Source organism: Chenopodium album, chromosome 11 (assembly GCF_948465745.1).
Source record: "Chenopodium album chromosome 11, dcCheAlbu1.1, whole genome shotgun sequence".
NCBI classification, from domain to species: Eukaryota; Viridiplantae; Streptophyta; class Magnoliopsida; order Caryophyllales; family Amaranthaceae; genus Chenopodium; species Chenopodium album.
In genome coordinates this window covers 22,567,095-22,639,183 of record NC_137844.1, presented here as the reverse complement: position 1 = coordinate 22,639,183, position 72,089 = coordinate 22,567,095, and the positions used below count along the sequence as shown (strand labels likewise).

Below are 72,089 nucleotides of genomic sequence, written 5' to 3'. Positions count from 1 at the left end.
ACCTTCTAATTCACGCTGAGGAAAATCATGTGTACGCGGCTGACAAGCCTTTTTGAGAATGTATCCTCTCCTTACAACATCTCGATCATTGGGAGGATAAGAGCAGATTGGCTTTCTTTTTTCGGGGTCATGTGGAAGAAGCTCAACATCATAAATAGCTTCCTCACAAGCAGTTCTTGCTGTACTGTAAGGTGTATTTTCAGCCCTTTCTTGTTTAATTTCTTCCTCAATTGGAGGATTTGGAGCAGCAGGGACTTCATGCTCCATGGTCTCCATCTCCTCACCAACAAATCCATCGACTTCTTGCTCATTATCATTTATTGGAGGCTCTTGTGATGGTTGTGAGCTTGGAGAAGATGCAGTACAAGATTTATGTGATTTCCCTCCATCTCCCTTCCAAAAGTATTCTAAACTTTTGTTTTTCATCCTACAATTCTGTCAAATTTGTACAAAATTTTGGCATGAATTGCATATAAAATTAAATTAACCTAACTTAATTAAACAATTCATCAATGAGTAAAGCAATTAATTCAACATAATCTAAGTAATCTAACAAGCAGTAAAGCAACTAATTCAACTTATTCACGTATTCAACAGTTCAACTAATCAACTACCAAATTGAAAAATTAAAACTAATTTAGTAATTCAACAAATCAACAAACCAAAATTAATAAACAAGTAAACAGAATGACAATGACATATAAATTGTAAAATTAAAAGTTGGATTGTAGGAACTAATTCAAGGATTCAACTATTAAATTGACATAATGAAAGCACTTACCGTGAGAATCACTTGTAGGAACTAATTCAATAATTAAGCCACTGCCGGTTTTCCGGAGAATCACTTGAGTGGGATAAGGCGGTGAGGTGCTGCTGAGCAATCGGAGGAGACGGAGGAATTTTAGATCTAGGTTTTCTGGTTTTGTACTTAAAGTGTGAACTGGGGAAGTGAGGAGAGAGAGCATGTTTTTTATTTGAATTGAGTCCTTTTTTTTTGTTATTTACTTGTTTATGGGGACTGACAGGTGACAGCTATAGCATTTAATATTTTAACCAAAAAAACCGAGTATCTAAGAGAACAAGTCTCTTTTACTATTACTTTTTTTTTCCAGAATGGGGGTACAGCTGTAACTCTATGTACCCCCCTGGATCCACCACTGACTAAAAGTGTTCGAGTGGCCAAGAAAAGCTTCACAATTTTAATTTCTAAATATTTTTATGATGATTTTAGACAATTTTCGTTTGTTTATGAGACAATATTTCGGTTTTCTTGTTAAGATACTGATTGTTTTACTTGGCTTGGACAAGTGTTGATCCATGACCAAGGTAATAAAATTGTTTTCATTTATGCTAGATAGGAGTTAATTTTGTTTTATGACATTGATATAAGTAGATCACAAAAGCAAAATTAGATGATTTAAGACAAACTTACTTATAACAAAGTAAGATTAGGTCACATAAACCATTTGCACATCCAAATATTACAATTGGATGGACTCTTACTCTTTTTTTTTATTATGAATCACTTGAGAATTAAAAGTCATGCTTGTAAGGTAAGATGACCAAGTCGTCTTTCAGTTAAAAGGGTAAAAGAGCTAAAATGACCTTGTGGAACTCATACATATGATGTGTGTGGACCAATAAGTTCAAAGTTAGCAAAGAGATTTAACTATTTCATTACTTTTACTAACGACTTAAGTAAATATGTCTATAATTACTTAATGAAGTAAAGCTTGGAATCATTGAAATGTTCAAGAATTCCAGAATGAAATGTAAAATCAGTTTGAGATAAACAAATAAACACCACAATATGATTGTTGTGAAAATTATTTAACTCAAAATTAATGATCATCTAAAGGGAATTGTTGAATTAATTCACAATGCAGAACACTACAATTAATAATGTATGTTAAAAGCATGAATCAAACTTTGCTTACAATGGTTCAATCCAAGATCAACTTTATGATTTACAAATATCATTTTGAGGATATACATTAGAACAACAATTGCGAATGTACTAAACAGAAACTCAATCAAAGCAATTAAAAAGACATCATAAGAGTTATGAATTGGAAATGTTCCAAAAGTTGTCTTTTCTAAATAGGATAAAGGGTTATGAAATCAATGTAAAATGTTTACAATGATGACATAATAGACCCTAAATCAGATAAATAGTTCTTCGTGGGTTTTCCCGTGGAATCTAAGAGGTATTATTCCTATAATCGCGTAGATAACAAAGTGTTTAATTTGTTGCTCGCGATAGTGACTTTATAGAAAGAAATCTCTTCCTACAAAGCCAAGTGGGAGTAAAGGTAGATCTCAAAGAATAGATTTGAGACGAGCAACAAATGGATATGAATAACACCACATCAGAGACGAGGGTGCATGAAGTCAGCTAATTGATAATCCATGTGTTGAAACAAGCTAATTCAAATAGCAAGGCTTCTATCGTCCCATTTGAATGAAAGGCTTCAAAGAGTTGAAGAGAATAATTCTATTGTTTCTCATACCTATCGTAGGTCGCTTAGGATCAAAACAAACAGTTTGTTGAAATTCTGAGAAAAGGTGGATTCTAAAATTTTCATATTGGAATGGTTAGAACCAATACCCTACAAGCAAGCTTTGGTAAGCACCAACTCAGGAAGTGGCTTAAAGCCATGAAATCCAAAATGGACTTCATGTCTGTAAAGATGTATTAGTCCATGATAGTCTTACAAATGGGTTCAAACTTATTAGCTGCGTAAGCTTATTCGGATTCTTCTAGTGATTGCTGATTTCGATTACGAAGTTTAGCATTGGATATCAAAATCACCTTCTTGAAATGTTCTTGATGGAAGATATGTATATGATACAACCTAAGGGTTTTGAAAATTCCTAGAAAGTTTTGCAAACTTCAGAAATTCATTTAATGGATTGAAGTAAGCATCAGGGAGTTAGAACATTCGTTTCAACAAGGCAATCAAACAGTTTGATTTCCTCAATAAACGGAAAAGGAATCTTATAGAGACCAGAAGTTTAGTGGGAGAAATTGGTCTTCTTAGTCTTGTATGTAGATGACATACAGTTCATATGAAATGACATATCAATGCTTGAATCAGTCAAGTAAGGGTTAAGGAGTTATTTCCTTATGAAAGACTTAGTAGATGTTGAGTACATATTGGGAATCAAGATCCACGAAATGAATCTTGAAGAATGATTGGACTTAATCAAGATACTAATGTTGATAAGGTTCTTGACAAGTTCAATATACAAGACTCTAAGAGAGGATATCTTCCCATGTCTCATAGTATTACGCTCAGTAAAACTCAGTGCCTTCAAAAGCTAATAGAGTTAAGTCGTATGGATAGTGTACCTTATGATTTTGCAAAAGGGTCCATTATATGTGCCATGATGTGTACAAAGAAAGATGTTACATATGACTTGTGCATGTGTAATAGGTTTCAAGTAAATTTAGAATAAGCATACTAAAAGCGACTAAGAACAAATCCCTGAGTACTTGTGAAGGACTAAAGGAATGTTTCTAGTTTATGATGGCAAAAGTGAACAAGTTGTTAAAAGGTTATACGGATACAAGTTTTCCAAACAGACAAGATGACTTTAGATATTGATCTGGATGCATTTTTTGTCTGAATGGAGAAGGACGGTAAGCTTAAAGAGTTCAAAGCATAATGTTGTTGCATACTCAAAGTCAAAATATGTGTATTTAGCTACAGTGAAAGTAGTTAAGAAGGAAGTTTGGGTCAAATTATCTTATGACTAAAAGGATACCTTTGCCAAAACAAAGGAGCCAGGGTCACATCACAAATCCAAACAAATAGATATGAGATATCACCTCGTTTAGGATATTATTGGCAAGCAGCGGGATGCCATGATCTGCAAAGTTAGTATGAGTGAGAAAATCGCTTATTTACTTATTAAACCCCTTCCACAGACTAAGGTATGAGAGTCATATTAAAGTCTTGGATTGTAGCAAGTCATGTAATTCAAGTTGTGTATGTTTTGAGAAAACATATTACATAAGAAATGCATATATTTGCAGAATTATGTTTATAAACAGAAATTATATTTCTCTTATTTAATTATGGTTTTGGAAATTAAATAAAATGTCCAAAATAATTATGAATTGATGGGCTCATCAGGTTGATGACCTGGTGAATGAAACCCCACAGGTGAACAAAAATTCATATATTATTTAAGTTCCTAGTTCGAAATCATTAAAGTGGACATAAATGATTTCAATAAACGGACTAGCATGTAAGAATTGATTGGATATCGTAGTTTCATGGGCTATAGGGGCATAGTGATGCTCGGTCAATCACTTGGATGTGCATGAATGATGTATAATCGAACTATTGACCTAATTTGAAGTTCAAGTATAGAGCTTCCGGATATATTAGTGGATTCCTTTGACATGAGTGGAACATTGATTCTATTCAATGATTGATTTAACTGTGGTACATTCAAACGTCTTCCCATAACTGGAGATTATAAAGGATATTTCCTGGTTACTTCAAAAGTTGAGTGGGAGCTTTATTGCTACAAGATTATATTGAGTCTACCTATTAAATTAGGGAATGTGTCATGGCTGCTTGAAGAGGAAGAATTCAGAAAATACGTGGCCGCATTCAAATGTATTACTCAGTAATCATTTGCTTTAGTAATTCGAACTCAGATTTCAAGAAACGATTTGTAGATTAATATGATCTCGACATGGGATACAATCATTTTATCAAATCGACACACATTGACTTAAGGAATTTGAATATTGCACACTTGTCTCAGTCAAGTGGGAGATTGAAGGATATATGTCTTCGTCATGTGCAATTACTAGATATATAAATGGATCAAATTATGGAAATAATTAAGTTCGTTCATTTGGGTCGTCGTTATATCATAACTAAAGGTACTAACGATCTTCGGGCTAGTAAAATAGGCCAAAGCCCAATTGGACGGATCCTATAATTAAGGTCACACAAAGGGCCTAGATCGGGCATGAGAGGACGAGGCCCATGATGGGCCTCATCCCCTAGTATGGCCGGCCATATGGAGTAGTATGTAGGAGTTTGGGCTTCGTAACCTAGTCTAATTAAAATAGGGATTATATATAGACTAGGTGCCTAGGGTTTTGAACAATACAATTCAGTGATCAGTAAGATCAAACCCTAATTAGGAAACACGAAACCTAACACCTCTCATACTCTCTCTCTCTCTCACACACAGCACTCTCTCCTTCCCGGCGCCGGTGTTTGTGGTTCATGGTGGTGGTGGTTCGGGGTGGTCGGTTTAGTCCATTAAAGGTGGTGATCGTGGTTTTCCTCTTTCACTCGACCAATCTAGTATTGGTAAATGGCTCGTTCAAATCTCGTGGACTAAGTAGAGGATCAACGCTTGGGGCTCTATTCTCTCCCTGATTTTCCAGTCGAATAGCTTCGTGGATTTCACACTTCAAAAGTATGATTATGTGTCTTATGTGTCATGCATGCGATCTTGGGATGGGTGCTTATGAATATGATTCATGTTTTTTTCCGCATATAGTACCTATAAACTCCTACATTTATTGTAATATGATTCTGTACATTCTATTATTATTATTAAGTATGAATATTTTCAAAGTAAATGATTTTCATGTAATAGTAAATAATAACACTTCTAAAGTAAATAAAATGATTTAATTTCACTTATTTTAGGTAGAAGAATGTCAGAGTTAATGAACAAACTAGAGCATCCAAAAGCTGAATATATATTGTTTTATGAGTTTGACAATGTATCCTTTCCTTGAAAATCAACAAAAGAACAATTGACTATGTCATCTTATGTATGGTACATAGATGTGTTTTAATGGGGAATCATTTAATGATGGAGACTTGGGGTTGGCCAAGAGAAGAAATTTGTATCGTGTAGAAATATGTGCTTCACTTATTTTGTCAGACATCAACTCAAATAAAGATGCCATTGTAGAAAAAGTTTCAAAGTTCAAAGTAAGCAAAAAACTTGATGCGGATGCTGAGTTTTCAGAGTTGAATGAAATGATATATGTGTCAGATTTTGTGAAAGAAAACAAGGACTGTGTGGAAAACATGAGCTTGTAGTTTAACCAAGTGATTGACTATCTGGCTGTCAATGATTACAACCTAGTAAACAAAAGGTATGTAATTGCTAATTTTTTTTTTTTTTTTTTTTTTTTTGTTTTTGCAAATAAAATTATTCTAATGATAAACATATTACAGTGAAGTTGTAGGTTGGTTGGGTGAATCAATTGAAATAACAAGAGATGTTTGTAATACATTGTTGAATCAATGGAAAGTTACAGATATTATGATCACTGCTTGGGCTTTCCACCACAACTGTTACAAAAAAGACGGAGAAAGGCATGAGAATCAGATAGTCAGATTCTATGACTTTGGATTTGACCACATGGTAATAGATACAAAAATACAATAATACTTTGGATTTGCCTTCATGTTTATTGACTTGTTAGGTTTTTTTGTATTATTCTATTTACTTTAAACTGAAATGCCTTTACTTTGATTTCATGTTTTTCTTAAGGAGTTTGATCTATTGTTATTTTGTTTTAAATATGAATATTACTCTTCTTTGCCTGCTGCTGCTGCTGCTGCCTTGCCAACGCTGCTACTGCCCTGCCAAAGTTGCTGCTGCAACTGCTGCCTTGCCAAGGCTATTGCAGCTGTTGCTGCTGCAGTGCAGCTGCTTCCCTAACAAGTATGTTGCTACAGTTGTTGCTGTAATACCCGGTATTTTTAATGTATTTTATAAATTATTTATTTATTTATGAAATATAAATCTTTTGGGTCAAATTATTTTTAGTATGGGATTTAAATAAAATGAGTTTTAAATTGATCAATACTTATTCTACAAAATTACAACTTATGTCCACAACAAGCCCAATCATTCTTTTTATTTATTTGGGCCAATTATCTCTCCCTTGTATTATCTCATATAAGCCCAAATGTCATTAATTTACCCTACATTATAAATAACTCTTAAATCCCCAAAATTTCCCACACACAGAAAGTCAAATGGTCAAATGGATCTATTTCCTTTTCTTTTCTTTTTTTCTTTCTTTCTTTTCTCCTTTATTCTTTCACGTGGGATTTGCCATAGGGTTTCAAGTGCTGCTCCTCCCCACCCCACGCTACTTCCGTCGCCGAAAACGGCCAGCCGGCCGGTCGGCCACCGCCAGCAACCCCAGCCGGCCACGCCCTTCCCCTCTCCTATTTTCCTTCTCTTCTTTTTCTCTTGCCCCTTTATTTCCCGTGTGAGAACCACTTCTCATGGTGCTCGGTTCTTGCGTGGCTGCTTTTCCACCCGCCGAAAATCGGCGCGCCGCCACCCCTCACCACCGTCGTCATCATCATCATCACCCCTTTCTCATCCTTCTCCTCTTTTGGCTTTATTTCTTCTATTTGTATAAGTAAATATATTAGTATTGGTTTTGAATTTTTATTATTGAAATTTGTTTAATTAGTATCAAAATTTATATTTTGATGGTTATAAACTAAAATTTCATATTATTGGTTTGGTTTTATTATCTATATTTCATACTTTATAAAGTTTGGGTTTTTGAAATATTAAAGATGAGATTTTTAGGGTTCTTTCATAAATTGATTTGGAGGTTTTGAATACCATTAATTTTTATTATTAACCAAGTATAAAGATATGATTTTGATGAGTTTTTAAGGAGTTTTTAACAAAGTATTAGTGCTGGAAATTTATTTAAAGTAGTAGAATTGTGATTTTAATAAAAGGGTTTAATTACCCATTGAAAGAGAGACTAATTAAGGGCTTTTAAGATAATTTTCAGATTATTATAAGTTGTTTAAAGTGAATTTAAGTTGCTGGAAATTGTGTATACAAAGGTAATTGATGTAGTTTTCTTGTACCTTTATGTAGGAGACTTGGTTCGGGAATTGTTGTAGCGTACTCAGCTATTTTAAGAGCTTATTTGAGGTACGTAAGTGTACACGGAAATTTATTAAGCGTGTAGAAACATGCTAGGATTTATTTAAGTGATTCCAAGTTAGTGTCATGCTAGGAATTGGTTGGAATGGTTGAATTGAAATGAGATTGGTGATATGAATTAGATTGATTGAATTAAGAATGTTTTGGTAAATTATTTGTGAAGCATGATTGGTTGAAATAAATTATTTATTGGATTGGTGATTGAAAATAGATAATTGGGCACGTTGTATATGAACAATACTTTTACTGTTGGCATGATAATGAGCATGTTTAATTAAACTAAATGCTTAATTTGGTTTGGAATATTGAAAAGGAATTTTATGATGGTTCATATAATTTTTTATTGATGCTATAAGCATGAGGAAGGAACTATTTAAGTGTCTTGTACACGAGGAATAAATTATATTTTTGGTGCCTTACTGCAATTAAGGTGTTTATAACACCAAGGGATAGGTATTGTGGCGCATTATGCATTTAAGGTGTCTTTGACACCGAGGTAGATTAAAAAGGGTTCAACATTAAATATTATGTGGTCACTAATTATTCAAGAATTAAATTGGTATGTTTAGTTGTTTGAATAATTATAATGATTGATTGTATTATGGTTTGAGAGTCATCACCAACTCTAAAAATATGTAAAACAACGTATAGTGAAAGAGATTACGCACCAAAACTCTTGGAACGTATATACCTTGAGTATGAACACATGGGGGGAGTTATGGGGTTTTATATTTAACCATAACTTCTACTGGGAGTACAGGACGCTGTATATTCCTTTTTATTATTATGCACAGGAATTCCGCCACTTATGAGTGGTTCTTTTATACTAGCACAGTTAGCTCCTGTGTTAGTATCCCTTTATTGGGGCAGGTTAGGGGGGAAACACGTTCGATGCGTAATCAAGATAAATAAATAAATTAGTTATTTATTGAGGGTCATGCTGAATGTTGTATGCTTGTAAGCAGGTACAACAAGGTAAGTTGTGTGATGATAGGGTGAAAGCATGTTAGTGTGTTTTATTTACGCTTATGTATTCAGCATTGCTGATTGTGTGTTTGTGTGTTTTGTTGGCCTTATCTTTATCTTGGCCTTACGACGACCCATTTCTAATGGCGAGTAGTGGGGACAAGTAAAGAGGAGCTTTTCAAGTGATGAGGCATATTCATGATGAGCATGAATGAAGAGCGAATCATGCTTAGTTTCTATAAGATTATGATGTGGTTTATTGCTTGAATTGTTACATTATATTATGCTTGTGAGACTAACGCAAAGGTTTTTAAGTATTTGTTCGATTTTAATAAGGGCCTACAATGGTTCCAAGTTGTAGGTTGACTTCGTTTGACTTTGGTTTGACTTTACTTTCGTTTTGGTTGACTTTTAAGGTTGACTTGTTCTAAATGTTTTTAAAAATAGTCTTCCACTGTGTGTCTTTGATAATTGCCTTAGCCATTTTCACGGTGGCAATAATGTCTTAGATTTTTCTATTTTTAGTTTTAAAAAGAGCAAAACAGGTATTTTAAAGGAAAGGAATTTCTAGGGTGTTACAGTTGTCATGCCATTGCTTGTTGTTACTATACTACTTCTGATATGCTGCATGATGTTGCAATGCTACTTCTACTCTGCCTCATGTTGTTGCAATGCTACTTTTTCTCTGCAACTTGATGTTGTTCTCTTGCTGCTTGCTATGTGTTTGTTAAACTTTAAGTAAAATTGCATGTAATATCGTTGAAGTGATAACCTTATATAGAATAATATAGTTAGTAGCTTGCTTGTAGGAATTAGAATTAGATATTGATAAACCTAAATTAACTTAGAACAAATTTGTGGGAAGCTTTACTGTTTTTTTGAAAGCAAATGGGAAAAAGGGAGTGACCCAACTCCAAAAGATTTGGGAAGAATAGACAAAAACTCAAACATTGGACTTGGAAGCAGCTGAGTGTGTAAGTTAAAGAAACTTTTTTAAAGTAAATACAACATTATTTAAAGTTAAAGTAGATATCTTAAAAGTAAATAAATAATTATTTAAATATAAGGATTGAATAATTTGATTTGCAGGTATTTTTTCCTTATGAAGAAGGAAGAAAATTATTTACTTGTTGTCATAAACTTTAGAAATGAAATAATTGATCAATTGGACAGCACAGAGTACGAGGATACCGAGGAATGAGATTCAACCAAGAGATTTATTAATGAGATAGTAAGCATAATAATATAAGTTAAATTTAGGTAGTATATTGTTTTTCATTGTTACTCCCTCCATTTTTAAATACTTGCTCCATTTCTCCATGCGTGGAGTTTTAGGAGAAATTAGGAAAAGTAATAAAATAAGGAGGAAGTGGGGTTGGTGGAAGGTAAATTGGAGGAGATAGAATAAAAAAGTAATAAAGATAACTATATTAGGTCCCACTAGTTGAGAGAAATAAATTAAATATTGTAAAATCTTTCTAAATTAGGAAATAGAGCAAGTATTTAAAAACGACCGGAAATAGAAAGTGGAGCAAGTTTTTAAAAACAGAGGGAGTATCTAATAACAATATATATGTTGCAGGTATTTGACGTGGGGAAAACTATGTCGTTGAACTAATCCTCCCTACGGTCAAACAAATTTATAATCACTCAACTACCTAAATACAAGTATAGAGGTAAGTCAAGGGTCGAACCACTAGGAACGGTTATGTTCAAGTATTTCTAATTAATGCCTAAGCTAGGTCGAAGTCTAAAGTGAAAGGTAACATTATTCTACTTCCTAAATCAAGAACCAAACAAATGAAACACTAGGGAGTGGGGATCAACATGCATTCATGATAATCAAGCTAATTAGGGAGTCAAGCAATCCAAGCAATGCAAAGACAAATAGTAGGAGCAATTAGGGGCATTCAACTAATCATCCTCACACTCTCTAACATAGATTTCTCTAGTGCTAAACAATATGAAGAAACATAATCAAATACTCAACTAATTATGATCAAACCGATATCAAGTGGTCATGTCAATCAATTCAATCATGCAATCAATGCTAGCAATCATGGTTAGCTACTCCAATCAAACTTATGCAACTTGCAAACCTCTATGAATCAATTTAATCACAACACAAGAACTACTCAAATTCCCAAATCAACCTCAATCCATCAACCACACATGTTTACCCACACCCTAGCAAGTAAACTACTCAAGAAACATCATCATCAAATCTACTATCAACTATAGAGAACAAGAATCAACAAAATATCAAGAACAATTAATCTAATCAAACATCAAATATCAAAATCAAACCAAACAAACATCAAATTAAACAAAGCAATTGAATGAGATAGAGTTTAGAAATGCTCATTGATAATTAGGAAGATCTCCAACACAATTGTCACACTTGCATCTTCAATCTCTCAATCACCATTGAAATTCTTCACTTTCTCTCTCTAAAACTACTCCTAAACTAGCCTAATCTAGAAAGAGAAGCTCTCAACCTAAGAGAGAGAAAACTATTCTAAAATTAAAGAATTACATGAATGAAGAATAAAGGAAACCAAAAACTATATAAACAAAAGGAGAAAAGAAGCTTAAAAATCGTAAAAGACCCGGAAACCCGCGCCCGCGTAGAAATCGGCCGCGCCCGCGGAGGGGAACGGACACCCCGATATCCGCGCCCGCGGCCCAAGCCCGCGCCCGCGGGGCTCAGGCCCGTGCCCTCGGGGAGCTCTCGGGACAACCGCTGGTGCTTACTGCCCAAATACGGCAGTTTTGGAGCAGCAGCAACCCCGCGCCCGCGGGTGCTGTAGCCCGCGCCCGCGGGTGCTGTAGCCCGCGCCCGCGGCAGTTTTCCTGGGCCAACTTCAGAAGGCTGTAACTTCCGATCTAAGAATTGTATGAAGGCGTGCTACCTATCATTGGAAATCTCTTCAAGTCTAGTTTCCAACCCAACTTGAATCACCCTTATCCGATCTGTAGAACTTGAGATATGATTAAAACAATGCACAAAGGTCCTATTTGATACTTTGCAATCCTTCGTTTTCCTTTGTTTCAAACTCAAATTCAATTCCGAAAAGTGCATATTGATCCTAGTGGGTGCTATTTTCAATTCCCATGCATATAGCCCGCGACGTACCTACAAAACAAGACAAAGAAACGGAGAAGCAAGAGAAATAGCCGAGAAATGAATAAAATAGTAAGAAAAACATTAAAAGTGCGCATTTCTCTAAAATAATACAAAAGCACGCAAATCAAGCTTTATTACGTAAAAACACGAAATAAAAGGCTAAAAACAAGCATAGAAATATAAAGAAAACATAGCCTAAAGGTGCCATAAATGGCACGGATCAAATTCCCCTAAGCTAAACTTTTGCTCGTTCTCGAGCAAAACAAAATCCAACCCTAGGGAAAAATGATGACATTATTCAAGCAAAAAAAGAAACAAGAGAAGTAGAGAAGAAGGGAATATACACTAACTCACTTTCTTAGGAATCACGGTCAATTTTAGCAACTAAAGACAAGCCATTTAAACCCCTAGATCGCCCTAGAGGACGAGTGATGATCTCGTAAGGGTATCCTAAGAGTTTAACCCATAACTCCCATAATAAAACAAACAAGGCAAAGCATGAAAAAAAATCAAGACAAAAGCAAAACAAACACATGTTCATGAAAGGACTTTTCCAAATGTTCAAGCACAAATGAATGCAAATCTTTCTAACAAGTAAAGGAGTGCACACTATAAGATACCTAAGGTTGATTGAAACATAAATATGCTAAGCATAGGAACTAGTTATCACACTCCACTTTCATCCCAAACGGTCTTACCGCGTTCCCCCTACTAATCTCATATCTCCCCTTAGTGAGCATCTCATAGATTCCGCGAAGGAACCGGAAAAAAAATCAAATTTTTGGCTACTCGACATCTTGACTTCGCATCCCCTTTCCTTAGGCAATGACCCATGATTCCCTCCCCCGAATAATGACTCAACTTTCTAGGTCGAAAGGTCTTTCCCCAAGGTTGTAACGTAAGGCATAAAGGGTGAAGGTAGGCTAAAATTTTCAAAATTTGGCGGTTTTCCTAAAAAGTGAAGCAAAAGGGTGATCAATCCTTAACAACACGATCAAGAAATCACCAAAAAAAAGCAACACCCCCAAGCTTATTTGAAGCTATACTCACAAGAAATATATACAAAAAGCGTAAACGCTTCTCCCCCAAGCTTAAATGAAGCATTGTCCTCAATGCTTAGAAGGAGAAAAGAATACATCAAAATATTTTTGAATTTTCACTTTTTTTCAATTTTTTTTTTTGTTTTTTTTACTTAAACTTGCAATGTCCTCGCCTTTTGCTAAATTCGGACGGCTTTTTCTATAATACAATTTATTAGTCCATGCCTTTTATGATTAAGGATGGCTTTTACTCAAACACTTGCCATTATTCACAAAGAAAACTTAACACAATCTTGCACTCATAAAAACAAAACATCTAACTTCACCACCACAAACTCCATCAAATATGATCAATTTGCTTCCCAAAAACAAGAAAAGAAAGAAAATGAAACAAAAGGCCAAAGATCTAAAGATGTGGCTTGAAAAGAAGGAAATAGGGTCAAATGGTTGCAAGAAGGCAAATGGAACCCAAAAACAAATATGAATCAAACTAACCTAAAAATGAAAAATACCACCCCGAAAAAGGTGCCTTTTTCCTCCCTAGATAGCTCGGTCTCGGGTTTAAGAATCATACATCAAGCTTTATAGATTAGGCTTGCAAAGTCAAGGACACCATGCCGCTCATGCAAGAATATGATGAAAGCTTGAACAAATATAAATCTCACATGGTTGTAGCAAAAACTCACTAAGGTTGTCAAATCGAAGATAGGGAGCAACTACCAAACATGCCACAAACAAGTAGAATCCGGCTTCATGATCCCCCTAGTTCTAGACAACTACCTTAGCATGCTTTATCCTAGAATCAACCAAACGTAATCTCAAACCGTGCACACCACTACCATTTAGGAAGAAAAGCATTCAATTATGCAAGTCCAAATGTTATTATGTCCAAAGCAAGAACAAAACAAAACACATTGCAAATTTTCCTTGATAGAAACAAAAATCTTTTTGGAGTTTTTCAAAATATAAGAACATGGAAAAGCATATACAAAGGTGCATAGCATATATGAATCAACATCCCACCAAACATGATAGAATACCCTCCTCCAAGCTTGAATGAGACATTACACTCAAACATAAATCATATAATCCATGGGAGGGGAACACAAGGAGATCAATCCAACAAACCATCATATGTCCAACAAGTCATCATCCACTAGAGAAAGAGCAAGGAAGGATATTACCGGATATTAGGTGGGTGTAAATACCCGCAAATGACCCAATTTTACCCTTTCAAGGCTAACAACCTCCAGTATTGAACTTGCCTTCCTTATGCTAGCAAAAATAAGAGTCAACCTTCCTTGATTCTTGATCCATATTGAAGCACCAAAGTATATCAAGTCATGTACCTAGAAAAAGGCACACAAACATTTCCATGAGATAAAATCTAATCTAAAAAGAAAATAAAATGAAAGCAATAAAACATGGGTTACTTCCCGAGAAAGGCTTGCTTAAGGTCCAAGCATGACCGCTCTAGAAAATAATAATTCAACGCACGCAAGAGCTTGTCAAATACACTACTACACATTTCATATGATAGAAGGTAGGCAAATGACGGGATAAGAACGTGCAACAAGATTGTTGCACGTAAGTGAGAAGGGAGATGCCAAAAGAAAGAAGAAGAGGGATCAAAAGGAAAATAAGAAAATAAGAAGAAGAAGGGGGAATAAAAGAATGGAAAGAAAAGGAAAAAGGCAAATCCTCCTCACTAGAATATTTTTGGGTGACAACATCACCCTTTTCCTCAACAATAGACGAATGAGGGACATTAAGATCATCATAGACAAGGGAGTCCCCTATAGGCTTATCAACAAAGGAAGGGAGAAAAATAGGGCAATAGGGGATGTGGTCAAACCTTTGAGAAAAAGGGGTATGAGAAATAGGCAAAGGGTTCGCGACTCCCTCAACACAAGGTCTCACATCGCCAATGAGGGCATGAAAATCAATCATAGAGTCCTCAAATGAAGTCCTCTCACAATCGACATCTCCCTCAAGCTCAAAAACTCCAAAGGAATCAACCTCATCCTTCTTTGCACCACAATAAACAACTTTTCCTTCCACAAACTCAAAACCCAAGTCCTCAAAACCGTGCATGAATGGATGCAAATATAACTCAAAATTGGATGCAAATATAACTCAAAATCATATCTCTCCCATTAAGCATCATCAATGAACTCACTTAGAAGGCTATGGGTTTTCATTTGACTCTCAATAAACACATTGGACATAACCTCAAACAAGTCCAAACACTCATGGATAGCAGAGTCACATTCATACACTTGAGGCTCATCATAATCAACCAAGGAAGAGGAGTTTAAATTCACAAAATCATCATAATCATCATCACTCTCAACTCCCTTTCCTTCACTCCTATGCTCAACAATAGGATCCTCACACACTCTTGGTTGTTCAAAATGATCATCATCATCATCCTCAACACACACATCAATTGAGATTTTTCACAAACAAGCATCAAGGATGACAATTGGCTTTCTAACTCATCTTTTCTTCTCTTTCCCTCCTCAAGACGCTCCTCATTCTTTTTCATTATCTCTAATTGACCTCTCATAGATTGAAGAATCATCTCCTTACTAGTCCCAAGATCATCATCAAGCTCAATGTGCCTAATTTGAGACTCAAATATATTAACAAGAGATTCAAAAGATATAGAAGGTTGAGGCTCAACAAGGGAAGAAGAAGTACAACCAAGATTGGAAGAATCAACATTAAGATCATGAGCATATACATCACATTGGGGAGCGGGGGCACAATCAAGGACATGAGATTCATCATCAAGGGAACGAAGCACATCACAAGAAGGCATGGTAAATAATGAAGAATATTGAAACACACCATTAGCATCAACTTGAGCATGCACCTCATCATCTTGAACAAAAGGGGAAATAGAGTTGAAATCATGCGTTCTAGGTTCACTAATGGGATCATGTGACAAATCATGGGAAATCATGCTAACATTAGAAGAATCAAGACATTGCACATCAATATTAGGAACATGATTATCCCTATTATAGACATCCCTAGCAAACCAAACATAAAAATCCCAAGCATCATCAATTGACAATGCTCTAAATTCACCATTATACATGCATTCAACTTCATCCCTAGTTTGCTCATTCAAACCAAAATAACAAATCTCACAAGCCTCCCAAATATTGCAACAATTACAATCAAGAAATCCCTCTAGTCTATTAAAATATTCACAAAAAGGCTCATTGTCAAATTGAGGAAATGAGAGACATGCCATTTTTTACAATGCAAACAAAAAGAAATAAAAGAAAAGTATACACAAAGACCTAGACTCAAGCAATCAAAAACACTCAAACATAGACACCGTTCCCCGGCAACGGCGCCATTTTGACGTGGGGAAAACTATGTCGTTGAACTAATCCTCCCTACGGTCAAACAAATTTATAATCACTCAACTACCTAAATACAAGTATAGAGGTAAGTCAAGGGTCGAACCACTAGGAACGGTTATGTTCAAGTATTTCTAATTAACGCCTAAGCTAGGTCGAAGTCTAAAGTGAAAGGTAACATTATTCTACTTCCTAAATCAAGAACCAAACAAATGAAACACTAGGGAGTGGGGATCAACATGCATTCATGATAATCAAGCTAATTAGGGAGTCAAGCAATCCAAGAAATGCAAAGACAAACAGTAGGAGCAATTAGGGGCATTCAACTAATCATCCTCACGCTCTCTAACATAGATTTCTCTAGTGCTAAACAATATGAAGAAACATAATCAAATACTCAACTAATTATGATCAAACCGATATCAAGTGGTCATGTCAATCAATTCAATCATGCAATCAATGCTAGCAATCATGGTTAGCTACTCCAATCAAACTTATGCAACTTGCAAACCTCTATGAATCAATTTAATCACAACACAAGAACTACTCAAATTCCCAAATCAACCTCAATCCATCAACCACACATGTTTACCCACACCCTAGCAAGTAAACTACTCAAGAAACATCATCATCAAATCTACTATCAACTATAGAGAACAAGAATCAACAAAATATCAAGAACAATTACTCTAATCAAACATCAAATATCAAAATCAAACCAAACAAACATCAAATTAAACAAAGCAATTGAATGAGATAGAGTTTACAAATGTCTCATTGATAATTAGGAAGATCTCCAACACAATTGTCACACTTGCATCTTCAATCTCTCAATCACCATTGAAATTCTTCACTTTCTCTCTCTAAAACTACTCCTAAACTAGCCTAATCTAGAAAGAGAAGCTCTCAACCTAAGAGAGAGAAAACTATTCTAAAATTAAAGAATTACATGAATGAAGAATAAAGGAAACCAAAAACTATATAAACAAAAGGAGAAAAGAAGCTTAAAAATCGTAAAAGACCCGGAAACCCGCGCCCGCGGAGGGGAACGGACACCCCGATATCCGCGCCCGCGGCCCAAGCCCGCGCCCGCGGGGCTCAGGCCCGCGCCCTCGGGGAGCTCTCGGGACAACCGCGGGTGCTTACTGCCCAAATACGGCAGTTTTGGAGCAGCAGCTGTAGCCCGCGCCCGCGGGTGCTGTAGCCCGCGCCCGCGGCAGTTTTCCTGGGCCAACTTCAGAAGGCTGTAACTCCCAATCTAAGAATCGTATGAAGGCGTGCTACCTATCATTGGAAATCTCTTCAAGTCTAGTTTCCAACCCAACTTGAATCACCCTTATCCGATCTGTAGAACTTGAGATATGACTAAAACAATGCACAAAGGTCCTATTTGATACTTTGCAATCCTTCGTTTTCCTTTGTTTCAAACTCAAATTCAATTCCGAAAAGTGCATATTGATCCTAGTGGGTGCTATTTTCAATTCCCATGCATATAGCCCGCGACGTACCTACAAAACAAGACAAAGAAACGGAGAAGCAAGAGAAATAACCGAGAAATGAATAAAATAGTAAGAAAAACATTAAAAGTGCGCATTTCTCTAAAATAATACAAAAGCACGCAAATCAAGCTTTATTACGTAAAAACACGAAATAAAAGGCTAAAAACAAGCATAGAAATATAAAGAAAACATAGCCTAAAGGTGCCATAAATGGTACGGATCAGTATTTCAAATTCTAAAATTCTTCAAGAAAAGAAAACATCCAAAGGCAGAATAAATGCTGAACTACAATGTCATATTAATAGCACTTCCATTCCAGGAAGTAAGGCAAGACAATTACTCTAGAAGCTATCTATTGCTGCACATGAAGGCTTATTATAGTGTGAATGGTTTGAGACTGGGATCTATCAAACATGTGAGTTGACATTTCTATTTTTATAAGTTTAAATATTCATATATGCATTGTCTTAAGTTTTTAAGATGTTTATCTTTGGTTTATTTCCATGAATTTAAAAGATTGAAACACCATCATATATATCAACACTACTTCAAATACTTCTCAATGAAGAAAACCAAATGCAATCAAACTCTTGCAAATGTTAAGAATGGGAGTTAAAGAAAAAGAAAGTAAAATCATGTTTATTTTTTTTCTTTCATATAAAATATAAGAATTTTTGTTTTCTTACAAACTACGACTAACTCTTTAAATTCATTAATATTTTAGGAGGCAAAAGAAAACAAAGCTAAGAAAGGGAAGAACAAGGAATAGATAGAAATGGTGGTGGTGAAGAAAAAAAGATTTGGACAACATAGATGTATAGTTTAGATGTATAGGAATATTTTAGTGTCTATGATGTTTATATTAAGGATTAGAATTTTGTGATGTCTACAGGATATATATGACGTTTGTAGGAAGGATTTCTAAGGATTTTATATGATATGTATATATAATATATAAGGTCTTACTATAGAAAAGTTTGTTTATATAAGTGCATATTAGTTAAAAAGTAAACAAAATATGTCATAAAGTAAAAGGATTATCCATTAGAGTAATATATATTTTTATTTTCTTTATTGAATATTCTTTTTATTGCAAAAAATATTTGTTAATATATTTGTATATAAATTAAAAATAAACAAAACGTTTTGAAAAATAAAAGAAATATCTGTTAAAGTAAAGAAAAATTGGCTTAAAATAATCCTAACTATTAGCGGTGGGTGCAAAATAATACGATCTCAATTATTTGCTTTCAATGGTACCACCTTTTTTTAATATATGTGTAAAATGGTACGCTAGCTATCGGAGAAGGCATCTCGAGGAATCTTTTGTCCGTATTTATTATATTATTTTATACTATTAATTATTAAATTTTTTTTTCAAAATACATAATTCCTACATTTTTATTTACAATAACACACTATTTTGACATGACACACATTTTAAGAGAGATATTAGTCATGATAAACGGACAAATTAATCAACAAAATTTTACCACCAATAAGAAGAAAGTGTCATATTAAACAAATGAAGAAGAAAGTGTTAAGTTGCTACGATTAAGACTTGTAGCATAATTTGTCCGCTTACATAGTCTAATCATTTTTTCAAATAGCTTAGCATGTCAAAAGGTATGTTGTAAGTATAAAAACCAAAGGAAATATTATGTTAATTTTGGATTTTAATACATTTTTTGAAACTAATTATATCATAATATGCATTTAAATACCTTATTTAACTTTTGTTTGATAGTAACAAAAATTTCTTTAATTTGGAGAAATTAATTTACTAGCCTAACAAAGGGGTGGAGTATTATTAATTTGGGTAGGATGAAATTATTAACATAAAATGTATTTTGAAAACAAATATTAAAAAATAATAATAAAAATAATACTTCCTCCGTTTCTTTTTAGTTGCTACACTTTCCTATTTTAAAAATTGTTAGTTAGTTACTATACTTTCTATTTTTGCCATTTCTTTCTTTCCATCTCTCTCCTACCCACATGGGTCCCTATTAGTTTTCACTCTATTTCTCTCCTCTTTAAAATTATCTAGGAGACCGTGAAATTAAAAGTATAACAACTAAAAAAAATGGAGGAAGTAATAATATTGAATATGAACGGAACATTCCTTAAAATGTCTTTTTTAGTGGCTACGTACCATTTTGCACATTTAGGACAAAAGGTTGTATTGTTAGCAAATAGTTGAGGTTGTATTATTTTGCACAAACCATTAATAGTTGGTATTATTTTAAGCCAATTTTCCTAAAGTAAAAGGACTATCTATTAAAGTGTAAGGATTATCTATAAAAGTAATGCATAAAAATGAGAATAACATTTATGTTGTGTGTCTAAATTATTCACTCAATATCATGGCATATATTTATATTAAATAAAAATGTATATGTTTTAATATACGGGTTTTTCACCATCCACCCCTGAATTTTATTTTATTTTATTTTTATTTATTTTATTTTATTCACCATATACCCATGAACTTTCCAAATTCATTATATACCCTTGAGTTGTTACAAAAATTCACTATAACCCCTAATGACAGCAAGATGAGTGTAATTTGATTAATTATGCATCAAAACCAGCTTAGATCTCTCCATATATCCCTGAAACCACTCCTCTCCTTTGTCCAATTCCTAAAACCACTCTAAATCTCCATAACCATATCTGTATGATTGATTTTGAGGGTAAGAAAAGAAAATCTGGGTGGTTTTGGGGGTGCGAAAAAGAAATGTGGGTGATTTCAAAGGTAATGGAATGTATTTAGGGTGGTTTTGGGTCATAATTAACCCTAATGATTGATAAAGTTAACAATCAATAGTTATCAAGGGTATATGGTGAATTTTTGTAAAAACTCGAGGGTATATGATGAATTTTAAAAAGTTCATGGGTATATGGTGAATAAATAAAAAAAACTCAGGGATATATGGTGAAAAATCCGTTTAATATATCTGTTACATAAAAAGTAAAGGAAATATCTTTTAAAGTTAAAAACAAATTGTTAAAAGTAAATAAAAATTATTTGCAATATGAACCGAAGTGGAATTGACCCAACCTTGACCTGAAAACCAAAATGACCCAACCCACAACGACCCGACCTAAATGACCCAACTCGAAATTGACCAATACTCGAAGTGATACGACCCGAAGTTGACTCGAAGTGACCCAACCTAAATGACCCAACTCAAAGTTGACCAATACCCGAAGTGATTCGACCCGAAGTTGACTCGAAGTGGCCCGACCTTTTTTTACTTAAAGTGATTCTACCCGACCTTAATTTAAGTTGAATTAATTGACCCAAATAGACCAAAATCAATTTAACTGCAAATCAAACTAACTTAATTTAACCGCAATCAAACTAACTTAATTTTTTTTTTATTAATTTGTAATGTGTAACAGTGTAAGTAATTTACATATTTTGAGTATTACTTTTCTAGATTTCTTCGGCCTTTTATCTGTTGAAAATTCGTAACAAGATTGAAAATTAACGAATTTTCTACGGAGTTTTGTCTATATGATTATGAAAAAATTTAATAAAGGTTATAATAAAAGTCACAATTCTCACAAGTCTGGAAAAAAAAGTACTATAATAACTAAGGACAAATTAGAAATTTTATTGTATACAAAATATTATAAAAAACTAAATGAACGTCCTAAAATAATAAAATGTATTACAAAGTTAAAAAAAAATTGTTTAAAGTAATTGTAGTGAACAACATAATAATAATAATAATAATAATAATAATAATAATAATAATAATAATAATAATAAAAGTATTTAAAAAAACTATATATTTTATGAACTTCAAGGCATATTTATCATCACCTGCATCAATCCAATAATGAAGCTTGGCTATCCCAGATGAACCTAATAAAAAAATAAACAAAAAGGTACATAAGTTGTAATAAAGTAAACAAAGATCACATAAAAGTAAATAAAAGAATGTTAAAAGTAACATACTAGAGAAACTACTTATTTGGACAGTTTCTACTGTCATGAGAAACACCTGATTGCCCACATGCTATGCAAGTTCTTCCTTTTTTGCTTTTTTCTTCAATAGCTACCTCTTTGGCACTCTTCAAGCTCTTAGAACTTCTAGCGGACCCTTTGTTGAGGCATTGATTCGAAGGCCAAATGTTTACATCAATAGCATTATATCCAACAAAGAGCTGAACATCAGCTTCTTTGCCTTCTTTGAAACTTACACCTGACATTCAAAAAGTATATAAGTTGAAGTAAAGTAAATAAAATCAAAATAAAAGTAAATAAAACAAAGTTAAAAGTAACAGACCTTCACAGTTCTTTTTCATCAGGTTTTCCTCAAATGAAGACAAATACTTAACAAAATTAGAAAGATTATCCTCAGAACCCTCTGCTAGACTAACACAGGAGAACATTTTTTACCACACATCAGAGATTAGTTGGGTCTTTTTGTCAAAGTTAGAAGCCTCATCCACTGATGTAGATTTCTTCTTAACATCTTTTCTCTAACGATTCAAAACATAGTGTTCAGGAATTTCAGCTACTGATTTACCTTTCATAATGAATATTATATGTCTGCACAGAACACCTTGACTCTCAAACATCTTGCAAGTGCAAGTACACTCCAGTGTAGATAAATCAAATGTAACATCAAAATTCCTTTGATGTTCTTTATCTACAACAATGGAAAACCCAACTCCATCACCATAAGTAGAATTACAGCTTTCAATAGCACAAGAAAAAGAAGCATTCTTGTTGAAATTCATAGAAAATAGAATGAGTGTAAACTAAACAAGCATGCTTCTCTAACTTTAATGGAGTGATTAGTTTAGGCCTTTCCTTGTTCAGCCTATTTTGTTCATCTTGCTCATGCCTGTGTGCATCTAGGGCTGTTTTATACCGAAGGAGAAACTCAACACATGGCACAAGGGGATTGATGAAATTACAAAAGAAATTGTTTTCACTCTCAGTTCTAGAAGTAGATCTTAACAAACCACCCATAAATAAATCCCTAAAATAGGCAGGGATCTAGAGATGCTTGATCTTGAACATATAAGCAAACCATTCATGAGCTACCAAATCATATTTTTCCATCACAGTATTCCAACCATCAACAAACTCATTAGGTTCATTTTCCTTGTTCCAAACAATAGCACAAAGTTCTTTCAAAAAGTCAATCTCATTACAGAAAGTTGTACACACATTCTTAGGCACTTTCCTCATGATGTACCACATGCACAATCGATATTTTGTTTTGGTAAAAACTTTCTGTATTTCAATACCCATTGCAAGGTCTTGGTCAGTTATAAGGCAAGAAAGCTCATTTCCTATACATTTTAGAAAATTCTGAACAAGCCACACAAAAGAATCCACATCTTCTTTAGATAACAATGCTGCACAAAATGTGACACAACGTTTATTAACATCAACACAAAATGGGATTAGCCTAAAAACCCCGTGTTAAATGCCTATTAACATCAACACAATAGTCCAAATAATAGCCACTATTACTATTTTTGGCTTTTTGTTGAAGATTTTCTATAAATAGCCCCATCAGTTTCAGAAATATAAACTTTTAAATCATGAGAAAAGTTTTTAAATTGATTTTTTTTAGTGCCTCTCACATGTTTATAACCTCCACAATATTCTTTTATCATCTTGTAGGACATAACAGCTCTAATGTTCAACTTTCAATAATCAAATATAAACTTCCTATGAACACAAGTTAAGCCAATATCAGATGGTTTAGTGACCTGTCTGGTAGTAGGAGTTGAGAAGGGATGACAATGGCTTTCATGAAAGAAATAAACCACATACTTTCCACCATCACAATACTTAAACTTAATCATAGTAGGACCCCTAATCCTCCTAATTGTCCTCTTTCTAAAAACAGCACCTTCAACATCTTTTTTTATCTAGCTTTCTTATTATCATTGATAAAACCTTCTTTGTTACAAACCAAATTTTTAACAAGTACAAGACCCTTTTTATCATCAAGACCAGGCAAATTCTTTTCTACCTTGCTAGTACTATGATAGACTTTGAATCCAGATTCACTAGCATACTTATAATAAAAATTAATTCCATCAAGACAAATAAATTTCATTCCAAAAATAGGCTTATTTTCCATAAAACAACCAGGAATAAACTCTTTACCACCTTTAGAATTATAAAATTTCCTAAGTAGTACAGCATGTGAATGAGTTTTTAAAATGCTTATATTAACATCTCCAGCTTGAACATCAGGAGAAGAGAGCCCAACTGTTTTAGACATCATCCTGAAAATTAGATGAATCCAAATTAAAATGAAAGCAAACAAAGAAAATTTCCTAAAAAAAAATCACTAAAAGTAAAAGCAAAACAGTTTAAAAATGAGGAAAGAAATATTTAAAAAATGTTTCAGACATCATCCTGAAAAGTAGATAAATCCAAATTAAAGGAAGAAAAAACATCACTAAAAGTAAAAGGAAAACAATTAAAAAATAAGGAAATCAACAAGTCAAACAAAAATCTAACAAGCATCAGCCTCCTATACTCTCATCTCCACATACTCTCTAATAGCATGAGCAAGTTTATGGGCAACAAGCCAGCAACATCACATCTACTTACAAAAATGAAATAGATATGATTACAAAGACTACTAAGTTTAAGAATATAAACCAGAAACTTCCTGCTTTCCCTACTTCAAATATAACCACTATATATCATCCTCCATATGTTAAACCACAAGGGCAGTTTGGGATTAAAATCAAATATAACCATTATATATCATATATAACTCTCCTTACCTATTCCAAAATCAAAGGTATAACCTATTCAGGAACTTTCATCTAAGATATTATAGGAAAACAGACATAGTCACAAATCTGCATGACAATAATCAAACCAGTCCGTAGGGAATATTTCAAGCATCCCACACTTGAGCCCCACTATGATCATACACTTAAGCATGGTGGCGTCCAAAGGGAAGGAAACTAGAGCAAAAGAGTCGCCAACAAGTTTTAGGAACTTGTAAACCGTTCACATGGTGAAGGTTACACCCCTTCACGATCCATGAGATCGCTAACTCCATAGAGGTCTGGAACCATGACTGGATATTCGGGGATGAAGGTACAAATCCAACCTAAAAGAGATTGAACATGCCCTAAAAATAGGCCTCTACTTTATTCTTCCCATATTCATGTGCGCAATCTGACTAACATACAATCAATATATTAATCCTAAACCTATTTAATCTATGTTGATTAAACTTTAATGCACAAACAAATCTATTATTGGCGATCAATTGAATTATAATCACATTAGCCTAAACAAGATTATTAATTATCTTATTAAGCGTGATTACAAGTACAAATTCCCTTTAATCCTGCAAGAGAGGGCGTGATCAAGCAACAACAATAATATATCAAGCAACATAATAACAACAATCATCATCATAATAATATTCAATCTCAATAAAGCATAATAATAATAATAATAATAATAATAATAATAATAATAATAATAATAATAATAATAATAATAATAATAATAATAATAATAATAGCAAGATCCTAGGCATGATACTAACAAGATTAATAACAAATTCTAGCATGCCACTAAGCAATAAAGATCAAAGCTTTATCCCTAACATGATACTAACATGATAGAAGAGATAGGAAGCAACCTAAACATGATACTAGAAAGCAATAAATAACATCCTAACATGATACTAGAAAGCAATAAATAACATCCTAATATGATACTAGGAATTAAAATAATCTAAGCATGCTTGCTATAGAAATATAGCAATAAAACAACTTACTTTAATGCCTCGTATCTCTTTCTAATAACAAAATACACGCGTTAGTAACTTCAACGAAAATATTAAATCAAACAATTAATTTAAATAATTGAAATAGAGATTTAGGACAAAACCCTCAGAAATTATCAACCTTTCACGTCGAGGGCGAAGGCAACTTCGAACTTGGCTAGGTGTGTCCAGAACTTGTGAATGCGGAATTTTGTAAAAGCTAGCTAGAAAGCAAGAGGGAGAGAGAAAAGCTATTGCTTGAGAGAGAGAGAATATAATTGATGATGATTCTTGAATGATTGTTGATAGGGAAATACGACCCTATTTATAGAGAAAATAGTCTGGAAACGATGGAAAAGAGCTAGAATTTGAATTGGAATAAAATTGTCTCATGTCGCGAACGACATGACCCAGCGCGAAAGGACAGTGATCACGCATGGCGACAGGTTGTGTCGCTGTGCGACAAGACTGTCGTTTGGCGTTGATTAAAAGATGAAACACACTTTTGTACGGAGTCCTTTTCCTAATATAATTAAGCAATTAAACTCCGCGTTTATCAACTTTAAATCAGGTTTATCATAATAAAACACTTGCTTTATTTCAAATCAAATTCCATATTTTTTCAAAAGATATAATTATCAATCCTAACTTAATTAGAATTCAAAATAACCTTCTAGATTATTCTAGAAGACTAGAATTAATCCTAATAATTTTAGGAATAATAATTAATGGGCCCTCCATCAGATCATTGGGCCATAAAACCATTTCAAGCCCAATTTAGTATTTTGGCCATAACTTCCTCATTATTCATCGGAATTGGGCTTATAATATATTATTGGAAAGCTCTTTGCGAAACCAATCCCACTACACTATTATTGGACCCATTATCATGAACCAAGCTAAATTGGACTGGTTATTTTCATAAATAGTGTAGATTTTCGAAAACAGAAGGAAAGATTTTTATTAAAACGACCACATCACGAGACTTTCTACACTTTCACTTCGTTCGATAATCAAGTGATGTGAAAAGTATTCATCACTGGGTTTGGTTTTTGGGGAGACACATTTTGGTGTCTACACAGTCTTGACCTAAAGGACACCTTTGCCTTCACTGTTTACATCTAAATGAACATTAATGAACTGCTGCCATCAAATCCTAACAAAATTTCATAGTCATTTTAAAAAATGAACTCAAAGCCCTTGCATAAATGTTCACATATCATCATTTAGCTGCTCAAATTGTGTTAAATACTTAAAAAAAATCTTAATAGCTTGGACTACATCTATGAAGAACAACAAAACTCTTACAACTTGCAATCCCAAATGGAATTCCATCACAAAGCAACCCTCTGATCAACAATAAATAATGATAAATATAAAGTAAATAAAAACCATTAAAAAGTAAAACTAATAGAATACATTAATATATCGAAAAAGCAGAATTGAACATAACATAATCAAATTTAAGTAAAACATATAAAGAAATTGCATTACATAATTAAATGAAATAAAAAAAATAATCAAAATTACTCGGCAACTAAAGCAAAAATCAATAAAGAAGAACAAAAACAAACCAAAAACAAAAGCAACAATAATAAAAATCGATAACGAAAATGAAATCGAACAAAATAACAATAAAAATCAAACCAAAAGCAATAATAATAGAACTTGACAACGAGATCGAATAAAAACTAAGCATAAACCCTAATTATATGATGAATCAATAAAGAATATACACAAAAAAAAAAAAAAAAAAAAAAAAAAAAAAAAAAAATCTAAAAATTACCTCTCAAGAATGTTCGAATCACACCGAAAAAGGAAAAACACAGAAGAACAATTGAAGAATATTTAAAATCGAAGAGGAAAATCGATGAAATCGAAGCGCGAAATCGAAGAGAGAACTCGAACAGTGAAATCGCCTTCAGAGAGATCGAATGTAGAGAGAGAAAGTCATAATATAGAGAGAAAGTAGGAATGAGAGAAAGAGTTAGAACGGAGGTCATTCAACCTCAAAAATTACCAAAATACCCTTAATGAGTCGGACGTAATGTGGACCGCCAGATCTAATGCGATAAACGACTAAGATTAGTTCGCAGTTCTTATTATTCAATAGGTTCAATCAAGAGCAAGTTGGGAGACTATTTATATTTTCTCACTGATAAAAAAGTTGCCTCTAGAAAAAAAAAATTTTGATCACTTGACTTCACTGAATAATAACTTTGTAATTAGTTGAACCGTCAATTGGAATAATAATTTTGATAACTTGACTTCACTGACTTCAGGAGGTGGGGCGTTTTCCGAGGGTTAGGAGTGGGAGTGAGAGCGTTGTTTTCTGGTTTGAGAGTTGGTTGGTGACTATTTTATTTTTTAAATAATTTTTTTTATTTTGGACTAATCGCATGCAGACATGTGCCCAAGTGACCTCTGAAAACTGGTCATTGACCCGTTGTTGGCTGGTTGAATATGCTAGAAGAAAACACATGTGAACGTTAAGTTATTCCAGAATAATTGAAGGTTGAGATTATTCATATCGGTCAAAATTAGGATTATTAAAGTGATTTTTTCCTTATTTTTATTGCTATTGAATACTAGTATTATGTTTAGGTTTGATTTCAATTATTAATATCATGTTGGGTTGTATTAATAATTGTTTAGTATCATGTTTAGCATGCCTTGATTTGCTCTTTAATTATTATCAAGTTGCTTCTTATAAATATGCATGTTCATTTGACTTGTTGTTATCACCATATTGCATATTTTAATCAAGATTGTTTTTGAAACTCACGCCTAATTAATTTGGACGTTAGGTTCCCAGTAATTTTTGCTTAATCAAAATGATCACATTAATTAGTTTATGTGTGCATTAAATATTTAACCAACTTAGATTACTTTAGAGTAAATTGGATATTAATATCTTTTTGGTTGCAATTAATGCACGTCGCTATAAGAATCGATTAGAGTCTAATATGGGCGGAATGGATTTACTTGCTCAATTTCGTACCATCAACCCCAAATATCCAGTTTTGTTTCATGATCACTATGGAGTTAGTAATATCATGAATTATGAGATTAGGTGTAATTTTCATGGATCAAATTGTTGTTGCTTTTGGTTTGCCTCTTTTTGTGGTTGCCCTAAATGATCCATAAACAGTTTGCAAGTTTTCCATAAAAACTTGTTGACGGCTCCTTACTTTTTTGTCCCTTGTCATATAGTGTCTAATCTAACTTCCTATGATTGCCAAAGATATTCACACATGCTAAGCTAGACGCACTTCAATCGACGCCTATAGTGTGTGGTTCCTCTGTTTTAGTTTAGTTGCAACGTTTTTGCTTTTACCCTTGCCGATAAATATTTCAATCCTTTATATGTAAGTTGAGACGAATCGAATTTGTATTTTCTCCGGTGATGCCCTTTTTATGAAGCTTGTATACAGTTCAGGGGCTAACTTCTAAAGCTATGACAAAGGTCCTTGTAGGGGTTCTCTGTTTTTGGCTTAATTAGACTAAAACCACAGTGTCAAAGTCCTTGGACTTCCTTCAAACAGTTTTGTTATGATTGACATCAAATGTTAAGCTCCTGTTTCTTAACATTTTTCCACATTCTTTGAATTGTTGACCTGCATGCAAGTTTTTAATGCCCCTCTTGGTAGTTTCCATTCCTTAGACAATGCTAACAAACTCTATGATAAATACTCCCTTTGTTTCTTAAGTCTGTTCCCTAGGTTTTTGATTTATTACTTGTTTAGTTTCAGTTAGGTCTGTAAGCTCTGAATTTTCATGCAAAGATGCATCACTTTCTTCATCAATATCACTATCCATTTCAAGATCGCTACAAATCCATACCTCTTCTTCTTCATCGGAGTTTGAGTCTCCAAGCACAGTCTCTGCCTCTGATTGCAGAAGTTCTTCCAAACTAAAGTATATATGCCCAGCAAGATCATCATCAATTGTCTGTTGTCTTTTTGGACAGTAATGTAAATTGGTGATATATAAAGAATGAGAAATCTTCCTAGGGCTGAGAACACCAAATTATTGTGCCTCCCTTTCTAATTTACTTTTGTTCTTGCTGATGAATTTACTTTAAGCTCTTCTACACATCCCTCGCTTTAAAAACTTAGAAAAACGAAATGAAATTTCAAGCAAGATAAACTCTAGCTCTGAGTTACTTGCAATAGTGAGGATCAAATGGGATCAGCTATTTCACAAATGGCCTGACATTTATTTCAACTGACTAATATAGTCATAGGAGTATAGAGGTAAAATATGTTATGCACAATCCTCTATTCACTGTACTACTAATGCAGGGACGCCATTTCAAGCAGAAGGTGAAACATCAGTGGTCCGAAATATGTATCCTGCAGAAGTGTAAACCATAGGAACATAAAAATGCGCTGCTCCATGTCCAACAAATTGGCAACTTCACTGGTAAAAATTGCCAACAGCACTGATACTCGTGCATGACTCGAGAGCATACAAATCCTGTTATAACTCAAGAACAGCTTTCCTATTCTTCAGCTATCATGCATTCACAGATGCTAATTCGACCAGAGCAACCACACGCTCAGCAATCTCAGCACCAGCATTTGGCTTTGCTGCTTGTAAAGCTCTATCAGACATTGCTGCCATAAGAAGATCATTATCTGCAATGAAATTCCAGATTACAAACCTTCATTACAACCGACAAGCAGAAGTCAGGAAACATGACAATAATGACGAGGATTTGCATTAATATTACCTAAATTCGTAATTTAGAATCATAGGACAAAAATGATTCCCACAACCAACAAAATAAATAAAAGAACTCATAAAAAGCTAATACGAAAGGCAAGAGAATTACTGAAGGGCACTAACAAATTAAATTATAATTGAGAAAGGAAAAGAAACTATGACTATAATTCCAAGTAATTGATCATATAAACTTTCTTTTGAACCCACGTAATCCAACAGATTGTGTGGTATTCACATATTCGAAGCAAAGTCTGAGACAACAAGCTTAGGCTCGCCATTGGCTGTGGAAGAAATGCAGAACATCTTGAGAGTTATTGTTCAAAGACTACTGACATATGATACCAAACTGTCATAAAATTTATGAATTACATTGCCAGTAGAATTTAAAATAACTCGGTAAAAACTCAAGGAAAAGAATCAACAGAGTTTTTTAAATACTACAAGGTCTTTGTTATCAAACTCTGCTGTATAAATCAAAATTTGGGCACTTATTTAATTTGTATAGCTTCCACATTTTGTAAATAGATGACTGTCATTTGAAAATAATCTAGCATATTAAAATACATAGGGTTCTTTGTTTCAGTTTTTAGTTCAACGTTAAGCATGATTAGCACTGATATATTTCTGCTGTACTATGCGTTTGATGATTTCGATTAGAATGTTAACCTTCTTTTTTTCTTTTAAACATTTAACAGTTTATTTTCTCATATTGTAGTCACCATGATAACAGTCTGTTTCTAAATTGCATCCCCATTATGTAAATCTTGCTCCAAGCAGCACATTAAAGGCCATACAGAAACAATCTAGCCCTGCTGTATACCTATTTCTATCTTCCTCTTCTTTTCTCCCTATGACCATTCTGCTCACATGCTGAAAAGGAGGCAGTATAACATTAATTTCACTACAGAAAATTTGGTATTTGAGTTTAACTACTCACTGGGTACATTCTCTGTTTGTAACTAAATCCATGAGAAATTTATATTTCAGATGGTCAAGTGAGGCAGCTACAAAAAATAGTAGACTCTTGGTAACATGTCTGATACTTTGATATTGGTCTTACTATCTAGTGCCCATATCTTAACTTGAAAAATTCTTCCCTCTAAACCGGTAATTACTTATCTCATGCAGTTAAACGGCATAGTTTTATTACAAACCACCTTGATGTTTAAAAATTATTCACATCCATCAAAATCGTCCTATGGCCGGACAACAGAATTCTAACTTGGTTTTACGGGTGGAGGAGGCCTTCACAATAGATAAAAAACATAGAAAGTTTAATGAGCCAATATTTTGTAAAAAATGTTAAATATTTGGCTTAAAAAAAAATTACCAGATGTTTTTCCATCTTTCATTCAATATAGAAAAGTTTGACCATATGATGAAACAAATTTGATATCATACTAATGTGTTGTGGAGTGTGCATGCGGCTCGACAACGTGGATGACCGGGCCCAACAGTAGTCAATACAATCTCAAGTGCATGATTAAAATGCACCTGCTTGCTGCTTGGAGGAGGCCTTTGCAATAAATGGTCGTACTGATGCTGGGATTTATACAACCAAAAAACACATAGCCACATTTTCTAAACCAACTTATAACAAATTGATCTTCCTCACAGTTGCACAAGATGGTGGCCCATGTAGAGTTTATCTCCATCGGATAAAGAGAAAAATTGGCTAGTTTTTGTACTTCCTGTTTGTCAAGATAATTTGTGTTGTTCAAAAATTTGCAATATTAATGCAGGCCATAACTAAGATGCAGAGGTTCTAGGTGATATTCATTGGATGCATTGAATCATAAATATAGAAGAGATTTAATCCTCTATTTTTAATTTTTTTTTTTTTTTTCTCAATGCTGTAATGCTTTATTTCAAGGGTTATCTGTGAAAATCAAGCCCCCTTGAGAACGCAAGCTATTGTTGTTAAGCTATTTAGCTTCTAAGCTTGAGTTATGCAAAACTCCTGAAGCTGATACTTAGAAAAAATAATAATAAAAATAAAATAAAAATGCTTTTCCAGACACTCTTTTGGTACAACAGTAGACTAGTGTCACCATTGATAAGAATATCCAGGGAGTCATACTGGCTTATTAGAGGGAATTGGGCAAAGGTATGAGTTACGGCAACCACAAGGTCAGCCATGCTCCAACCTGGAGGCACCTGTCTGTCTGCATCCGCCAAAAGGCTGTTCAAGACACTACAAACGGACGGAATCGAAGCATGGTCAGAGATTTTTCTTTTTGTATTTCCGCTTCTTGCTCAAAAATAAAGAAAGACTTGTCCGAAATCACGTGGTAGAAGATCCAAAATATCTCTTAGAATTTATCTCTAAACTAGTTGACAGGCCTATGTAGGAAAAACACAGGTAGAATATTATATTTGTTTTTGTTACTTGGTCAAGGGGCGATAATAGGATGAAACAACGCACGAACTATTCGGGCTAACTTGGTCAAATTTAGACGTAAGATTGTTGTTATTTGGTCAAGGGGTGATAATGAGAGAAGACTAAACACAAACCACTAGAGTTCAACTTGATCAAAACTCAAGTAGTGATATGATAACAAGTTGAGTTGAGCAACTCATAGCTAGAATAAATCACATAAGATTCAAAATTTCAAATGAATAGCGTGTTTAACTTACTATTGAAAGGTAGCTTTTTCACCATAAGCTACTTCCTCCCCTTATTTTAATTGTACCATTTGTCATTTCACATTTGCCAATGCAATAATTTGGTAATTTATATCTTTGATTATAATTAGGAAAATTTGTCAAAAAAACCAATTAAAGCAACTTTTTAGTTGGGAAAAACCTTATAAATAATTTTTGGCAACTTAAAACCAAAATATAAAACTTTTTTGTTGAAGACAACCTAGACTTCTAATTCACTCAATTAACCTTAAATTTCCCATTATTTCTTCTAATTACTCATAATTCTCACTTAACTAATTAATAATAACATAAATTTATAAATTAAAAAAAAAAAAAAAACCTACCGCCCCCACCACAGCCACCCCCTCCCTTTCCCCCTCCCCCATCCCAAACATTGCCTAGAACCATCCCCCCCCCCCCCCAATCCCTGGCGACCCACCTCCACCGCCAAGCCGACCCCCTCCCCTTTCCCCTTTACCCTCTCCAAACCGCCTTTTCCATACTCAATGCCATGATGTGCATCACCCCCAATAACACCTATATTCTACTAGTTCTAGTATTTTCTACAAAAATGATCCCAAAGTTTCCAACAATTAACCCAGAAAAAGAAGTTTACTTTTGATGGAAGGCCTTTTCTTTGTGATAATTTTTGTTAGCAAGCATCGTTTATTGTGTTAATTGAATTAAGGATTTTTCTAAGCTTTGAAATTTCAGCTTGATTATGGTTTGCATTGAAGAAATGCCAGTGAATTGATGGAAGAAGAGGAAAGAAAAAATGGAGTTTTATGAAATTGAGCAAAAACGACAAGGGAAAGGGAGGAGGGAGGGTGGTTAGGGTTAGGGTTCAGAGAGGAGGGGTGGGTCCGTGGGTGGTTGTAGTGGGGGAAAGGGAAGGTGGTCGTCCGGTGGTGGAGGTTGGTCACCAAGAGTAGGGAGTTCTCGACGGCAGCTCGTATTGGGGAGGGAGAAGGAGATGGGGTGGTTGGCTAGTGGTGGGGTGGTGATGGTTATTTTTTATTTTTTTTTAATTTATACATTAATTTAATTATTAAATAGTTAAGTAAGAATTAGAAGGTAATTAGAGGAAATAAGAGAAGTTAAAAGATAATTAAGTGAATTAGAGGTTCTTAGTTGTCTTCAACAATAAAAATTTATAATTAGGTTTTAAGTTGCCAATTAAAATTTATAAGGTTTTTTCCGAAAAAAGTTATTTTAAAAGGTTTTTTCACAAATTTCCCATAATTTATTAAAATTGTAAAATGTTGGTATTTGAAAATTAGATATCGAGACGAATTTTAACAAGATCTCACATGATTGTATTTTTCTTTGCACATAAATCACAAAAGATGGTCAAAGAAGATTGTGTGAATAGTGTAAAAGTCCAAATAGTTCAATTTTTTTTAAAAAAATGGACACATACAAATTTACGACACTCATTTTCAACTCATGTTTGAACCACGTCCAAGCCTAATAGAAGAGGTTCTAAGTTTGAGCCACCTTTCACAATTTCAAGCATAGGAGTTGTTGATATAATTAGAGACCTATAGCAAGGAAATTGTGAATGTTATTAATGCTTATGCTCCCCGAGTTGTTTTAGATGTTTTGGGAGGATTTAGATGAGGTGGTAGAGAGTGTCCACCATAAAGAAATTATATATTGCAGTTGATTTAAATAGGGCATGTTTGGGTAAGCCGAGATGGCTTTGAAAGTATTCATGGAGGCTTTGGGTATGGGCTGAGTGACGCGAGGCTATTATGATTTTTGCCCAACCATATAATTTAATTTTGAATAATATTTGATTTAAGATGCGGGATTCCCACTTGATAACTTTCCGGAGTGGAGCAAATGCAACACAAATAAACTTCGTGCTCAAAAGGAGACGGATAGACAAATTTGCTTAAACTGCAATGTCATCCCAAGAGAGAGTGTGGTCGCCTAACACCGGCTTTTGGTTATGATTATTTGTTTAAAAGAGAAGGTAAAGAAAAAAAGGATGACAACAGGAGTCAAGGATAAGATGGTGGACTCTAAGGGATGCAAATAGTAAGGTTTTTACAAAAAAAGTAATCAAGTAGGCGGATTAGAACGGAGAGGTGGATCCAAACATGACTTGGTTACAAATAAAGAACTGTTTCTTTGAGAGTGGCCAAAGCGATCTTAGGGGAATCAAGAGGGAGAACTTCGAGAGATACTTCGTGGTGGAATGAAGACGTGAAAGCAGTAATTAAGCAAAAAAGGGGAATGTTATCAAGCCGTGGGTAAATGTAGGAGCGACAAAACCTTTGCAGCTTACAAGGAGGCTAAGAGTAAGGCAAAGGCAGCTGTTCAACAAGTGAAAAAAAAAAAAGGCTTATCGGGAGGTTTATGAAAAGCTTGACTCCAAGGACTCAAAGGAGGGAGAAAATATCATTTGTAGATGGCGAAGAGAAGACAAGAGGCAAGGACGGATTTTGGCATAGTAAAGTGTGTCAAAGATAAGAACCAAATTGTGCTAGTACAAGATAAGAACACCAAGGACAAGTAGAAAGGGTACTTCAATCAATTGTGATGAAGAAATCAACGTGGAGTATGTGCGGAGGATTAGGAGATTAGAGATGGAGATTGCACTGAAGAAGACGAAGCCTAAGAAGACGGTTGACCTGATGGTATACCGATAGAGGCGTGGAGGTGTTTGGGTAAGATTGATATTAAGTGGTTAACAGGCCTCTATAACAAGATATGGAGGGCTACAAGGATCCCGCAAGATTAGAGGAAAAGCACCTTGATCGCGATCTATAAAAACAAAGGAGACGCACCAAATTGTTCTAACAATCGAGGCATCAAGCTTATGAGCCACACTATGAAGTTGTAGGAAAGAATGATTATACATAGGTTGACGGCATGCACAAGCATTTCGGATAACCAATTTGGCTTGGGAGATCTACTATAGAAGGAATCCATTTGATAAGAGAAATGATAGAGTTTTATAGGGTAAAAAAATTAACTTCATATAGTCTTCATTGATTTAGAGAAGGCAAATGATAAGGTGCCTCGAGAGATACTCTGGTGGGCAATGTTAAAGAAAGGTATCACGCGAAGGTACGTGGACCTGGTTAAGGATATGTGTTGAGATGTGTCAACAAATGTGAGTACATGTGGAGGGTTGACAAAAGATTTTCCTATTACAATTAGATTGCATCAAGGGTCAACATTAAGCTTTTTTCTTTTTGCAACGATCTAGATGAAGTAACTAAACCAATTTAAGACGAGGTTCCACGGTGTAAGTTGTTTGCATGAAACTAAAGATGGGGTTAATGCCAAATTGGAGCAATGGAGGCAGAGGTTGGAATCTAGAGGGTTTAAACTAAGTCGAGGTAACTGAATATTTGGTATGCCACTTTAGTACTCAGAGGGTGACAAGCGATGATGTGGTGAGTTTGGATGGAAAGGATGTAACCATGAGTAAACGTTTTAAATATCTTAGGTCGATCATCCAGAAAAATTGTGAAATTGATTAAGACATGGCCTAGAGGATTAAGTCGGGGTGGCTTAAATAGAGAGCGGTCACGAGAGTGTTATGTACCGAAGCATTCCCTTACACTTAAAGGGGAGATTCTACGGGACTGCCATAAAACCAATGTTGCTATATGTTACAGAATGTTGGGTTTCTAAGAGGGAGCACATTAAAAAGATGGAGGTTACGGAAATGCACATGTTAAGGTGGATGCGCGGGAACACTCTAAGAGATAGAATAAAAAATGAGGTTATTCACAAGAAAGAAGGTGTTGCAGGAAAACTAAGGGAAAATCGCATGCATTGGTTTGAGAATGTAAGACGGAGAGCCAAGGGTGCGCAGGTACGAAGAGTGGAGGAGTAGGACCATGAAGGGGTTAAACGAGGAAGAGGGAAACCGAAAATGACTTGGTTGGAAAGAGTTAGGAAGGATATGAAGTATATGGATTTGCATGAGGATGAGACATTGGATCGTACGGGGTAGAGGAGAAAGATTTTTATCAATAACTACATAGAATAATCACTTTTGGTTCGTGTAGCCGATCCCACTTATGGGATTAAAGCGTTGATTGATTTAAGGGTTTTTGTTATATATCTTTAGATTAATTTTGATTTGCAGGAATAGATGGTTATAAATAACTCCCTAACTAATTATATTTAATTTTAATTTAAGAAATTAAAAAATTGTAAATGAGTGAAGAAGTTATATGATTAGGAAAAAAAATAAAAAAAATAATGTGAGATTTTAAGAATGTGTTGGCAAATAATCGAAAAGAATAACAATATCATCATATCATTATCATTATTAGTTACTCCACTGTTTATAGTTTTGTGTAATTCCTTGATTTACTCTTTTTTGTTGATTATCAAAGATATCCCTTACTAAATGTACCAAGAATAGTTTGGTGATGTTGAATGCTCTAATTTGTACTATATATACTCTTGTACATCAATATAATTATGCTTTCTCATAACTCTATCATGGTATCAAAGCTTCAAATTCATGCCTATGCTTCCGCTATCCCAAATATCACTTCCAATGGTTACACAATCAAGACCCATTGTTGAAGTCGACAAATGATGGTGTTCATATTTATTTCCTTTCCTCTCATCCTTATCAATGGCACAATAATGATATACTCACCACCAAACAAGCTAATCTCTTCACCCGAGAAAGCCTCAAATCCAATTCAAATTTCAGCTCACAACTTTTTGGCACCCTTTAGTTCATCTACCAAGAAATGCCAATTGTCATATTTTTTTTTACTCCAAACCCTTTGTAGGAAAACAATCTCTTTGTGACACCATGTAATGTATTTACCAAATGTTTAACAATCTTACATTCATCTTCTTCCTCCAAAACCATTGCGGAGAAACTTAAAATTTCCTTCTAAACTACCATCACCACCATTACATTTTTAATTCTCGCCTTCAATGATGGTGCTGGAACCCTACATTTTTTTTTCCCGTACGTTACAAGTACACGCTAGCAAAATTCTTCATTTTAATTTTGTAATCAATGGTTCATGTGTCACAAAAACCGTAAAAAACAACCATTAAGCAACTCCTTATTCGCTATAATTTTTTCATACTTCCTCCGTTTTTTTTTTAATTATTGTACCGTACATGTTGAGCACAATAATTTTGGTAAATGGGAAAAAGGAAGAGAGAGAAATGTAAAAATACAAAAGTGTCCATGTGATGTAAATATACTAAAGAACAAGTGTGAAAAAAGTAAGGGTATGTTAGGTATTTGTAATGTGAACAGAGATAATTATTTTCCTAAAATGAAAATGGTGCAATATGTGAAACTTCCTTAAAAGACAAGTGATACAATATTAAAAACGGAAGTAGTATTAAAAAAAAATTTAAAAAAAAAAAAAACCTTATACTCACCACAACCCTTTATCGGAAAAAAAAAGAAAATAAGAAAAACTTCCAATACTCAATTAACTCTTTCTAAACCCTCTTGAATCATTACAATGCAATGCAATCATTCTCACCTACACTTCAATTCCTACATTGATGAACAAGATTTGCGACACTATATCCAAGATCGGTCTCTCGTTTAGGATGTCCATCTTGTAGGGCGTGTAAAGGATAATAATATCATCATATATCATTATCATTATTAGTTACTGTTTATAGTTTTGTATTATCTCTTGATTTACTCTTTTAAGTTGATCGTCAAAGATATTCATTACTATTAGCTAATGTACCTAGTCATAGTTTGATGATGTTCAATGCCCTAATCTTGTACTATATATACTCTTGTATACTCGTCAACATAATTAAGTTTTCTCATAACTCTATCAATAACCAATTTGGTTTATAAGTAGCCCTTTGACACATTGGTATAAAAACATAACAATTGTGACACATGAGAATAATAACCTAGCTTATGTGCCAAGTGAGTGGAAAATTTAGCTTAGCTTTATCAGACGTTTAACCCTTAGATCTTATTAGAGGGGGCACATAAAGTAGATATTAACTGTTATTTTACCTCTAGTAATTGTAACCTCAATATTATAATACTCCCTCAATCTCTTTATTAAAGACCTTTTTGGGTATTTTCACAGAAATTAAGAAATTTGGTGGAAGTACATAAGTGCATGTTGGATTCGAGATAGAGAGAAAAAAAAAAAAAAAAAAAAAGTGGTTGGGAATAATTGAAGAGGGGACGAAAGAAAGTGTTGGAAGTTGATATTAAAAGTCATTATTAGTATAAAAAAGTAATGACAACTAATCAAAAAGTGGAGAATATTCTCAAATAGTACAACCTTAAAATAGAAATATGTTTTTAATTTTGATTTGCCAAAAAAGGAATACAAGTCTTTAATAAAAGGATGGAGGAAGTATTATAAATTTTCTTATGAAATGATAAGTGGATGACTATTATCTCATATACTATCTAGAATATTCTAGACTTGGGTACTTAATCTTATCCGATGATGGAACCCTATATAATATACATGCATATATCATATTTTAAGAAATAATATACACAACAAAAATTCTCTTATATATCTTTCTCTACATTTCTCTCTATATTTAACACGTTATCAGCTAGCCGAGTAAGAAAACGTACAAAGGAATTCAACCATATTAATATTAGCAACTTTACAATTCCCCCCTAGAAAAGTGAATCATGTCAAACCTTACAAAGCTCGAATTTGTTGTTCTTGATATTACTGGAAACAACTATTTGTCTTGGGTGTTAGATGCTGAAATTCATCTAGATGTAAAAGGACTTAGTTTTTACTTTCAAAGAAAATAATACAACAACGAGCCAAGACAAGGCTAAAGCTATGGTATTCCTTTGTCATCACCTTCATAAAGGCCTTAAGACCGTGTACTTCATTGTTAAAGACCCACAAGTTCTTTGGTGTAATCTAAAAAAAAAGGTATGACCAAAAAACTGTGATATTACCAAAAATTCGTTATAATTGGTTACATTTAAGATTACAAGACTTTAAGCCTGTGATTGAATACAACTCAGCCATGTTTAGAATTATATCACAATTGAAATTATGTGAAAAGAAAATCACAGACGCAGAAATGTTAGAAAAAACATATTGTACTTTCCATCTATGTTACATGGACTCGAGAATAGGTGTCGGACACGGACACATATCCAAGTGTCCGATCCGACAAATTCCAAAATTTTAGGACACGTGGATTTTGTCCAATATTTGGACACGGGTACGGGGACACATCAATATGTCACTTATTATATAAATATATTATATATAACAAAATCTTTAAATTTTTCATTATGTCTACCCCTTTTTTTTTATCATAACCTTTTCTTGATAAATTATCCTAATAAATGGCAATCTTCTTCCTTCCACCTTCCCTTTATCAATTGTGGTCTTCAAACAAGATGTGTTTTTCTTTCATGTTTCTCCTTTTTTCCTCTCCACTCTTAATGGAAGTGTCCAGTGAAGGTCGGACACGTGTCCCGTGTCCATGTCGTGTCATGTCCACGGACAATTCGCGATTTTAGCCGTGTCCGATTAACATAGTTTTTCATGCAAATAATGTTGTCCTTCAGACACAATACCGTGAAAAGGTTTCCAAAAATATTTAGAATTAATATCTTGTCTCCTTGTGACTGGGCAAAATAATGAACTATTAATGAAAAATCACGAATTACACCAAACTGGCTTCGTTCTACCCAATCCCTGAAGCGAATGCCACATCCCATAATGGAATAGGCTGAAAGAGCTAAAAAATAGAGACCACGCCAGCAGTCGGGGTCGTGGTCGTGGACGTGAATATGGTCGTGGTCAAGGTGGTCATTTTGGGAACTTATACTCTCGGCAAAAGTGGGATAATAAAGACGGAAACAAGAATGATAAGGATTAAAATGGAAATATATGTTACCGTTGTGGAGTTAAAGGCCATTGGTCACGTGTGTGTGTTGTACACCAAAACACCTTGTGGACATTTTATCAACAATCCACCAAATAGAAAGAAAGAGGAAAACAATTTGGTGTACGAGATGGTGAAGGTGATTTCGATTATGGTGATACAACTCACCTAGAAGCGGTTGATTTGTTTACTACTCCCAAAGAAAATAATTGAATAATTTATGATCCATTGACGAATAAACTCTATTAGCTTGCATTTATTTTATGTTACTTTAGTACTATGATTTTATGAGTTATGGGACATTTGTTTTAGACTTTTATGTTTTCAAATATTTCATTATTATTACCAGTCATGTTATTAATTTAAGTTATGTTATTTGTTTTTGTAACTCTTACTTTAATTCCTTTTTTCAAGTAGAATATAAATCCCTTTGGAGATCAATCATCAACCAATGGTGAAGATTAATGTCTAGTAGACATTGTAACCACTCACACTATACTTAAGAATAAGAAATATTTTTCACAGTTGATGAGGAAAGAGATTAGTGTGAATAGTAGTAGAAAGATTATGGAAGGTTCCGAAAGAGCAAATGTTTTATTGTCAAGGGGAACAAAATTGGAAATTATTGATGCATTATACTCCCTTAAGTCTCAAAGAAATTTACTAAGTTTTAAAGATATTCGACAAAATGAATACCGTATTGAGACAATCAGTAAAGTAAATAACAAATTCCTTCACATCACGAGTATAACCCAAGGCAATAAACTTATTATGGAGAAATTACCGACTTTTTCCACTACAATTGAATCATATGCTATACTGATAACTTTTAAAGTTTGGCAAGACCGGTTAGGCCACCCTGCTTCAATAATGATGCGAAAAATAACTGAAAATTCATGTGAATACTCATTAAAGAGCCAGCATATTCTTTATAATAACTTTTCATGTGTTGCTTGCTCAATAAGGCAAGTTAATACTAAGGCCATCACTAACCAAAATAAATTATGAATCAATTACTTTTTTGGAACGTATACAAGGAGATATATGTGGATCAATTCATCCTTCGTGTGGACCATTTAGATATTTTATGGTTTTAATAGATGCATCAACTACATGGTCACTTATATCATTGTTATCAACTCGCGTCTGGGAGACTACTTGCTCATGCACAGTAGATCAGACTACGAGCACATTTTCCAAACTTCCTATCAAGGTTATTCGAGTCTTGATAATGCCAGTGAATTTACATTGTCAATTGGCATTAGTGTTGAATATCCTATAGCACATATTCACACAAAAATGGTCTAATGGAATCGTTAAGTAAACGTTTGGAGTTGATTGCTATACCATTACTTATGAAATCCAAGCACCCAATTTTTGCTTGGGGACATGCTATATTACATGCAGCACCACTAATTCGCATGAGACCAACAAGTTATTATAAGTTCTCCCCATCATAATTGGTTTTTAGTCTAGAACCAAATGTATTCCATTTGAGAATATTTGGATGTGCAATATATTTTCTAAATGCTCCACCGCAACGCACAAAAATGAGTCCTCAAAGGAGATTAGGGATATATGTTAGATATGAATCTCCATAGATAATTAAGTATTTAGAGCCAACTACAGAAGATTTATTTACGGCTCGTTTTGCATACTATTATTTTGATGAGTCAGTTTTCCAACATTAGAGGGAGAAAACTAACAGCTAGAAAAGGAAATTAGTTAGAATGAATTATCAATGTCTCACCTAGATTCTCGTACTAAACAATGTGAATTGGAAGTCCAAAAAATAATTCATTTACATAGATTAGCAAATCAATTGTCACACTGGCACAAGAAAGTGACAAAGTCACATATACCAGCTGAAAATGCTGCGATTAAAATTGATGTCCTAGAAGGATAAGCCCAAGTTGCAAATGATTTTTATTGAAATATCTCCGGAAGATACCTTAGACATGATGAAAAAAGATAGTACCTAGTACTTGACAATGATGTTTTTGCATGGAACCAAGACCAAATCGATGTCGATGATGTTTTTGTGTGCAATGTGGTATTAGATGTCATGAATGATGATGAGGATCATGAGCCAAAATCCATTGATGAATGCAGACAAAGAAGCAATTGGCCAAAATGAAAAGAAGCAATTAAAACAGAACTACAATTTTTCGAAAAAAGAGAAGTATTCAGACGTGCAGGCCTCGTTGCGCAGACGCGCACGAGCTGTTGTCGTGCCTACTTCTTCTTCTTTCTTTTCTTTTTCCCTTATTTCCTTGTATCCTACCTCACGACCCTCATCCTCTCTCAAGATAAACACAAACCCTAACCCTCACATCTTCCATTTATCACTCTAAATCACTAATTCCTCACACAAAATCATCAAATTCCTACTCATTTTTCATCAATTTAACCAATTTGCATACTACTTTCCACCATTTCTTCTTCCCCAAGCTCAATCCACCTTTGGAGTCAAATTAAGGGATTTTTGAATTGGGGAGGATTAGTGCTCAAAACTTGGTTAATCTTGCTCCCTATATGGTTTAGTCATCTTCTCTACTCCTATTTTAGATTGTTTCATCATTTTTTATTGAGAATTTGATTATTTCATGATTGTGAATAGTAGTATTATTGTTTTTGGTTACTTTGATGATTAATATATGATAATGTTGATGTATATGATTGTTGTTGGTTAATTCATTTTGCTTAACATTTGTTGTTGTTGATTGTTTAGCTTGGTCATGCAATTTTGGTGGCTATTTGATGAAGTTGGAAAATGTCTCTTGGTTGTGATAGTAGCATTGTGGTGTTGGTTGTGGTAGTTTTGTTGAAGTATTGGTGGTGTTGTGGTGTTGCTAGTGTTTATAGGTTGATATATTGGTTCATTGGTTTTCATCTTTGTGGAATCATCATGTCAAAAATCTTGAAATCTTTGTCCTCAAAGAAGAGAAAAGGAAAGGAAACTCAAGTGAGAATCGAGGAACCTACAGCCCAAACACGAGAGTCCGATGAGCCTCTACCTTTGCCCACTCTAAAATTCAAAAACCCACTCCATAAACCAATCTACAAGATCTCAAAAAAGAACCTGAAGACCCTCTCGCCACTATCACCGGCAAGATATGATCAAATTGGGTATCAATGAGGATTTATGGATGTTATTTGAGAACCTCCAAATTAGTGTCTTTGTGAACACTTTTGCAAGGAATCAATATTTGAGGGAGGGGCACATTAGTCATAGCCTATTAGTGTGTCTTGAGGAATAAGTTAGAGTTAGTTATGAGACTTTTTCTATAAATAGGCCTCATTAGGAGAAATAATGATCATCCAGAAAATTATTGTTAAGCTTGGCTTAGTTTTGGGAGAGCTACTCTTCCTCTCGAATGAAGAGTAATTGTATTGTTAGATTACATTGATCTTCAATACAAATATCCGTTATTTAGCTTAAATTTTGCTTAATCATCTTCTTAAACTCTCCCTAATCTTCTGACCTGAGCTAATTCCTAGCAAATGGTATCAGAGCAGTTCTGTCCCGGTAGAATCACCCTCTGAAAATTCTGTTTTCTGCCATTTAAAAAAAAAAAAAAAAAAAAAAAAAAAAAAAAAAAGAGGAGAATGGAGGTCGCCGGAGCTCCGATTTGGTCACTTGAGCAAGTCTCCGAAAGGATGGAGGAATCAACGAAGAGGATTGTTGATAACCTTCAAAGAAATCTGGAGAAAATCTTTGATGATGTATTTTCTCCAATTTTCTCTTCCATGAAATTGGAGTTGAAGGAAATGGAAGAAGAGCTTGAGGATGAAGAGAACCAAGCAGATTTAATGGAGGAGGAGGAAGTTCCAGAGAACATCTTCATCGGCGAGGAGTTGCAGTCAGCCACCATTTCCATAGGTGAGGAAATTTCCAGATGTGAGCAAAACTTTTGTTCCATCATTAGCAGCTTCTCTGGTGGCGTGATGGTGGAGAAATTGGGTGGAGGATGTCGTGGAGGTGCTGGTGGAAGCCGTGGTGAGTTTGCAGGTGGATTTACCGGTGGTGGTGTGCCTTTTGCGAGTGGTGTTAGCAGTGATTTTGAGAGCAGTGGGTTGAGAAATAAGGCAGGTGGTTTTGTTGGTGGTTTGTATGGTGGAATATTTGAGAGAGGTGGCGCCGGATGTTGTGGTTCGGGTGGTGGTCCAGGAGGTTGTGTCGAAAATTGTAGTGGTGGTGGGATGTTTGGCTTCCGGTCGAAGAGCTCAAATCAGGGCCCGAGATTGACGGTGAGTGGTTGTAGAGGCAACGGCAGATCTGGTGGCAGTGGCAGTGGTAACATCGAGTTTATTGGTGGAGGTGGTTTTACCACTGGAGCATCTGGTGGCCAGGAAAGCAGTGGTCAAGGTGTCGCCGGTGAGAAACCGAGTATAGGATGTAATGGTCTCGCAAGAAATTCACTAGGGGGTGTGTTCGAGCGTGGTGGGGCCGGAGGGTGTGGATCTGGTGGTGGCCCGGGTGTGTGCACTGGTGGTGCAGATTTTTTGGGTGGCTTGGCACCATGGAATTCGTTACAGAAACTTCCAGTAACAATGGAGTCAAAAATGATTTATGCTAGTAAGGGTAATTTTGTCAATTACCAAGCTCATTATATCATGGCTGAGGAAAGTCCTTGGGGGTCCTTCTCATACCATAACGTTGAATGGGTTCCTGAAAAGGGTAAAAGGGAGGAAATGGGCTCATCTTTCACAAGGCCCATTACTAAAACATTTAGCTCACAACCCATTCTCTCACAACCAGATTACTTATCCCACTCCTCTCATTTGATTTTTCAGCCCATTCCTATCTCTATCAACCCCACCCACTCAAACGTTTTCCAACCAGATCCAAGGACCAAGCTATACTTTATTTCTCAGCAACTTGCACAAGTCAAGTCAACGAAGACCAACTCTACCCAAAATTCAATGATCTCTCATTACATGCTGGTGCATTATTCAGAATTTTCTGCCACTAGTGATCATTGTTGCCAAGGCCGGGAATCCAGTTCCGATAATAAACCACCTTGAGGACAAGGTGAATGTTTGGGCGGTGGGTATTGCAAGGAATCAATATTTGAGGGAGGGGCACATTAGTCATAGCCTATTAGTGTGTCTTGAGGAATAAGTTAGAGTTAGTTATGAGACTTTTTCTATAAATAGGCCTCATTAGGAGAAATAATGATCATCCAGAAAATTATTGTTAAGCTTGGCTTAGTTTTGGGAGAGCTACTCTTCCTCTCGAATGAAGAGTAATTGTATTGTTAGATTACATTGATCTTCAATACAAATATCCGTTATTTAGCTTAAATTTTGCTTAATCATCTTCTTAAACTCTCCCTAATCTTCTGACCTGAGCTAATTCCTAGCAACTTTCTATCGCACAGAGGAAGTCCCCTGCTCTAGGGCACAGGCGCGCACCACAGGGCGCGGGCGCACTGCCCCTGCTTCCTATTCCGTGCAATGATGATGATGATTTTGATGATTTTTTTAGTTTTGTTCTTTATTTTCACCATATGTAGTGAGTAGATTCTTTGCTAGAGATGTGGTGAAGCATGTATAAATGATAGATCATAGCTAATGGTGGATTTTGATTGATTTGATATTGTGATTAAATTGGTTGACAGAAGTTGTGCATGTGTTTGATTTGTTAAGGAGTAGCTAACCTTGATTCTCAAGCTAGATTGCATTGTAACTCTCCGATGATATGACACATTGATTTGGAGATGACATTTATCGATTGAACTTGATTTGTGATGTTTCTAGTTAGTCATTCATAGAGACCCCTAGTTTGACGCCTAGGAAATAGCCTATCGAGTCCTCTTGATTGCAATTGCTATTTTTCCTTGTAATTAGCATTTCTATTGTAAATGTATGTGGATCCTAAATCCCTAGTGCTTGTGATATTGATTTTTCATACTTGATTAGTTGTTGAACCTTAGTCTACACCAAACCATTTTCATTCTCTTCGGAATAGCTTAACGAAATACTATAGCACTTAACCTTCCATTCCTCGTGGATCGACCTTGACTTACCCTATACTATGTCTAGGTGTAGTTAAGTATAAATTTTGTTGATGAGGTTTGAGCAATTAACGACATGCTTGGATCGCCCATCAATAAAGTAATCAATGTTTGAGGAAGCACAAAGGAAAGGAAATAGAACAAGAGATGTGGAAGAATTTTCCCTATTTAGGTAATTGATTAATTTTCTAAAGTCACAAACTTAACTACTTAACTCTTTGAAATAAATCATCTATTTTGGTCAAAACAGGAGAAAAACACGAGTGCACAACAAAAAATGGGATGCCTATAATAAGTGATTAAGTGCACAACAAACAATGTTTTTTCTCCTGAATAAATGGTATACTGATAATGTCCTAAACACCAAACAGAATTTTAAATCTTTCTAGGATGCAGTGATTATTACGAAATGCATATCTTACTGTTTCTTGAATAATTACGAAGCTTAAAGAAAATGTGATATACCTATAATGTCCTTGATCGCATTTCGTAGAGTTGTTGAATCAAGTTCATCTTCTGTTAAAATTCTTGAACCAGCTAAATCTGCCATCAAAGATGCATTTTGGAATTGATGTCCTTCTGCATCATTTGGAGAAGGAATCTGCAAATCGTTTGATAAAAGTAACTTTAAGATAGACTTATACAGAGAATGATGACATAAATGGTAGCCAAAGCACTACAATTGAAACAAAAGACACTCAAATGCAAATGGCAAATTGGCAATGAATGACATTCATGTTCACATAAGTAAAAGCATGCACCAAAGAATATTCATAATTTTACACAATTTCACCAGGATAAGGATGCAATATTTTAAAGGACGTGAATTTATATATTTTGTAAACAACAAAAGATACTACAGTACCTAGAAAAGTTCTACCTGCAGGAAAACAGAATATCTACATTATAAAATAAAAGAAACTATAGTTTTAGCTATTTAACCAATTGGAGTGGTAGATTGGATCTAAAAATGATACATTTCTTTCCAAATTTTTATAAGACATGGCTTAAAATGACAGGTGATCAATCTGATCAGTCTCTTTTGTAAACATTGACTTGAGACAGTTTTCTACTGTATTATTTTTGTGCAAGTCAGCAGCCAATAAGCAAAGAAGTTGATGCTGATTATGATTTATAATATGTCTATTGCTTTGCTTAATTTTTAGGCATGATTATAGTTCATCAGTACAGCATGAACTACACAAAGAAAGTTAAAGGATGTTTACTAAAATATATGATGTTTGGGAGATGGTCAAACTTTCTAATTTATCCCAGGTGCTGAATATTTCTGCTTTTAAGGAGATAAACCCCATGGTGATCTCTGCTCATCTCCCAATTGCTCATTAAAATCTCGAATTTTATTTTAGTAAAAAAAAAAAAAGAGTTGATGATTTCAATACACACATTTAGACTTATCCAATCATATTTTACGTGATAACATTCACTATTTTACACTAGTAGAAAAATATGGTCAAAGTACATGTGACAGTGAAAAAGTCATTATGGAATTTTAAAGAAACGGAAGTAGTATTTCTATCTAGAGACAGGTTGCAGTATTAATCTAGATTTGTCATATCAGATGTCATAACAACATAATATAATCGAATATCTCGTAAAAAATGATCAAAACCAAATACAAGCCACCTGACATGATCATAACAATTTAAAGGATCAAAAAACCATAAAGGAATCTAAGATTGTTACCAAGATGGCAGGTTTCCCTGTAACCAGTAGTTCAGTACAAGTCAGCGCTCCAGCCCTAGAAACAACAAGATTTGCTGCTGTATATGCCATGTCCATAGAACGCAAAAACCTTATAAAGATATATAATAAAAATCATTTTCAGATCATGTACTGAAATTCTGAAAAGGAGGGGGGGGTGGGGGGGTTGGTTGGGCTATTAGATAGACTCATGGACTCAAAAGATGCAAATTAAAGCTTGACACATATAAAAAAAATACAAACAAAACAGGTTTATTAATAATATTCTGTGATATACACTAACAAAAAAGGCTAGATACAAATTTGACAACAGACGCATGTCTGTAAACCAGAAAAAAGATACGGATCAGCCTATGTTCATCAAATGCTTTAACAAAACATAACAAGGCCATATCATATACAGTGAAGATAGCATGATTGTATTGACAAAACATTTTATCCAGGGAATCAAAATTTGATGCAGTGGGCATACTAGCTTGTCATGTAACTTTACCATAGAAGTTCTCAAACTCAAAGAAGATAAAGAAGAAGGTTTATAACAAAGAAGAAAATTCCTTGCCATTTTTTTTTATTATTATTTATGTAGTGATAACAAAAATTTTACATGGTTAAGTATGGATATCACTAGAAATAATATCTGATCATATTTTCTTCTTAAAACTAAGAACTTATTGCATAAACGCAGTTCTTTTTGCATCTAATCATATAAAGTTCTACATTGTATCAGTAGAACAAAATTTGGAAAATGTAACCTATTGCATTAGACATTAGACAAGAGGTTCTCCTTGAAGTTGCATGTGAAAAGGTAATGCTGCATGACAAGGGATCATGATTTTGCCCACTGATTTATATTGACTTCTTGTAAATTAATATGCTAGGAATATCAACAATTTAAAGAAACAATAGAAAATGCCTAATAATGACTTGCTGAAACATAGAATTGACCACAAGGCACATGGTCTGTTACTATAGAAATCAAAGCTAGCAACTACTTGCAGAGTCACATGCCTAATAATGAAGCCATTAGAAGATTCAATTACAATAAGAAAAACTAATCATATGCCAAAACCATCAAATGTATGTTAGACTTGGCTTCCTGCAGAAATTATAACAAAATCAGAATAAGTATTTTCCATGGATTAACCATAACATCCATAAGTTATGGACTGAAAACATTTGCTAGTAACAATTAAGTGAAATACACATTCCTAATAAGTAAATGAAAAAAGAAATCGAATGCAATCTTGAACATAATAACCTCTCAAAACACCAATGGCACAGCATAAAAGTGAAATTGAACCTAAGCAAAAACTCACGGTGCCAAAACTAATCGAGGATGATTTCGAACAAGACTCTCCATCTCATCAAATGACTCCACACCAGTCTCCCAGATAATATGCAAATTTGGCCGCAACTCCAACATTTGAAAGTAAATATTAAATAGAGCAATGTTCATAGAATTAGCCCCAAAGGAGCCCCCAAGCACAAGCAGCACCACCACCTCCGAATCCGAAACATTAGCCAACCTAGGGAAAAAATACGACCGTGCCACAGCTTTCGACACATTCTTCTTTAACAACAACCTCACTGGATTCCCACTTACAACAACCTTCTTCTTGTCAGCTGGAAACCGGTCAACAGACGAATTATAAGCCACAAAAACTAAGTCAGCAACAAGAGAAAGAAACCAATTGGCTAACCCAGGAACTGAACTTTGTTCTTGAATAACCATTTTTAATCCTTTAAGAGCAGCAATTAGGCAAATTGGGAAAGAGACATAACCACCAGTTCCAACTACAATTTGGGGTTTAAATTCCTTCATTATATTCCAACTTGCAATCATTGACTTTACCCATTTTAAAGGAATGCTCAAATTTTTGAAGGACAGTATAGGGCGGAGTAATGGGGTAGCTGGTATAGCAGAGAAATCGTACCCGGAAGACGGCACGGCCGTGCATTCCATCCCTGAATCAGTACCAATAAACAGAATTTTAGCATATGGGTTTATGATTCTGATCTCGTCTGCTATTGCTACTGCCGGGAATATTTGACCCCCGGCACCGCCCGCGGCGAATACTACTCTCAATTCCTTCTGCTTATTGTCTGTTTTTCCTGCATTAGAGGAGTCAAGGGCAGGAGGGTCGATTGATACGCAGCAGAGAATTTGGGACCTGGTTTTTGGTGGGTGAATAGTGGAGATTTTGGTATGTTTTGGTGGGAATTTGAGGTGAAAATGAGAGATAGTTGAAACCACCATTGTTGTTATTGTTTTGAAGCTAAAAGTTGTAGAAGATTTTTTAAGGAGTATTAAATGCAACTGAGGTTTTGAAAATGAGAGACATTGTATTTTTTGGGAAGATGTTGGATTTTTCTAGAATTATTAATTCAGTGGAAGATATTCTAGTGCTGTATGGTAGTTAACTTTAGACTTCAGAAACAGACAAGTTACTTGACTTTTCGTTGTCGGAGTTGGGGTATTTGGAAAATGGTCCAAGATCGGAGGAATTGGAGAGGCCGAGAATCCCACAGAATCCTAGAGTTCCTCGCGCTAAACGTGATGGAAAATACACCCCTTTCATGTTTTGATTACAGAGTAGAAAACTCTCTGTGAATTTTTTTTAATCATTACATTTTCTTTTTACGAATTTTTTTATGAAATACTCCGTATTTACTTTCTTTTTTATATGCACTCTCCGTTTTTAAATATTGGCTTCATTTTTCTTTTTCGGCCGTTTTTAAATACTTGCTTCATTTTCTTATTTGAAAAGTTTTTACAATATTTAATTAATTTTTCTCACCTAATAAACCCATCATGAATCATATTTAATTAATTTCATATTCTCTCTCATCTAATTTTCCCCACTACTTTTACACAATTTTTTATTCTTCTACCTATCCCACTACGGCACTACCTCCATAGTTTATTACTTTCTCCAATTTCTCCTAAAACTCCGCGCATGGAGAAATGGAGCAAGTATTTAAAACGGAGGGAGTATTACTTAAAAGCGCGCGCAATACGTGCACAATTCCTTTTGCCTTCTATTACTTAACACATTTTCTTATAAAAATGTCTGTAATTTTTTTTTTTGGAGATAAAGTTTATTTATAATTTGACATGCATAAATGACATTGTTAGATTACTCTTTTTTTTTTTACTCATACATTAATATTCTCTCTTCGACCTATAACTTACAGTATAGCATAAAAAAAATATCATTACTACATGGCCACACTATACATATGGAAAAATTTCTTACTTAAGAATGATATTCACCTTCTCCTTTAATACAATAATTACAATATTAATTGAATTGCACAAAACTAAAATAGTTCACTATTATTTGTTGTAGCAAACAACATTTAAAGGCGTCATCGTCATTTTTAAATTCTCCGATTTCAAATTTAGGTTCAAAGGTTAGTAATAAGTCCATCAGTTCTCAAGAGTGCTTGATTTTTTTACATTATACATACTTAGATTATATGTGAATGTGAACAACTATTAAAAGCAATGGTAAAATTATTAGCAAAAGTTTAAAATATATAGGAGATTGAATTTATAAGTTGATAACACAGGGTGAAGAGCACAGTTTTATTCTCATTTGAAAAATAAACCCAAAATACCATAGCGATGAGATAACGATACCTGCAATTGGTAAGTCCATATAAGCTTGAATGATGATAAATATTAATTGTATTAAAATTCAATCAAAACTAAGGATTTAAATATTTAGAATAAGCATAAAAAAAGAAAGTAAAAAAATAAACAAATAATTTAACAAATCTTCACTTAGGGGTAACTCTATAAAGAAACAAAAATATAAATTATGAGTTTGAATTGAACAAATCATCTTTACGAACTTTCATTAAGTTGGAAATTTCATTGCTAATTTGTTTTCAATATTAAAACATAAATGAATGAACATTTACCTGATTTGAAATTTGATACAGTACATTAGATACAATCATAACCCATGATAAATAATTGTTCTTCTACATAGATTATTGAGAAAAATTATAGGAACATATCGAAATATATACAATTAAGGGAGTTGACTATTCGTCTACTCCTTTTCAATTGATAACCGTAAATATAAAGTATTTATCCTGTTTAGACAGTTCCTAGTTTTTTTTTTGTTTAACTGGTTGGAGGGTTGGGGTTTTTTTTTTTTAAATAATCATTTTAACATTGTAGAGGGAGAAAAAAAAATAGGGAGAAAAAATTGTTAAATAAAAAAATAATAATAAAGGTTTTTTTTTATTATTATTTTGATAAATGGTTTTATATAAAAAGTATTTTTGGAATGGGAAATTTCCAACCAAAAGGGTGTTCCCTTTAATAAGTAATATAGATTATTCATTTTAGCATTTCTCTTTTTTTATGGATTCCACTCAAAGTTGCTACTATTCACTGTTTTATAATTTTCCTTTCATATCTCTTTTTTTTTTTTTTTTAAACTAGGATAGTTAACTCATTATAACTAGTCATGTCCAGGAAGCCATTTCTGTTTGACCTTATGTTACAATTATAATTGTTAATAGTAGTGCTGTCAAATTTCAAACCGAAACCGTTTAACTGTCCGAAACCGACCGACCCAAATGAGAACCGAACCGATTAAAAACCGAATTTTTTGGAACCGAAAACCGACCCGAACCGTATTTTAGTAAACCCGAAACCGAATCGACCCGAGTAATGGTAAACTGTTTAAGAACCGAACCCGTTAACAAACCGAACCGAATATAAACCGAACTGAATGAAAACCGAACCGAAAGAGAACCGAACCGTATCTAAACCGAAACCGGTTCCAACCCGAAACCGTTTAAACTGGCATAAAAACCGTTTACACCGAACCGTTAGCAAACTGCTACCCGTTTGCACCGAACCATTTAAAAACCGAACTGATTGTAAACCGAACTGGTTATAAACCGAACCGTCTATGAACCAAACCGCTTATAAATCGAACCGTTTACAAACTTATTTATTTTTTTTTATTTTGAATAGTACAAACTTTTTTATATAATTAAATGGATTGAATATTAGAAATCTTAGAATATATTTAGCATATATTCCAAATTTATCAATTTTTCTAAAGAGCCACACACAATATTCCAAACTTATCATTAAATCTGCAGACTACCGGTTTCTCTAGAACAGTCAAAGATGGAAATTTTGGAACTTGGACAGGACAAATTCAAGTGTCTCAAACTGTTAGACATGGATTCAATGGAAAAAAAGCTTTTCATTAAATCAATAGGAAGATTCTAACTCCATAAGCCATTGAATATCACAGTTAATTGCATATCCTGAATAGTTTGAAAAATCATAAAGGTTAGGATCCCTTAGAGTCAATTCAAAGGCTTGCTATATTTTTCTCAATTGTTTTGAATGAACTTCAAATGCAAGAGGAGAGCTACCTTCAAAATACCAAGGTTTTATACTTCCAACTTCTAAATTCATCAAGTTTTCATCTACATGAAACACAGTAACAATGTACTCAAATTTACCCCAAGCAAATAATACAATCACAAAGTGCATTGACCAAGAATGCCACTCATCACCATCATCATCATCACTATCAACAGAAATAACCAAAAGCAGCCAAACTGCCAGTTTACATAATAATTTTTTTAAATGCATTTAGCAAAAAAGTTTCTTGAAATTACTCAACAAAAGCCACAGCATTTACCTACACCCTTAAAGGCTTAAAACCCGCGGATGTCAAGTAACTAAAACAGTCAGTAGACACAGCAGAGACAGCAGCAACATCAGAGAAGAGCAGCAGAACAGCAGAGAAGACATAGCAGAACAGCAGAGAAGACACAGCAGAACAGCAGCAGCAGAACAGAAGAGCAGCAGACACAGTAGAACATCATACCAGCAGAACAGCCGAACAGCAAAGACACAGCAGAACACAGCAGACCAGCAGAGACACAGCAGCAGGACCAGCAGCAGACATGGCAGAACAGCAGCAGCAGAACAGCAGAACAGCAGACAAGCAGAACAGCAGACAAGCAGAACAGCAGCAGCATAACAGAATAGCAGCAAACATGGCAGAATTCACCCCAATGTAGCATCGCCTAGGCTATTTGGGAGCAGAATTCAGGAGGGAGGCAGGAGGAAAAAAGCTATATGTGAGCAGAATTCAGGAGGGAGGCAGGAGGAAAAAAAGCTATTTAAAAAAAAAAAAAGATTAAAGAACGTCAATACCTTCCGAATTAGATGCAAAACTTTCATCTATCACTTCTTTACCAATTTCAAGGACGTCTTCTTCAATATCACAATCATAACCACGTAACCAATTTTGTGTGGTAACCAACGCCTCAACATTCTTAGGCAAAAGCGCACTCCTATACTTGTTTAAAATACGACCACCCATGCTAAAAAAAGACTCAGAGGCTACCGATGTTATAGGAATGGCCAAAACATCCCTAGCCATAGCAGCTAATATAGGGTACACCCTAACTTGAGATTCCCAATACTTGAGAACATCATAATTCTCCCCTTCAATATATGGGACACGAGTAGTAGTCAAATAATTATCAATCTCCATCGATGGTCGGTTTAATGGGCCATCATCATCATCATCATCAATATTCTAGAAAAGTTCAAACAAAATGCTTTTATTAAATAATAAAATTAAAACATACAATTATTATTATGTAATTTTTTTAAAAAAGAAATTAATTACCTTGAATATGTCATCATCGTCACCATTTGATTTATCGGTCACAATTGGGATGGAGGGGGGAACAAATGTACTTGAGTTAAAACCGGAAGACATAGGTGAATAAAAGTTATACAACTCCAAAGGAGCATCTTTAATCACCTTTGCCTTTTCATCACATGCCTCCTCAACATAAAGCACTTTCAACATCTTTCTCACTCTAATAAGCTTACAGCGAGGATCAAGAACGACAGCAATTGAAAGGATCAAACTATAATCATCCCAATAGCTCTCAAACTTTTCAAGCATCAGTTTTGCCATGGGTGCAAGTTTAGGGTCTATATGAGCTTTAGTTATCGTGTGCTCAATTTTCAAGACACTAGCAAAATACAAATTTGCAGTAGGATATTCTGAACCAGAAAATAACACAGTGATTTCATAAAATGGCTTTAGGAAATTACATATTTTTGCAATTGTATCCCATTCATCATCCGAAAGTTTGAATTCATAACCCATAAACTTATCGATAACCACTTTCAAGGCTTCCTTTGCTTCTAAAGCTTTTCGGAGCATCGTATAGGTGGAATTCCAACGAGTCACAACATCAAGACGTAACTTACCATTAAACACACAATTAGCCTCAGAAAGAGCATGCTCAAATTGAGTAAGCCTAGAGTCCGAAGAATCAATATATTTACAAACTTCACGCAATTTTTGAACACTACTATCGACTTCTTTCAAACTTCTTTGAACAATAATGTTCAACACATGAGCTGAACATCGAATATGAAAAAATTTACCATTACAAGGAAGAGGAGAAGTCAACATTAAATCTTTCTTCAAAAGATCAACCATAAGATCCATGGATCGAGCATTATCAACAGTAATTGCAAAAGCTTTACCCTGAAGCTTCCACTCCCCAATAAGTTTAAACACAAATTTTTCTATCTCAACACCAGTATGAGGAGGACCACAATACCTAAACAAAGGCTGAACACCACTTTCTTTATGTCCAGGATGATGTGGATGTTTTTTCATGCATGAGGTAGTATGAGCTTTACAAGTGGAGGTACCAGCCGTACCTGGTGCTTTATATTCATTACCGCAAACATTGCATCGGGCATATCTAGCAACACCAACCAACTTATCAAAAAAGGTGTAATGCCTCCACACATCTGATGTTCGTTGACGCTTACTACCACTAGTGTTAGTGACTTGTTGTTGAGAAGAATCTTGATTCTGAACAGTGTCTTGAGAATCTATAGTGTGCTCATCATAATTTCCAAACTCTTGCTCCATTACTAAAAAAATAGAAACAAAACCATGGGTGGATCAGTATGTTACATACTGGTATTAATATAGACATTCATCAATTTTAAAAAAAAAGAAAAAAAGAAATTCAGATTTCTATATTCAAGTGATTAATCATTCGAACCTGAATCTGAAACTGAAAGAAACAAATCATATCATCAACATTCTTTGACATAGTACAAGTTTGACACTGGTTACAGGTAGAGGCTACTGCAACAGATGTTTTATTCAGTTCATTATTAAGATTATGTAACCCACTGGACAAAAAAAAGGTGGTTTGTCTACGTCTGTATGTTACATACTTGGTCTTGGAAAATAAGACAATGCAAAAGAGCTCATGGAGTCTTGTATAGTAATGGTCTAAGTTATTTACATTTAACACTTAGTTAAGAATAAATTCATTTCAAGTCCGTGAAAGATACTTTATCAAGTCTTAGTAGTTAAATGTCCTATCATTCAGGGAAGGATTTTGATGACAGTGTTTCCAATGGTTACAGGAAGCTCAATTGTAAAAAACTTTATAAAGACAACTGCAGATGCAATAGAGCATTCGAATGAGCAAACTTACCCTTTTGATTGCAGTAAAGTTATTACCAAAAACACAGAGAGAATACAATAAAGCAAGATGAATGTATACAGCCAAAATTACAAGAAAGTTTGACTATGGGATATAGATCTGGCTTCATTTGAATAAGTAGTATCATTTCTCAAAATTTATAGGAAATTTATATGCTGAAAATGAAATAACAATTTCTTGATAAAACCTTTTTTGATGCAGAGACTTCAGACAATACCATATTAAAGTGTTAACTTACTAGTCCAATACACTGACCCACCCATGGACAATGATGATCAAATCTCTGCACACAATTGTTGCATATTGAGCAATGAGAAGCACGGGGTGGGCGGTAAAGCCTACAAGTTTCTCGGTTTCTGCATAGTAAAGATACCATGATACCATGATAGAGGACAACAAAATAATCACTGTATTCTACCTTATTTTCTTATTTTACAAAGTAATTAATGTCCTAGTGCTCATTATATATCAATATATTCTTCAGAATTCTATGCCAACGACAACAAATTCAACAATTAAACAAATAGCAGCAAATAAAATCACACTAACACTAATTTGCATAATTAATAGTTATATCAAATTGTTAACAATAATCCAAACAAAACAAGATTCAATTTTTGTATTCAGATATATAATTGAGTTATAATTATACAAGAAAAAACAATTTAAACTATATACAGTAACAAATTAAAAAAAACAACACCAATTCATACCATGATACCAACAACACATATCAATTAAAATCTAGAGAGAGAGAGACGCCGTGTATATATCATACCTGAATTTGGAGCAATTAGGGCAGCAAACACCAATGACTCCGTGAATGAGAGGCGCCAGGACAGCTTCAGAATAAGGACAACAAACACCGTGAATGAGAGGCGCCGTGAGGATGAGACGGAGAGGTGATGAGACGGAGAGGCGCTTAGCCGTGAGAAGAAGAGGCGCCGTGAGGATGAGTGGTAAGGTGAGAGTGGTAAAGTGAGAGTGAGAGTGAAAGGGTTTCAAAAGGGTGAGAGTGGTTTCATGTAAATCTAACCATTGATTTTTTTAATCTATGGTTCAGATTGGTGATCCATGTGTGTTGTGGGAGAAAGAATCTAACCATTGATTTTTTTAATCTATGGTTCAGATTGGTGATCCATGTGTGTTGTGGGAGAAAGAATCTAACCATTGATTTTTTTAATCTATGGTTGAGAATGGTGATCCATGTGTGTTGTGGGAGAAAGAATCTAACCATTGATTTTTTAATCTATGGTTGAGAGTGGTGATCCGTGTGTGTTTGTGTGTTGTACATTCATCACAAAAATATTATTCCTTCAATTCTTTAGTATTTTTTTGCCCCATTTGATCGGGATCAGTACCCAAGACACGTATTAAAATATCTACTAGTATATCTTTATTTTCATACACGTAAAAATTATAAAAACGTTATATTAATAAAATGTATAAATAGATTAATTTAAAAAGATCACTAATGAGCTACTTCGTATAACTTTGTAGTTTGTACTAATACATACGAATAACGATGATACGAATATTTATCTATGAGATATTGAGATGGTTAGATACCACGTGTTAATAATGTGTAGTACATATGATCGATTGAACTGATCAATATGACCTTGTTAATTAGTCATTAGTGTTTTATTTCATTATACAAATCAAACCACTTTGTAATATCTTCATAATTTCATGAAAATATATAATGATAAACGAGTCATAATTATCAGTCTTGTTGACTAATCAAGTATCGAATTACCAAATTGCAAATTTCCATTTCACAAGAAGTCAAGAACTCATCAAGTCATGATTATGATTGTATGCGTAGTATATAAATGATTAAATAAGAAGCATATAATAACCTAATTGTATAACAATAATACATTAATACACTAATTCTTATAATCTACTTCGTAATAAACTAGTAAGATCAGTATGACTAAACTTGAAACAGAACATAATATGTATTTATAAAATAAATGAGAATTTGTTTATAATATGTTGTCTAAATATGAAATGATTCGCGACTTACCGACTTTATTTAAAACTTGTGAACGCAAAAGGTTAGCAAGTACTATCAAATTTCAAACCAAAGCCATTTAACTGCCCGAATCCAAACAACTCGATAAACAATTTATTTTTTGAAACCGAAAACCGACCCGAACCGTAATTTAGTAAACTTGAAATGGAACCGATATGAATAACGTTAAAGTGGTTAAACCATCGAAGAACCGAACCAATTATAAATTGAACCGAAAAAGAACCGAACCAGTAAAAAACCGAACCGAAAAAGATCCGAACCAGTTATAAACCGAACCAAAAAAGAACCGAACTGTTTCTAACCCGAAACCGTTTCCAACCCGAAACTGTTTGAACCGGGATAAAAACCGTTTACACCGCACCGTTAACAAACCGCAACCCGCCTGCACCGAACCGTTTAATACACGGACTGTTTACAACCCGAACCAAATTAAAACCGCTTAAGAATAAACCGAAACCGAATCGAACCGATAACTATTTAAACCGAACCAAAACCGACCCGCGAGACAATTAAACCGATTCCAAACCGACCCGATTAACTACCGAACCGATTTCAAACCGAACCGAAACCGAACTGTCAAACCGTTTTGACAGTGCTAGTTAATAGTATTAATGAGAGAAAATATGTAAACAAATATTTTTAGAGTAAAAATATAAAAGAGACAATTAACATTAGGAAAAATTAAAACTAATAATCCCACCTTTGTCACTTCTACTCAAAACAATCCCGTCTTTGAATAATCCGGAAACAATCCCACCTTTACCCCTCATCTGCTTAAAATACTTGTAACCTGTTTAACAGATTAGTTTTTACAATTTTTCCTTTGTAAATTTTATTTCTTAAATCCCTCTTCCTATCTCACTCCCACCTTCAATGGCAATCCACCATAACCGTTCTTTCCAGACCTCCATAACCACCACCCAAAACCCTAACCTCACCCCCACCAGGCCTTGAACCCTACCCCTATCACCAGACCTCCACGTACCCCACCTAACCCCACGAATCCCCCTAAACCCAACCAACCAGCCACCCCAAAATCCCCTAAAGCAGACCACTCCGACAACCCCTTAAACCCCGAAATCTAACAGAATTGGATTATGGGCATCAAAATCCTCTTCAACCTCAAGAGTACTCAATCTAAGATTCTAAGATGGGTTAAATTACGGAAGATTGACCCAACATCATTATCCAAGTAATTAACGACTTTGAAGAACCCATATTATTACCCAATCTAACCGATTTGACACTATAAATCCTTTGAGCAAGTGGTAGTATTTGGCCAGATTAATCAGTACTTAAGTATTTATCGTCGCTAATACAAAGTTCTAGATACAAAGTTCTACTAATAATCAAGGACTTCATCATTGATTCGTTGGAGATGATAAATTCACAATCAGAGCTCTAGTATTGTAAAAAGGCAATTCTAAAGACAACTTCTAAAAGTGAGCAAGAATTAATTAATGCCCATAACTTTTGTCATCGTCCATATGAATGCTACCCAATTTAAGCTTCTTAAAATTAGAGAAAAGGGAGTAACGAGGAAGGGGGTGGAGCGGCTGGGAAGATGAGTGGCTTGTTGATGGCTGCTCTGGCAGGGAAGGGGTAGGCATGGGCGGGTGCTTTCAAGTGGGGGTTCGGGAAGGGGGAACAGGATGAATAGGGCTTTTTTTTACCAACTCCGTTTCATAAAATCTGCAATAAAGTGGCTTGTACAATCTACAAGGCAAAATTTCTTAAGCAAAGATTAGTAAACAAAGGGGTATGTGATTAATTGGATGAGAGAGAAAATAATCCCACCACAACCACCCAAAACCCAGCCAACCAACTTGCACCACCACCAGACCAACACCACCACCACACCACCAAGGAACGAAGCCCCACCTCACCACCACCAATCAACTCGCACCACCAGCCAAAACCCATCCAACCAACTCGCACCACCACTAATCAACTCACACCACCAAAAACCCACCCAACTACCAACGAACTAAAACAACAACTCACCACCAAAGAACCAAAACCCCCACTTACCACCACCAATGAACCCACCCAACTAAATCGCGCGACCCCAGCCAACCACCTTACCACCTCCAACAACCAAAACCCAAATTTCAAATTTGAAAAGGGGGGAACTTTGGAAAGGGGAAAAGAAGGTGGCGACGAACAGGCGAGGTGACATGGTCGGTGGTGCGGTGGATACGAAAGAAGAGAGAACAGAGAGAAGCGATGGTGCGGTGGATACGAGAGAAGAGAGAATAGAGAGAAGAGATGGTGCGGTGGATCTCAGTGGTGGTGGTGTGATGGTTGTAAGAGAAGAGAGAATAAGGCTGGTGGTGGTGGTGTGATGGTTGTGAGAGAAGAGAGAATAAGGCTGGTGGTGGTGGTGGTTGACATGGAGGAGAGAGAAAACTTGGAGATGCTGGTGGTGGATATGGTTGTGAGGGAGGAGAGAGAATGTGGGTCAGGGTTTTAATTATGAATAAATTAATTTGGTTTCAAGAGTTAATATGTTGTTTATTGCAATTAAGTAAAATTTAGCAAGGGTATGCAGGTAATTTTATACAAAAAAATTTATTAAAAGAGGAAACTTTTGGTTTGTTGCACATAATGTGTAATTTCCATTTTGGGAAATTGTTGCAGATTTTATGGAATGCATGTAGTATTATTTTTTTGTTTTTTTAATATTAGAAAAAAAAAAAAAAAAAAAAAAAAAAAAAAAAAAAAAAAAACCAATTGAAATCAATCACCAATTTCACAAACAGGTTAAGGGACTGTTTTGAGCAGATTGGGGTAAAAGGTGGGATTATTTCCAGATTACGTAAAGGTGAGATTATTTTGAATAGAAGTGGCAAATGTGAGATTATTCGTTTCATTTTTTCCGGATATAATTTAATGGTTCAAAAGTGATATATGAGATGAAAACCTGCATGAGTAGCTTTAGTTTCAAAGATCATTCAGGAAATAATTATTTTCCATATAAGTACATATTACAGGTAAAACTAAGATAATTGAAAACTTATTTGTTTATAGAATGCAGAACACATTATGCTGATAGAGTATGTCAAATAATATCCTACAAATAGCAGAATTTCAAGACACATTATAGACTATGACGTTGGTGGTTGCTTGGTGCCCTCGTTTTTAGGCAACTGCATAGAAGCTTCGGCAATCATAGCTGCTTGAGCAGGTGTTATGCTTTGGTATTGGGAAGTAGCCATGGGGGCTGCAGCTGGTGGAAGTTGTCCTGTATAATATACCTGGTTATGACCATAATCAAATTGACTGTAATCAAAATGAGCATAATTATCCGGAGTTCCAGTCCTTGGCTGAACAACTGCATTATTGTACGCAAGATATTGCTGAAATTGGTTATTTGTTTGTGCAGCAGTTCCTCTGGTAGCGTACACAGGCGGTTGAGCATGGGTTACTGATGAAGGTTGGACCATGGGTGTCATTGTCTGCGGTTGAGCAACATTATAAGGTTGATTTTGGTTAACAGGTATATAATACATTGGATACTGCTGATGATCAACTTGAGGGTGGATTTGTTGTTGTGTCGCATACATTGGCCGATATGATTGGGTCATTTGTGAGTGAGCTGGGATATAATGCATGTTTTCTTGAATGAATTGATGTTGGTGCTGTTCATGTTGTTGTGGAGGATACATGTATTTGGTAGGGTCTTGAGTTGGCTGCATTTGGAGGTTTTGGTTTTGTGGCGAGGGAGAACGGTTGTCTAATCTTTGATCAGTGGTGGTTTGGGTGATTGGAGGTTTGTTCTCATTCGAGCTGATTACTTGAGCTTGATCATGCTGGACTGCCGTTTTAGTGAGAGAAATTCCTGAAGATATGCTGCTGGCACTGCCATGAATGATATAATGTCAAAATATGAAACAAATTCCATTTACTCGGTCTAGAGTCCAGCCAGTATATGTTGCCATTTAACTAATGTCTCAGAAAAAATGTCTGTCACAATTCATTTGTATCTTATGTTTTTTTGGGTTCTGTAAGCCAGATCTTTCACCATTAATATATATACTACCTTCATTATTTAAAGTTCAGCTCGCTTATTGTATGGACAAAATGTGCAGTTGTAAGTCTAGTAAGAAAAAAGTGAATAAAGCAGATGTGGAGTAAAAAAAGTACCTGTGAACAGAATCAGGGGATGGCAAGTTAAATCCAGCAGCATTCTTTGAGTCATTAGGCGATGGCGAATTAAAACCCCCACTCACTCTCTGCGGCATTGGTATTGGCAGAGGTGGCTTCCTTGATGCCGCGTGCATCCCCTGATCCGACAACTGATCATCATCATTCATACCGCTATTGATACCACCATAGTTATTATTCATCATTGCAGCATTAGCAACTGCAGCACTACTTGGTGCTGAAGTAACAGCTGGAGGTGGAGTAACCCTGAGCTGTGACGAGAAGTGCTCTTCCAATCCTCCTCTACCCTTCATCTCTTCCTGCATCCTAGTATTTCCATCACCAACCTCATCTACTCGGACACGAACTGGAGGCAGGTGAGCCATAGATGGAGATGAGGTAGTCGAGTCAAAAGATGATGTGTTTTCAACCATTGGTGAGTCTGACATTATAGTATGTATGGATTCTACTGAATGTACCTCCTTCGTTTTGAAAAAAAAAATATATATATATATCAGTGTCAATCTTCGAAAACCAATAGATATACCAATAAACCCAATAAACTGATATGCCAATCATAACTTACAATATACACCTTATTTACAGAAGTATCAACTGCACCAATACTAATAATAAAGATATTTCTTCTAGTCCTTACTAAAAAAGTTTTGCACCGGATACAAATAAAACCCTTGACCAAAATTGATGAATTTCTTTTACTACTGCCCCAAATAAAATTGTAATGAATTCTGAATTCCCAATATTTTCTAACAATTTCAATATCATAATAATAAAAATAATTAGATTATGCAACATCACAATCATATCAACGGAACTAGAAGATGATCTTACTTGGGGTGCGACTTTTGGTTGAGCAGCAGGATGAGAGCAATTAGGTGGAATTTGTTGCAATGCAGGGTCACTATCAAGCCTAAGCAGATCACCGACGGCGGCAGCCGAATCAGACAACCCTCTAGACAACAAATCCGCCCCATTAAGAGCATCAACGAACCAAGATTCAGATTGAGCATCATCCATCAAAGCACCCATGGTTTGAGCCGTCTCCGGCTTAGCCATAAACAGGAAAAGGCGCAGCCTCCCCGAATTAGACTTCGAAAACGAGTTATTCGCAGCAATACGATCATATTCCTCAATCATGTTATCCAGATCCTCGTCAGTACTAACCGAGATCAACGAGTCTAGCTCCTCGTTCGGTAGCTGGTACTTAAAGGTGAATTTCCTGTTATCCAATAAAGAATGTGACAAACGAGCTGTGAGGTCGGCAAGAGAAGTGTTTCTCTCGGCGACAACGATTCGAGTCTCTCCGCCAACGTAGCAGAGGTTCTTATCATGTGGCCGTGGAATAATGTGACCTCCGTAACTACACATTAATCGGAGTTTCGCACCGGGGACAGGTGGGAGGGGCTCATCCCAATCGCCCTGTTGGGTTGTCGATTTTGGCGATGAATCCACCGAATCTGAATAATTCGCAGCTGGTTGTGACTGAAATCCCACCATGTTTGGTAGTGGTGGTTCCATTGTTCCCATTGAATTTTCTCAACAATTTTTCCGGCTAAAAGAATTTGCCGGCTTTATTCTTGATTTCGATGCAAGAAGATTATTGATTTTGATTAATGAGGGTAGGCATTTAGATCTGAAAGCTTGAAATGAATCAACCAACTTGAGATGAATTAGCGTGTTTGAGTGAAATTGAAGTGAGGGAGAGAAGAAAGAAGAGCGAAGGTGGAAATGAAAGAGAGCGGCTGAGTGTAGGAAAAAAATAATGACGTGAATAATTTTCAGGGGTTTTATAAATTTCTCATTTATGATTCATGAAATGAATTGGGCTTGGCGACTATTGAAAGTGACAGGCTTAGATGGTTGATTGGTTAACCATGGAGAGTTTTTGGTTGACTACTTGACTCTAAATTAACTTTATTTAAATTAACTTTGTAAATTAATTAAACGGGTTTGGTGGGTTAATTTTTGTTTAAGTTTCTTATCATAATTAACTTTATTTAAACTCAGGTTGGGTTTTTAGGTAGGATAGGAATTCTATTGGTTGTTTTAGTATAAATTTAGGAGAGGTTGTTATATACACCCGGGTGTAACGTACACCCACACGTATTTGTTATCATTTTGATAATTGTCATCAAATGAAGAGCAAAAACTAATTTTAGGTTAGTTGGGTATACGGTACACCAGGGTATATATAACAATTTCTATAGATTTAGGACATGCTCTGATTTACTGAACTGAATTGAACTGTTTATGAGAGAAGGAAATTAAGAACTAAACTGAATTGTATTGAACTGAACGAACTGAATTGAACTTAAATTAAGCTAAAAAGAACAGATTCTTAATTAAAGGAAAATGATAAATATAGCCCTAAAGTTTATGTATATGTATAAGAACCCAAAAAAAGAAATAATGAAAATAGATTAATTACACCGATATGCCCGTGATTTTGTCATGAATTCCCAACTTAATTCTATTCTAGAAAGTATATTTAATGCTTATACATAGCCCTAAGTGCTACATATATCATTACCCTTAAATAGGCATTCACATTTGGCTAATGGTTAGTATATATCGAATTTTTGTAATTTCTTTTTGGGAAATTCCACATTATAACCCTCTAGTTCTACGTTTTTTACATTGTACCCCATCTTTTTGAAAGTTACACATTGTAACCCTTAGGTATAATTAGTAACCATACGATGACCTTGTTGTTATCCCGTCGTTAATAATTTCTGTTATTTTGTTCACCATTAGTGGGGTCTACTCTCCACTAATTAATATTTTCTGTCGATTTGCGTGTTGGAAAATATTCCGATAAAGATTTTGGGGCCATTTTGGCTCTTAAGAATCCAATTTGAGTTCGGATTTGACAAAAAAAATTATGTAAGCGCTTCATTATTGTAGGTGTCGTTCGAAGCGCGCCTACGTTAATCATGTTGTGAATATGCTTGACACTCATAGGAAGTGGGAATTGACATATACAATTAGGGACACGATTAGGGACAAAGTAAAGTAGGGAGCTGCCAACAAGTTTTTAAGGAACTTGTAAACCATTCACGGATCATATAAGGCAACTACGATAAGGGAAAACGATAGGCAACAATGATTGACCCGTGAAGGTTACACCCCATTCATAATCCATGAGATTACTAACTCCATATGGTTCAGAACCACGAAAGGAGGATCGGGGATGGTGGTACGAAGTGAGTCATGGAGTCACATTTGCCTATATTGGCCTTTACTCGATTCTTATAGTGAAAAGCAATTCCTGCGATCTCAAAGGCATGCAAACAAAGATTCAATTTGCTCCAAACTATAACTATGCTAAATTGGTTGAATATTAATGCAACACATAATTCTAAAGTATTATGATCACTTGATTAGACAACAAGATTAAAAAGGAACCTAAATCGGTTGTCCAAATTATCTTATTACTCGTGATTTTCAATTACATATTCCCTTTAACCATGCAATATGGTGATCAACAATAAATAATTGAATAAACATCAACATTGGAAGCAATTTAACCTTAATATCCTTACTCAAATTAAATCATTATAATAACCCTAATCATGATACTATCAATAAAGAATAAAAATAAGAGTAATTAAGTGATTAATTACTCACTTTCTGCGTTTCCTTGAATTGTTATATCATGAATAAATTATTAGTAACTTCAATAAAAATATAAATCAAATTGAATCAATCAAAGTATTAAATTAAAAGTAAAGTTGATTTGGTCCAAACCCTCAGTTAATTCTACCTTTCACGCCATGGTTTAAGTATAGAAGTTCAGGTCAAGTATGGACTCCTTGGAGTGCTTAGGGGAAGTATTATGAGAGAATAGAGATGCTAGTATTTAGGCTAAAGAGGGAGAAGAGAATGATTGTTGGTGCAGGGAGAAACAAAATTATTTTTTATGCCCCGAAACTGAGTAAATCAGGTTCGTATTTATAGAGAAAATATGTGGGGTGAAGCACGAAACCTTAGAAGTGAAAGCGCCGCAAAGAAAAGCCCGGAAAAAACGTCGTGTCACGGCAAATATGTCGTGCCACACTGTAAATTGCCCGTGACATGACAGAAAATACCGTTGCGCGGCATTTCTGACGTGCCGCTGTAAATTCCAGGTTTTACACATTTTTAAATTATGATAACTTTTGATCCATAACTCGGAATAAAGCATATAATATATCGTTGGAAATCTTATCAAGTCTACTTTCCAACCCAATTAAAATCAGGTCAAATTTTCTAAAGATTTTATAATATGGCCGTTTTAGTGCAAGGGTGTCGGTTTTGGGCTAAGTTTAGTGTTTTGCTCATATCTTCTTTTTAAATCTGAATTGGGCTTATAATACACCGTTGGAAAGCTTATTTCAAGACCTATTCAACCAAAGAAATATTTGGATCAAAATTATAGGGCCACAAAATCAGATTAGCTCGGTTTTGTGATGTGGACATGAAAAGAGAAAGATAAGTTATAGTTTGGGGAAATAGGCTAAGAATTGGGTTGGTTTATGAGATATATGAGATTGAATATGGATTTAAGCACTCCCAAGATTAAATAATTGACCTAACCAATAATGGCGGTGAAAGGTCGTGCATCATCGGGTTTGGTTTTAGGAAGACATTTTTAGATGTCTACAATTATGCGTATTAAGAGATGTTTCGATTTGCATGTCATTATTTTTTAGCGGTGGAAATTGTTCAAGTAAGGTATCGAGGTTTGTTTAATAGTTCCAAATCAAATTCGAAATTTGCACAAAAAAAAAAAGGTAATGTCTAATATCTCATTTGGCGTGTTAAGAAATAACGCAATTGACACGTAAAACAAGACAATTACTTGAACAATTTTTGCAGCAAAAAAAATAATAACACAAAAATCGAGACATTTCTTAACATGAAAAGTAAGATATTTACGATATTTTTTTTACAAAATCTGAGCTCAATTTGGTCTTATGAGGACCAAAACAGCCCCCTAAACCTTTAATGGAAAATTTTCATCACATAAACTGAAAAAAAAATATTAATTAGTGGAGAGTGGGGCTCCACTAACTACATAATAGAATTTGTTAATGACGGGATAACAGCAAGGTTAACGTATGGTTATTTATTATACCTGAGGGTTACAATGTGTAACTTTCAAAAAGGTGGGGCAAAACATAGAAAAAGTAAAACTTAAGGGTTATAATGTAGAATTTCCCTTTCTTTTTTTTGATAAATTAGTTTTTAATAATTTCAATTTTGAGCGATTTTCTATAAATAATTCCAACTATCGATTATTCTAGAATTTAATATTGTTACAAGTATACTGGTAAAAAATAAATACATAAATAAAAGACAAACACCACTACTAGCCCCTACCCCTCCCCATGACCTCACCAGTCGGCCACCCCAAGCCTCGAAACCAGCCGGTCGTCTCACTCCAATCCCTAAAGTCGGTCAGCCGCCACATCCCACCCATAAAAACCACTCCCGAAACTTCCCCCCCCCCCTTTCCCCACCCCGGATACCACCCCTTACTTTCCTTACTTTGTTACAACGACCTCGCTCCCTTCCCTTACCACCGAAGTCCCCCTTAATGGACGATTTTGGGGGTGGGGGAAGGATGGGTGGTTTCGGTGGTTGGGGAAGGGTGGGGGGTTGTTATCCGGGGTGGGAAACAAAAGACGGGGCGATTTCTGGGATCAAGGAAAGGAGGGGCGTTTCCTAGGGTGGGGGAAAGGAGGGAGGGTTTTTAAGTTCCAGTGGGGGACGAGGTGGAGCTAGGGTGGTTTGGTGGGGAAAAGGGGTTTTTTTTTATTATTTTAAAATTTTTATAATCTGATATAATAGGTTGTTGACTGGTTTGGGACTATTAGAAGAAAACACATCCTTAAAGTTGGCATTAGACGAAGAAAATCACCTAAATTTAAATATTTTAAAACCATTTTTTTCCGGTAAGTAAAGATAAGGTGACATAACTATACAAATTTTTTCATTAGTCAACCTCCCTTGGGTAATAGTGTTATTTTAATCCGTTCTCTATTAGTTGTCATTTTAATCGGTTGTTTTGCTTTTGTTAAAGGAATAACTCAAACAAAAGATTAAGCTAAGGTCCTGTTCACTTCACCTTAAAAAATAATCAATAAATTAATTTCACTTCAGTAAAAATCAGTAAACCTAAAAAAGATACGGCTATTTCACCAAATGACATTGAGTATTTTAAAAATTCACCAAATTCCATCGGGTTTTTCAAAATTCACCAAATGCCACTGACAAATAGTATATTGTCATGGCGTGCCATTAATGAGCTCTGGCCGTTAGCTATCCATTACTGCAATTCTTAATTCACCAAATGCCACCGACTACTTTTGATTTTTCATAAAATGCCATTACTTATATAAATTATTACACAATATACCTCAGACCTAATGAGTTATAACGGGTAGTTAGTTTCACCCTTTTTTTTTTTTAAGGGTAAACTAGCCGTTATACCCAATTTGTTGTATAAATTTGATACTTATAACACACATAGTAAGTAGCCCTCTATTTGCATAATCATGAGTATTGCCCATTATAGAGCAAAACCCATCAACTTAACCGTTAAAATCAAGCAGCGTTGAACCCAAAAATTAGAGCTGATCAAAACTAGCTCGGGCCGATTTTGGGCGGGTTTTGGGCAGCATTTTCTAGCCCGAAATCGGGTCGGTCCTGGCCCGAATTTTATATTTTTTTTTTGGTCGGGCTTGGGAATGCTTTTTTTTTTTTAATGCTATTTTAGTTCATTTTTTTGGCCCGGCCCAAAAATCCCGCACGGCTCTGTCATTTTGGGCGGGTTTGGGCATGAAATTTTTGGCTCGAAGCTTGGCCCGGCCCAACCCGAGAAATGAGCAGCTTTTTTATGCATCGGCCCGGCTCGCCCATTGATCAGGTCTACTAGAAATCACTCGGGCCTGATCGAGCTAGAGAACCTCTGTGAAAATATCAGCTCTCGGGCCCGATCAAGTGACGGAGCAGATTTTCTCAACCTCGCATACGCGCCCGATCGAGTGGTGATGGCCAGATCGGGCGGCAATTCAGTGAGTTTTACCCTCACTCTCACGTTCGATCGGGCTGCGTTAATAGAGTTTACTACTCCTTGATTTGCTCTTACTAATTGTTTTATTAATTGCAATACCATTTCCTAAGCAAATAATTAAACACCATGAATTTGTCTCAAATACTCTAAATTATTCAGCACTATTGAATTCTACTGTTCAAAAACTAGAATGGCATAACAATTTGGCTGTGCATTCAAATTTATACAACAAATTGGGTGTAACGGCTAGTTTACCGTAAATAAATTCAAAAAAGGTGAAACTAACTGGTCGGTATAACTCATTAGGTCATAGGTATATTGTGTAATAATTTATATAAATAATGGCATTTCATGAAAATTCAAAAGTAATTAGTGGCATTTGGTGAATTAAGAATTGTAGTAACGGAAAGTTAACTGCCATACCTCATTAATGGCACGCCATGACAATATAATGTTTGTCAGTGGCAGTTGGTGAATTTTGAAAAACCCAATGGCATTTGGTGAATTTTTAAAGTACTCAGTGGCATTTGGTGAAATAGCCGAAAAAGATATATAATAGAAAATCAGTAAAAATAATTCCAGTTCATCAAAAAATAATTTCAATTCTGTAAAATTAATTTCAGCTCAGTAAAAATAATTTAAGTGCAGCAAAAATAATTCCAATTTAATAAAAATAATTTTAATTCAGCAAAAATAAAGTGAAGTGAACGGGGCCTAAGTCTTTATTATTATACCTTAGATCTCACAATAATTAAACTTTATCAAATTATCTCTTACTTTATTCACAATTTCTTACATCTGCCTATCTTTTCACAATTTTTATTTTATTTCATTTTATCATAATATTAATAATAAACTAGATTTAAGCCTGTGTGATGCACGAGTCTCTATTAATAGTTAAATTTAACATTTAATATTCAATGCGACACATGTGTGTGTGTGTATATATATATATATATAAATATATATATATATATATATATATATATATATATATATATATATATATATATATATATATATATATATAATTAACCTGCTTATCAGGTTATCAGTCATCCGAGGACTACTAGTGGCAAACTGACCCATTAGTTAGGATTATTAAAAAAAAATAAACTTTAGTTGAGATTATTAGAAGTAAATCTCTCATAGTTGTGATTATTAAAGTGTATTTTTCCTTTTTTAAAATAAAATTAAAACCTTTCATTTTAATCTTATGTGGCGCATTAAAATAACAATCCTACATGGCATAATCTTACACGTTACATTCTAAAATTTCAATATATATATATATATATATACATACATACATATATACATACATATATACATACATACATACATACATACATACATATACATACATACATACATACATATATACATACATATATATATACATACATATATATATACATACATATATATATATATACATACATATATATATACATACATATATATATATATACATACATACATATATATACATATATACATACATATATATATATACATA

General features: G+C 34.6%; 3 protein-coding genes across 3 annotated transcripts in view; all 3 read right to left on the bottom strand.

The window, feature by feature from the left end:
- Positions 1–426, bottom strand: part of LOC145566450 (uncharacterized) — a 1,505-nt gene extending 1,079 nt beyond the window's left edge. Inside the window, exon 1 of the mRNA XM_081625867.1 lies at positions 1–426. This exon is cut by the window's left edge and continues 403 nt beyond it. Within this exon, the coding sequence (XP_081481993.1) occupies positions 1–426 (426 nt within the window).
- Positions 427–29,798: 29,372 nt separating this feature from the next.
- On the bottom strand, positions 29,799–51,118 carry LOC145568738 (uncharacterized). Its single transcript, XM_081628155.1, has 4 exons — positions 50,072–51,118; positions 48,738–48,846; positions 47,499–47,634; positions 29,799–30,413 (listed from the first exon to the last, which is right to left on the bottom strand). The coding sequence occupies exons 1-4, from the start codon at positions 51,010–51,012 to the stop codon at positions 30,292–30,294; spliced, it is 1,308 nt and encodes a 435-aa protein (XP_081484281.1). The 5' UTR covers positions 51,013–51,118; the 3' UTR covers positions 29,799–30,291.
- Positions 51,119–62,265: 11,147 nt separating this feature from the next.
- Positions 62,266–65,253, bottom strand: LOC145568737 (uncharacterized). The gene is made up of 3 exons (XM_081628154.1): positions 64,345–65,253; positions 63,493–63,974; positions 62,266–63,207 (listed from the first exon to the last, which is right to left on the bottom strand). Exons 1-3 carry the CDS (start codon positions 65,038–65,040, stop codon positions 62,454–62,456), a joined length of 1,932 nt encoding a protein of 643 aa, XP_081484280.1. The 5' UTR covers positions 65,041–65,253; the 3' UTR covers positions 62,266–62,453.
- Between the last annotated feature and the right edge of the window lie 6,836 nt (positions 65,254–72,089).

Bases quoted from the DNA above. Each gene is read 5' to 3' on its own strand.
- LOC145568737 (XM_081628154.1), bottom strand. From the start codon at position 65,040: ATGGGAACAATGGAACCACCACTACCAAACATGGTGGGATTTCAGTCA. The intron at 63,975-64,344 runs GTAAGATCATCT...TTCAAAACGAAG, and splicing joins AACCAAAAGTCGCACCCCAA to GAGGTACATTCAGTAGAATC. The intron at 63,208-63,492 runs GTACTTTTTTTA...CATTCATGGCAG, and splicing joins TCCCCTGATTCTGTTCACAG to TGCCAGCAGCATATCTTCAG.
- LOC145568738 (XM_081628155.1), bottom strand. From the start codon at position 51,012: ATGGTGGTTTCAACTATCTCTCATTTTCACCTCAAATTCCCACCAAAA. The intron at 48,847-50,071 runs GTGAGTTTTTGC...TATCTTTATAAG, and splicing joins CCTCGATTAGTTTTGGCACC to GTTTTTGCGTTCTATGGACA. The intron at 47,635-48,737 runs GTAACAATCTTA...AACGATTTGCAG, and splicing joins CAGGGAAACCTGCCATCTTG to ATTCCTTCTCCAAATGATGC.